This window comes from Homalodisca vitripennis, chromosome X (assembly GCF_021130785.1).
Source record: "Homalodisca vitripennis isolate AUS2020 chromosome X, UT_GWSS_2.1, whole genome shotgun sequence".
Classification (NCBI taxonomy): domain Eukaryota; kingdom Metazoa; phylum Arthropoda; class Insecta; order Hemiptera; family Cicadellidae; genus Homalodisca; species Homalodisca vitripennis.
The window spans coordinates 147,726,742-147,798,830 of record NC_060215.1 but is presented as its reverse complement, the minus strand read 5'-3'; the positions used below and the strand labels follow the sequence as shown (position 1 = coordinate 147,798,830).

Here is a 72,089-nt window from a genome sequence, read left to right as displayed (position 1 = left end):
AGTCGTGAACATTGTGTACGTACAGAGAGAGATATGACAAATACGAACGCCCCACAGTAAAATAAATTAAAAGCTGATTGACATTCCTCGGACCCGACGATCGTTTTAAAAGAGGCTTAGCTAAAATAAAGTTGTAAAAATTATGAGATTGCTATTATTTGAAATTTAATGCTGACCCAAAGTGTCCATCAGAGGGGCAATCGATTGCTCCGACTTCCTTGTAGTTTTGAAGAGAAGGCACTTCCGCAAGTACTGCTTCCATGTTTCGATTTGAACTATCCTACGGTTATTGCTCTATCGAAGCACAATGCCACGTTCTCTAGCATATTTTCTTAAGAAGCAACTAATGATAATAGTATCAATTCAGTTATGAAACCAAATTTTCAAAAACATTAATATGATAACTAGTCTTCAGAGAATCCTCTTATTGTGTTTAGAGGGAAACAACAAGAATAAGTTCAGCAACAACAAAACAACTTCTGCTTTATCATCTCGGATTGTTATTGTCTAATGTCATCATGAGAATCTAGATGCTGATGCTAATTTCCCCATTGTGTTTCTGAAGTATATGTTTCTGCCAACTCTAGATAACTTGGTTTGAAACATGTTGCAAGCATTTTAAAACATAAATATTGAGCCTTACCTTAAAACAGCTAAGCCGTGAGAGCCTTCCTATCCATCCACTCCCCAGGCAAGTGGAGATAAACAAACGGAACTGTCGTGAGGCCTGTCTAATATTGGATCTATTACCGTTCGATGTTATGTGATAATCGTTAAAAGAACGATGGTATGCATATAAAGTTTTACCATAGGCAATTATTTTACTATGGAATGATATTTATCGCTCTGCTTTTCGCAAATCTTGAATTTATGCAGGATAGCACATTTCTGAATTTTTGTTGGCGGATAATATTTTGGACATTTGTTATAGTTTTGGAAATAAAGGCGTTCTGAAGACTCATATTTCTTTTATATATATATATATATCAGACTAGATGAATTATAGAAAGCCCATACATATAAAACTTTTCACAAAATAATGTATCACATTAAAAGATACTTAGGAAACCTAAACAAAAACATAAACAAAACCTTATAGGTTATTTATTTCAGCTAAAATGTTTCCATAGATTATAAGAATTGTAATAAGAGCTTTAACCTCAACAACACTATTATTTTTAATTTGGATGCATTAGTCTAAAAAGTACTGGACTTCCTCTTGGAGTAGTAATATGCCTCAGTCATTATGGAAGAAAATTAAGATGAATACAACTTTAAAACATTTTTACTAATTTCCGTTTGTATCTTCGCCCTGTAAGAATAGTATTGCGTTTAAAACTTAATGTTAAAAATACTCACGAGTAACGCCTAAAAGATGAGTTTTACCACCTTTTGAGGGCTAATTGGTTTGTTTTTATGAAAATATGTACACAAGTAAATCGCCTTAAAAGTATGCATTCTGTTCAAAAACATCATATTGTATACGTATTTCATTACAAACATTGAAATTTAGTCGCGTTGGAAAATTGAGGTATTACAATTTATTAATATAAGTATGTTAAGTTCTCCATTGAAAGATTATCTTAGTTTTGGCGGTATAACAGACTCCAATCGTGAGCGTATTGGGTTTAACGCTCAGTATAGTTGGTCTACGTGACGCTTACCTTATTCTGAGAAATTTAGTTTCTAAACAAAGTTGTAAATTTATTTAAGCTATCGAAAGCGTCTTTGTTGAATACGACTTAAAACTTACACGTGAGTCACCCTTTACATTTAAAGCCAACCTAGACGGCGAGGCACACAAGGGTATCGGAAGACAAAAGAGGGATTGGCAGCAGTTGACTGGACAAAAGTCGGGGCCGGTGCCAGAAGAGAACCATTGTTCAAGGATTTTGATTTTCGGGGAAACCCTCCAGCCTTTGCCCGTGCGAATTGTCAGAGTGCGTTTTGAGCAAATAACACAAAAGGGCAACGTCCTTAGATCTGCATGTAGTTAAGCGAAACCGGATATGCCTTTAGATTGTGACATTGGAGTGCAAACTTGATTTAAGGATCTATAGTTTATCTTAGGCTTATCATGCTTTTACTATCCAACGATGTTAGGGAAAACCATTAAAATGTTTTAATTTATCAACAAACATTCCAATAATTAAGATTTTATTTTTGTGAGGCCTTTCGTGTCCAATGAACGCACAACAGACCCACATAACTGAAATGAAAGTAAAGTAATAATATTTCTTTACTGAAGTAGACATACTTCTTGGCCTTTGAAATTTGATATCCTTGTATTTTTAATGACACGTGTTTTTATTTAAGTCTAAATTGTTTGTATTATTACTTTACTTTTATTCCAGCTATGAAGCTCTGATGATGCGTTCATTGAAGACGAAAGGCCTCAGAAAAATAACATTTCTTAATTATTGGAGTGTTTGTTCATAAATTAAGCATTTTTTAAGGAAAAGTCGATCCCTTTTATTCCGATAAGAAGAAGCTGGTAGAATGCATTCGAATTGTGTTAATAGTTCAAATAATCGTCTCAATCTAACAGTGTTATCCAATAAAAAATTTAACTTTGCACTTTTGAATAACAAATAAAACAGACAAACATCGCTCATATTTATGAACTGATTATTCTTATGTCTGTCCATCATGTACTGTCAAGTCATTCTTTGTTCGTACAACACCAAGCAATTGCTAACACAATTGCAATGAAGGAAACAGGATTTTTCCGGACATTTGCCATCGTTCAGTGAAACAAGAAATCACATGTATTAGGTTAGTTCTTTACCTGAAGAAGAGATCAGATTGCAGATCTCGAAACGTAGTGTTACTGATTTCTTGTTTCACTGAACGATGGCAAATGTCCGGAAAAATCCTGTTTCCTTCACAATCCTTCCATCGTCAAAAATAACCTTCAAACAACCAATTGCAATCTTGAGATATATCTGTCTCAATTTTGAGAGCCATCTTTACTCCCGAGATAATGTGGTAAAATCGATCTTGGGTTTGGAAATCATTGTTTTAAGTTATGTTTCATTACTAAAGCATTTAAAATACGAAATTTAGCTAATTTTGGGGTCGGGTCCAAATAGAAACGGCTGAAGATGAAAATGTGAAATTTTAAAGCACTTGCATGTGTTTTAGCTTCATGGAGTGACATTTGTTTATTTATAAAAAATTAACTTTGTAAATAAAAACATATTTTCAAATCAAATCAAATCTTTTTTATTGCGAAGATAATATTTACATTGTATGGCAAAAGTCATGGGGTTTTTTAAAATGTCTAACATTCATACAACAATACATACTCACACATACAATTTTACAGTTACGCCTCTTTCATCCATCGCCAATGCTACCCACTTAGTACAGCGGAGTCAATCTTCTAATTGGGCGATCTACCAGTCGAATGCCAAAAACTCACCTGCGTTATAGAATGCTTGTGACACCAATAGGCGTTTAAGGCGAGTCTTTAACGCTTTAGGCGTTGGGACATCTTTAATTGAATTGAGCAGTCTGTTGAGGAAATGAACACCCGCCTGCGAGGGCAGGCATTCATAAACCACCGTTCTGTGTCTCCAAGTTCGGTAGTTAGCACTCCCACGTGTCTCATACATGTGTATATCTCGGCCTTTGGTTAAGGCACATTTACTCATACAAAAAAGTTTCCAAAATGTAGAGGCACGGCAGAGTCAACAGCTGCAATTTCTTGAAAGCTTTTCTGCACGATTCTCTAAATTTGATTTTGGCGATTATTTGAATTGATTTTTTCTCTGTCTGGATACTCTTTGAAACTGTGTGTTTGCGCAAGCTCCCCAAAGGACCATACCGTAAGCCAGATGGGGGTAAATCAGTCCATAATACGCCGTAATCAGTACCTGACTCGGGCAGTATTTGGCTAAAGATCTCAGAACATAAATTCCAGAGCAGACTTTGGCGCAAACATAGTCAATATGCTCATTCCAAGTCAGCCCTCAATCAAGGTGCATTCCTAGGAATTTTGAAGAGCTGACTTCTTCCAGTGTGGAGTCATCTAACAAAATGGCAGGCCCACACTGGTTGCCTGCGGTGCGCAAGGCAAAATTCAAAACGTTGGTTTTTTTAGAGTTTGTTGTAAGATTGAGGCTGTGAAAGTATTGGACACACTTGTTGATATCAACATAAGCCTGTTGTTCCAACACTTCACTTGATGACGTTGCATTGAAAAAGAGAGTCATATCATCGGCAAACTGCACTAATTTTCCATGCAGAAGCGATGATTTAAGATCATTGACGTAAAGCAGGAAAAGCACAGGACTGAGGATGGATCCCTGAGAGACTCCGTAACTCAGTTCTATTTATTTGGACGACTTGCTAGATATCTGAACAACTTGGGATCTGTGAGTTAAAAACGAACTAAGCCATTTAAGAGGCACGCCTCGAATACTGTGGGACTCAAGTTTGTCAAGCAGTGTACCGTGGTCAACGAAGTCGAATGCTTTGGAGAGGTCTAAGAACACACCCATTGTGTGGTTACGTCATTCAATCCCCTCTACAATCATATCGACAAGACTCACGACTGCGTCTGTTGTCGATTTGCCCTTCCTGAATCCAAATTGTTCCCTGGAGAGCTGATTGCATTTGTCCAAAAACCGAAGCATTCTTATAAGAAAAAGCTTTTCAAAAATGTTGCTCAGCACTGGCAAAAATGAGACAGGCCGGTAGTTAGTGATTGAAGTTGGGTCATCCTTCTTGAAAATTGGAACAACTTTAGCAATTTTCAGGAGAGAGGGGAACACTCCTGTTTGGAATGAATAGTTTACCAATTGAGTTAAAGGTCTCACTAAATGCTTGCAGCATTTTTGTATGAGCCACGGGGACATTTAATTTAGATTGAGGTCATTTGATTTTTTGGCTGGGAGCTGCTGAATAATTCGGTGAAGCTCGTTCTCAACGACAGGAGCCAACGCCATTGACGATGTGGGGCTCTGTCTTCGCGAGGGGCGTACTTGGGGTTCAGATGGCCGAGGACTCTGCCCACCAGCAACGGATGCGAAAAATCCATTGAACTGGTTGGCAATCTCTGTTTCATCCTCCACAAGCCTATCCCCAATTTTAATTTTAATTTGTTTTTGAGCTTTTGTTTTATTGTTAATAATGCCCCAAATTGTTTTTGAAACATGTTTGGAAGAGAGAATGGATTTTGAGATATTTTATTTTTTATATATATAAAAAAAAGAATTTTTCGCTTGAAGTATTTTTATAAACTTTGGAGAAGAATTTTAGTTTCTCTCTAGAAACTAAAATACCCGTTATGATCCAGTTGTTTTTTTAATTTGTGCGCAAACATTGATCGTTTTTGTAGGGCAGCAGATGTTAATGTGGAAATTTAGAGTGTCGTTAAACAATTTAAATTGCTGCTCGACAGGTTGAAATGAAGTCCGGACCAAACGTCACCTGACCCTGGACCACGGTGTGAGGTGCTAATCGCCGGCACCAATGACTTGGCTGTCGGCGAGCAGCGTAACATTTACCGCCACCTGGAGAACTACATCGTGGCCAGACCGGCCGGCACCGAGCTTCTCCTCGCCACTCTGCCGCATCGACACGACCTGGACCTGGACCACCCCGTACACGTGGAGACCGTGCTCGTGAATGCCTTCGTGGAGGAACTGGCTGCCCGGCACAACGTCCGCTTATTGAAATTTGATGAAGTCGGCCGAAGGTATTTCACGAGACACGGTCAACATCTCTCCATGCGGGGGAAACGGATGCTGGCTGGGATGATTGTCAGAGCTCTCGCTTCTTCGAGTCCAGAGACGCCGTCAACGTCCCTCGAGAGCGCTCCGGCGGCCATCGCATCTTCTCCGCTCGAGCCAGTGCCTACTGAGGTTGTTGGAGATTCGACTGGGACCCTACAGCCATCTCCAAATCTCCAGCGCCTCTCATACGCGGACACCGTGAGAGGACTACCTAGTGATGGTCTCGATGGACGCTCTCCTGTCTCAAAAAACTTGACAGTGCTGACCAGTGCGGAACAAACCTAGGGAGGACCTCGGATCCAACATCAAAAAATGCTCATATTTCTAATCTCAACATTCAAAATTCAAAAATTTCAATTCACAAGCTTAAAGTAATTCACCAGAACGCTCAAGTTGCGACCAACAAGGTTTACGAATTGGCGCTTTTGTGTGAAGAGCTTAAACCTGATGTGCTGGTTGTCTCGGAGCATGGTTTCAAGCCCGAATCAATCGATATCTTCAAAATTCAAAATTTCGAATTGGCAAACTATTTTTGTCGAAATCATTTTAAAGGGGGTGGTGTGGCAATTTTTGTAAAAAAATCGTCAAAAATCGAATCTTTTAAAATTGACAACAGTTTGGACTTGGATTTTGAGGCCGTGGGTATCAAAGTCTCGTCAAACTCTTTTGGTAAATTAACGGTTATTGGACTTTAAATGTCTCCAAACGGCTGTGAACATTCTTTTTTTGAAAAGTTTGAGCATCTCTTAAATCGTCTTTCTCAAAATTCAATGAATTTCGTATTAGTTGGTGATCTTAATATCAATGTAATGGACCACACCAACCCCTTTACCCAGCGGCTTCGCGATGTTCTAAGATCTTTTAACTTAAATTGGTCCGTGAATACACCGACACGAGTGACCGCGACGTCGAGTACTGCCATCGACAACGTCATTACCAACATTTCTGACACCACAGTCTCTGTTTTGAATACGGCGGTCTCTGACCATTTTGCGCAGGAGATAGTGGTTCATGGATGCAAACTACAAACTCAAAATTCAAAATTTCACGAGTTTGTAATTTTCAAAACATTTGCCATCTGAACAAACTTTTAAAAAATGAATCTTGGAACTTTTTAAATAACTTTCAAAACGTCAATGACATGTATCGGGCATTTAGTAATGCTTTCAATTACTATCTAGATGTTGCGTGTCCTTTTAAAAAAACAAAAATCAATACCAAACCTCAGAAAATTTCATGGTTGACCAAGGGCATTCTCATATCTCGAGAAAAACTAAAATTCTTTCACAAAATCTTTATTGAATCTGAAAATGAACGTTTTAAACAATTTTTTAGAACATACCGGAGGATCTACAAGAAAGTCATACGAGCGGCTAAAGCCTATGACATCAATAGAGCCTTGGGTGAATGTGAAAATTTTTCAAGGACAGCTTGGAAAATTATTAATGATTCTTCTCGAGATGCGAGTAAGGACAAGGGTTCCAGATCATTTGTGATCAAAGTTGATGACACAATTGTTGAAGATCAATTACTAGTGGCAAATTAATTCAATAAATATTTTTCTTCTATTGCCTCAATGAATCAGTCATTCACGGAAACTCAATCTTGTGGAAGGTGTGTTCCGGAGCCGGTTGCGTCCATGGCTCTGCCTCCTGTGTGTGGGGATGAGATAGCACGTGTCATACAGGGACTGAATTCGAAGAAAACAGGTGACGCAATTGGGATGTCAGTTTGGTTACTTAAACGGTGCCTCAGGCACTTATTAGGACCACTCACAAAACTGATAAATTCCTCATTCGAATCTGGAACTTTTCCTTCTCTTTTGAAGACAGCCAAAGTCATTCCAATTTTTAAAAAGGGCGATCCTTGCATTCCAAGAAATTATCGGCCCATATCAATTCTTCCGTTGTTCAGCAAAATTTTTGAAAAAATTTTCTATGAAAGACTTGAAAGCTTTCTAGAAAACAAGCGGATTCTGAATCCAGAGTAATTTGGATTCAGAAAAAACAAATCCACAATTGACGCTGTGAATAACCTTTTGAAAAATGTTGTCGATGGATTGGAACGGCGAGAACATGTGCTTAGCATATTTCTTGACCTGTCCAAGGCATTTGACTGTGTGCATCATGAGACACTGCTGCACCAGTTGGAGAAATGTGGCGTTCGGGGACTCCCGCAGCTGTGGCTTGCTTCTTACCTAAGGGAGCGAGATCAGAGCGTGGAGATTTCGAACGTCACATCTAACAAAATTAAAATGCCTCATGGTGTCCCTCAGGGATCTATCCTTGGGCCTCTTTTATTCCTGATTTATGTCGGTAGATTGAACTCGGTGATCCAACATGGGAAACTAGTTCAGTATGCTGATGACACGACTCTCTGTTTTAAAAGCAAAACACTGCAAGAACTGGAAATCACAACGTTTGTTGAAGTGAATTCATGTATTCAATTCTTTTCTGAAATGAACTTGAAAAAAAAATCAAACCAAATCAGATTTTGTACATTCCTGCATTCGGCAGAATACACGTTCGGATGGGCCAGCTGTATTTGTAGATAATGTCCTTTTAGAGGAAACATACTCTACAAAGTTTCTGGGAATGTTCCTTGACAGAGGGCTGACCTGGGACGACCACATCGACCACATATGTGCTAGAGTTTCCGCAGGTATATATGCCTTGCGCAACCTAGCCAAGTTATGTTCCCCCAAAGTTTTAAAAATGGCCTACTATGGCCTTATCCATCCACACTTTGCGTATGGAGTAAGACTTTGGGGAGGCTGTGCCAAAAATAGATTGGAACGAGTATTCAGACTTCAAAAAAAGGCTGTCAGAATCATACAAAAATTGAGTTTCAGAGAGTCGTGTAGGGAATCTTTTAGGGAGCTTGGATTTATGACTTTGCCCTGCCTCTACATTTTTGAGGTGGTTACGTACTGCAGATCAAGGTGTACTCTGATTCGTGGCAGGGACGTTCACCAATATGAAACAAGAGGCAGGGACAACTATCGAACTCAGCATCACAGACTGGCGTTGTCGCAACATCTACCTCAAGAAGTTGGCGTCAAACTGATCAATAGGCTCCCTGAAAGTATAAAGAATTCCAACAATCAAAATCAATTCAAAACTCGTCTAAGACGCCTACTGGTGTCTAGAGCGTTTTACTCTGTCGATGAATTCATGATGAGCCGCTGGGATTTATGAGAGCATAGGATCTGAGGTCATTGAGAATGTGTTTGAGAGAATGTATGAAGATGTAAGTTTGACTGTGTGTGTGAATGTATAAGGGGTTGCTTATAACTATAATTATAAGGGGTTTCTTGACGATTGCGATGCAATGTTGAATTGTAAAAAAATGCAATAAAAGATGATTTGATTTGATTTGAATTTAGAAAATCCCATCTTTCGTTAAAAAGGGAAATGTTGAGGTGAGCAATGTATTCTGGTGCTCACCAAGCACTGCTATTTTAAACTTGCCATACTCTTGTATCATATTTAATGAAAGAAATTGAATTTCTTAAGTCATTTATGAATAAAAAAAGCTCACACATTGTATTATTTGTTGCGGAAGTTCGTTCAAGAGGTTAATTGAGGAGTTGAGAATTTCGCAAAATTATATTATGCGAACCGTCGTAAAAAAAATAAAAAAGGTCCTTGTCATTATTTAATGACTTAAAAACATTTTCAGTCCAACATCTTTTTGTTCACAAAGTTTTAAAGCTATTTTACTAGAGAAGCGATAATACATACAAAGCATTAAAAATATAGTATTATTTTGAGAACTTTTTAAATCGAGTTACAGTGTAGATTATCCAAAATGAGGAGGTTTATTATTTTATTTATTTATTTAAAAAAGGACTACGAGATTGTCATAGCCCAAGATTAATAGCGTTATAGGTTAAAAGGTCTTGCTTGGTGATTCGTTATTGTAGTTGTATAATGTAGCTTATTTAGGTCGTAAAACATGAGTAACAGAGCCGGGCCCGCACCGACACTCGGCCGACTCACGTGTCGGGCGCGTTGCGGGTATGTGTGTCCCGACCTACGTTAGCGTTTTTCATGTTTAAATCTGTAGTTAAATAATCAACCTAAGTAATATTTTCCATATATAAAGGTTCTTTTCTATATCATAACAAACTAAAATATTAGACAGTGTAAGCTAGTAAACTACTACAGTTGAAAATAAGTTAGATGTTTTTCACACTTCTGCGGTTAACTGTCGAACACCAGACCTGCCACCTGGCGGCGGTCTTCAGTACTACGAACGATAATTTCCTAGCAAAAGCATGATGTCAGGAAGGACGGCACAAATTGGTCTGAAACTGCTTGTTTGGTGCAAACACCTGTTTCGAACTCCAATAAGTCGATAGTAACATCAATTGTCATGTTTTTTGTGCCTTTAAGTCAAATAAGTTAGCTAAGATAATATTTTTTTATATTGTATGGATTATTATTATGCTATTTTTTCCTGAAATTGCTATAACCTTAGGGTCTTTTACGTTATACGACCTCATTTCTTTAAACGTTTCCTACGTATAATAAAAGTGTTTCTCTGATGCATTAATGCTATGAACACATTTTTAGACCTGTATTACAACAATACATGAAAGTAGGTAAGCAGTAATCAGTGAGCTTCGACCAATAATCATTGTTCCTTATGTTATCGTAAAATCCGGTTTTATCTGGTATTGGCGCAGGTCCCGGTCTACCTATGCAGTCGCAGTGTCTTGTTGTACGTAACCTAACCAAACCCAACCCAACCCAAACCAATCCAACCCAACCCTACTATCCAACCCAATGTCACGTAACCTAACCTAACTTAACCTAATCTAACCCAACCCAACCATACCTAATCTAACCTAGCCTTTTTTAAACGTAGAAAACGTTTAAAGAAATGAGGTCGTATAACGCAAAGAACCCTAACCTTAATGTGTTACATTTTTGCATTATGAAATAATTCATTGAGAATTAAAAGATAAGGAATCGTTCTATATCAATTTTACTTAACCTATTTGAAGTTTCTAAGCGTCAGCATAGCCTCTGGACAAATATCTCTACAGTCTGTTTATCTGTCCGCGCGATATCTTGAAAAATAATTTAGGTACATACTTGAAATTTTGCATGAAGCTTCATTGATATGTATACCAAATCGAGTTATATTACAGTGAATCCATGGGTGTTGGCTGAACGTTAGCGAAGTCTAACTTATCGCAGGATATATCGAGAACGGATTGAGATAATGTTCAATATTTACATGATACAATGACACCGTGTATGTTGATCGTCCCACAAACAAACATCAAAATTAACAGCAAATTTTAACAATTTAATGCATTTAGGTTTAAAATTACAGAAACACCATTCAAAATATACAGTGTTTATGTATAAAATTACATTAAATATATTAACCTTTACTTAACGAAACACACTTTAAAGTGTGGACAGTTAAGTTCTGCAAAGGCTCTTTGTAGACATTTCAAATAATTCAATGTTTTCTGGACAATATCTAGTTTTATGCTTCAAGTTATTTTGGTTAATTTGAACAAATGTTAAACTCTTTGGGCTTGGAGGCATTTTTTATAAGTAATTAAGTACTTGTATTTGGTAATTTGAGCTTTGGTTCTGAGAGCTAAAGTGGTGTTATAAGGCTACATTAACATAACTTTTCTTGCAATAACCATAACACGATACATGGGGGGGGGGAGGGGTCGACCCGTGGAGGGTATCATAGAAATCTTAAATGTAAGCATTGGTCGAGTGATTTCATTTTAAACAGCTCAGGTTTAAGAGTTGAATGCCACAAACCGGATCTCAAAAGGTTGATCGAATCATCCAATCCATTCCAATTTAATCCATGGAAAGAACACAGCTTTGGACAGAACTAAAAAATCTGTTTATGGAAGTTTTATCATTATCTGACAACTGTGTGGCGGCGCGCGAATTTATGAAATTGACAAATTAACTTTAAAATACTGAAAAACAATTCCTTGATGGACCTGAAGTATATTTGTACAAATTTAGTTTTATAACTCAAGAATTATTTAAGTGAAGTTTTCAGGAAATTTTCACACAAGCTTTTGGGAAATGTACTAAGCAATCAGGGCACTTATGAGTTAATTGTAGCCCAAAAAGTGTGCAACCTCAAATCTTTCTCTGGAATTATAATAATTTGAATAACATAGATTTACCTTTTGCAAGATTTTCAATTTTAAAGGTAAATCTTACATTGAAACTTAATTCCTTTAAGGATTGTGTAAATGAATTATAGGTTATTTATAAGTTTATAAAGTTTTAATTCTTATAAAGTAAACCAATAGCAATGATAACAAGAAAAGTGAAAGAGACTTGGGTCTGAATTGTACCTTAAAATGAGATATCTCGCAAAAGTGTAAAAACAAAATTAATTTAATATAATGATTTAATGTTTGCTTTTATGAAAAAAAATCAAGATGGCCATTAGGGCATGAGATTGTAACGAGTGTCATATTGACACATTTTATTTATACGGTAAAACGCAAAATAATTCAGTGGAAATTCAATTTTAAATATGGAGACAAGATATGATTTCACACATTGTTCTAGCCTACCTACCTCATAGGAACTTTTTTTGTTTAAACTCTACAATGAAACACTACTCAATGAACAAAAATACGAATATATCATTTGGCAATATATCTCCATAAAGATCATTTGCAGCCCTTACATTTTCATGAAACTTTATTAATACACTGCCTAGATGAGTTCCATTCTGGGGCATGTTCAGGCATGGAGTTTGGCTGAGCGTTAGTGCCCATCACTCACGGGCAAAAAAGAACTTCATAAGCTGGTTCAATGTTTTCTGTCTACCGGGAGGATGACAAATTTCTTTTCTGTATGGTTTATGTTTATCTATCTGACATCTCAGGAATGAAAGAGTTATAGACTTGAAATTTGGCATCCAACCTTAGCCAAGCTTGGTGAGATATGTGGTATTTGATGCATTAACTCGATGCAATTCATTTTAAATATCGAATGTACAAAAAGAGCCAAGTTCTAAAAGTTATATTTTTAAATTGGGTCATATAAAAAGTTTTTTTTTCACATAGAAAATTAATAGGCACACAACGGGGGACGGATATTATTAATGTTCGTGAATAATCTTGTGTATAAAAAGAAGTACAATGAAAATACATAAATAAATTACATTTTACTTTATCTATTTCCATGAAGAGCTAGAATACTTTGTGGTTGTTATTAGTGCATCTTGAAAGATTTTTATAGTTAGGCCTCATCTTCTAGACAAGTGATGCTTTTGCTTTATCATAGTAAATATAAACGTTTTATGTATTGAAATATAAATGTGTGATAAATACATTTTTGTTCGCTTTTTTATTTAAAGTTATTGAAATTGGGGTGTTAACTTATATCACTGGTTCACTATACAACAGGTTTCAAATTCATAGCCTTATTTGTTTGTTTTTTCTTTTCTCTTAGGACAAGAAGCTTATAAATTGCACTTAGTCCTGTAAGAACCTTTGCGCTGCTTCCGGAGTGATAGGATATTCAAGATGGGTAAGTTTAGGGAGTAGGGGCCGCTTTCTATCGAGATCCATGAGGAAGAATTAGGGCACTAATCTCAAAGTCATCCCGGAAGAAGGGGAGGCCAGCTCTGAACCAGCCTCTCCAGTCAAAGTAGGCAGGGGGTGGCACACCCTTGTTTATGCTAGCAAGAACCTCTGAACTTACAGAAGAAACCCCACCAACTCCAACAGTCATCTCCCGCAGTAGACTGGATCTATCGTATTACCCTCGAAACCCAGGATGTGCCGTTCCTGGACTTCCATTAGGTTGCCCAGATTTAAGTAACATATCGGTTTTTGCTGTGCACAGTGGTAGGTTCAACTGGAGAGTATAAACCAGCCAGAGGTGATCCCTGCTGGGTAGAGGGTTTGCTGTACTTGTATTCATTCCCAGTTCGCATACTAAGGCAGCAGTAAATTAGTAAGACCTGGTTAAATTTTTAATTAAACTTTTAAATAGTTGCTTACAAAATATTCCGACTGAACTCCATAAGCTACACGGCATAAATACTGGCTAATTCAATGCACTGACTGGTTAAGAATAAAAGTCGAGATGGTAATTTAATGGCACATTTACTTCATACAATTCTAAAATTATATACACAAAAAATTACACCTATTGTAATTGTACACAATTTGGCCTTACGGTTCACAAATTTCCAACCTATGTAGTGTGTCAAACTGCATATATATTTGCATCATCATTACTATCATTACATAATTGATGATAGTTACTCTACTAATGACCGCAGATCTATTAAACATATCTATATTAAAAAAGATTTATTTAAATTCTGTTTCCATTAATTGTATGAGTTCCCATTGAAGTCATCTACTAATATGTAACTAACTTATTTACTTAAGTAGTCATTATATCAAATTTGCAATGGAAATTCAGTGTGTTTTGTGGCTGGCAAAGTTTAACAACCTTATACACATATAGACGTAAAACCAGTTTAAGTATGCTTTAATCCTATATTGTCAATGGCGCAGTGTAGCGGGTACAACGGTTATCGCGAGATAACAGAATCAAGCAACGTCGAGCATGGCTGCTGCTTGGATGGGTGACCGCTGAGTGATCCTGTCTTTGCAAGCAGCCCGCCTGCCCGGCCATTGGTGGTGGTTCGGAATTCAGCTTTAAGCCGTTGTGCCCACGTTAAGTGTTAGAAACGCTTCTTAGCCCTAACTTCGCTTGGTAAAATAAGACATCTTTACTTTTCATTTTTATATTAATCTCATTCTCGCGCCGAATATACTTTAGTAAACAAGTTATTTAAAAATGTGACAGACTTTGTAGACATACTGTACATATTCAAATTTGCAGATTGGATAAAAAATACCAAAAACCCTTTTCTCGTTGTTATTGAAATAAGAAGTGGATATTATTTGTTATAAATTTCAATAATTTAAATTGTGAATATTTCAAATAACAAAATTGTAATGTTATTCCCGTTATTGCAGCTCCACTGGTTTGTTTGCGGTTAACTTTAAAACTCGAACATTTAAACTTTTTTATCTCAAAGTAGATCCGTTGATTTCGACCCGAAGGTTCAACTGTCAGTCTGTGATGTTTCTTTGTCGCTGATAGTAATTCATCCTGCTTCCCAGACTGAGTTTCAACTGATCGGGAACGGTATGAGGATTCGAACAGCACTGAAATGTCTCAAACTTCCTAAATACTAAGTTCGAGTTTCAAGATTCAAGATCTTTATTTGTAAATGTAAAATACATATTTACATTAAGCGTCAAAATACTTAGAACTAAATCTAACCTAACAAATCTGTTATACAGTAATAGCGCTTATCAAGAAAGTTTATCTTCAGTTTTGTTTAAATACACGTAAACTGTGCTCAAATTTTATGGCCAATGGTAACTTATTGTATGCTTTTGCACTTAAGTGGCATGGACCCCTCTCAAATGCGCTGATACTATGTCCAGCCACAGATATCAGTTCTATTGATCTGGTCGGATTCTGATAGTAGTATCTATTGCTTACAAAAAGCCCTGGATTACCCTTAACAAAAGAACATAGCTCGTACTCCACCAGACCCACCAGAGTAAAGATTTTCAATTCACCGAAAAGAGGTTTACAAGTCTCGAACCTCCTTCGTCCTGAGATTATTCGCAGATATCACTTCTGGAGAACAAACTCTTTATTGAAATTTACCACGCTGGATGGACCCCAGATCATCAACCCGTACCTCAAGATCGATTCAACGTGACCAAAATATACAGTTCGTAGAAAATCTTGGCTACAGACCTTGGAGAGACGGTTGAGAGCAAGTCCCATGGTTCGAAGCCTTTTGCAGACATGTTCCACGTGGCCGCTCCATGTGAGCCTATTATCGATATATAAACCCAGAAATTTAACTGAAGTGTCTTGCTTGGCTTCCTCGATTCCCAGTTTGATAAGACCCTAATTTTAAACTGGTTTGTGTTTCTCAGATGAAACTGAATGATATTGGTTTTGCTGAAGTTTAATCTAAGTTTATTTAAAATGAACCACTGATTTAAACTTTGCAACTGGTTGTTTGAATTCGATATAGTCAAATGTTGGGATTTATTGGACACAAGAAAAGAGCAATCATCGTTGGATTACAGCAAAACACCAAGTTACTGACCTGATTATCGACAAGTTGTTAAATCAGAAATATTATTCTAAATACATTTTTAATGTAACTGCTACTAATTTTGCAGGTTTTATTACTACGTATAAGCTGCAAGTAGATTTGCAAATTTGAATAGTCTCGTCTATATTATATGTCATGATCGTTTCTTTGTAGTAATATACGCCTTGTAACGGGTACCTTTACCGAAATTAGTCAATTGCCAACTTGTTTTGAGGGTGATGTGGATTTCAACGTGGTTCAACCTTTTTTTCTCGCCAATGAATATTGTGATAAACTTCCACTAATAAACACTTCAACTGTGATTTTGAAAGTGGCCCTTCTTAGTCTTGAATGAAGTTTTTACAGGGGTGACAGCTGATTAAATTAGCAACTGAAATCTAAATTCGTAATCTTATGAGTTTTTTTTTCTTTTCTTAGGACCAGAAGCTAAAAATTATATTTTGTCCTATAAGAACCTTTGCGCTGCTACTAGAGTGACAGGATATTCTGGTTAGGTAAGATTGGGGGTAAGGATTGACTTCTTTTAAGATCCACGAGGAAGGATTTTGGGCATTCATCTCAGCCATGTCTTCTTGGAAGAAGGGGAGCCAGCTCTGTACCAGTCAAAGCCTGCAGGAGTGACACGCCAACATGTAGGTTGTGATTCCTGACTCAGGCGTGCCACAACGCTTTAGTAAGATTTGTTTATTTTAACCTAGTTTGTAATTATGTATTAGGTTAGTTCTTTACCTGAAGAAGAGATCAGATTGCAGATCTCGAAACGTAGTGTTACTGTTTTCTTGTTTCACTTAACGATGGCAAATGTCCGGAAAAATCCTGTTTCCTTCACGCCCTTATGTCTAGGCTAGCAAGTGCCTTTAACTCCTAGTCATTCCACACAGTAGACTAGACCTATCGAATTATCCTTGGACCCCAGAATCTCGACGTTTGCAGTTAGTAATGTGCCGATCATGGAAATTAATAAGGTTGCCCAGATTTAAGCGACACATCGGTTCTGCTGCACCCAGTGTGAGTTCTATGGAAGGTATAAACCAGCCAGAAATGAACCCTCCTGGATTCACAAGAGTTACATAGTTACGTACTTGTAGTTACATACGAAGGTTGTTTTAGTTTATTGAATCTCATTTCTCCTATTTTTATGATTCATATTATGGTATATGATTTATAAAATTCTTTTATAAATAACCACGTGGTTACATGCCCAAAATTTCAACACTTCATTGCCCCATTGCCCATAATAAATCTTACCATATACGGAAATAATGTAATAATAAAAAAGTTATAGCTTAACGGGAATTTTGTACAAATAAGTGTTGCAATAAAAGAAGCAAGATGTTTACAGTCAGGGCTTTTATTATTAGTCAGGACATAAAGGACCCTTTATTCACGTGTCAAATATAAAATATACAATTAAGCTTTAATACGTTTGACACCTGAAGTAGGGAACGAACTGCAGTCTTCGAAACGTTGTGTTTTTTTATTGTAACATGGTTTAATATACAGTATTAATAACAACAACACGATCAAAGAAAAAACGTTTGTAAACATTTGGAAAATACAAATATTTTATTAAAAAGTGTTAATTCTAGCATTTACAATATTGTAACTGTGGTAGCATGAAAGAAGTGCCCTGCAAAAAAGAAATATTTATAAAATGTTTATGGTCGAATATTATGTCAAAGGCAATTGTGAGCAAGAAACCCTGATTGAGTTTTATCCACTGTAAAAACATGAAGGTACAGCAGTTCCTGAAAACGTTTTTAAACATCTGGAAAATACAAATATTTTATAAAAAAATATATTGTTATTTCTTGCATTCACAAAATTGTTCATCTGTGGTGACATGAAGAAAGTGCCCTACAAAAAAGGAATATTTATACAAGGACTTTCCAGCAGTTCCTGAAAACGTTTTAAAACATTTGGAAAATACAAATATTTTATTAAAAAATGTTAATTCTAGCATTTACAATATTGTCCAACTGTGATAGCATGAAAGAAGTGCCCTACAAAAAATAAATATTCATAAAATGTCTATAGTCGAATATTATATCAAAAGCAATTGTGACAAGAAACCCTGATTGAGTTTTAACCACTGTAAAAACATGAAGGTACAGCAGTTCCTGAAAACGTTTTAAACATCTGGAAAATACAAATATCTTATAAAAAAATATAATGTTATTTCTTGCATTCACAAAATTGTTCATCTGTGGTGACATGAAGAAAGTGCCCTACAAAAAAGAAATATTTATGGTCTAAAAACATACGTCAAAAGCAGTTAAGAGAAGAAACCCTGATCGGGGGTTTCCACTGCGGAAACATGAAGGTACAGCAGCAGTTCCTAAGCGCCTGCATATATGGCAACGCAAAATAAGAGCAGTAACCTTATTGCCAACTGCGTTTGAAGGCGCTGAATGAGGAATGTGACCGTACATTGCACGCGCAGCGTGTAGGCCTACACAAAATGTGGACTAGCCTGCGCTAGGAAAACTGTAACAATTAAACGCATTACTCATTAATGCATTTGTGGGCATAATCTTTAGGTTAAATAAATTTGTTGCTTCTACCTTAATTCACATTCATATTTCCATTTTTCTTGTACACGATATTATATAATTAGTATAATAATAGTTAAAAGTCTAACACACTACATAGTATTTCACGTTGTTGATAAATTAACCTTATCCACTTTCCACACTTTCCACTCACAGATTTATAATGAATGTACTCTTAATTTATTTTTTTAATTTTAACTACTGGTATTTTCACTATTAAACATATTTTTATGTGATTTGTAGTCATTTCATGTATGCCACGGGCAATCCGGAAGCACACAATTTTTTCAGTTGACAGTGAAAGTTTAAAAGATTTTAAGGTGGACATTACGAAAAGAATAAATTAGTAGTTAAAAAACAAATAATAAATACAGATTTTTTTTTTTATTATTTTTTTTAAATATATTTATTTATATAAAAAACACGAAGTTAAATAATTTAAATTGTGTTAAACAACTATGCAGATCACAATGTTTTAAACAAACCCGATTTTACGTATTAAAATGCAACAAAATATTCATAGTAGAGAGTGGAATGTATGAACTGAAGTTTAGCAAAAGTTAAAGGCGGTATGTAGTCTGAAAATTTGGACGATCAGCAAAAGTCATAATGATCATATTTTGACCAATACAAACACAACTTGAAACACTGTAATTCTCTTGCTGGCTGACTTTATTATTTCTAAACAATATTAGTTTCGTGGATTTACAAAAAGATTGCGTATTTAAAAACCGAATTTGCCTATGTGACTAGTAAGAAAATCATCATCTAGAGAGAATAACACACTTAAAACGAAATAATTATAGTGGTCATTAAGGCCTGACAAAATTTATTTTACAGAATAAAAAAGTTTGTGGTTTCTGAGAAAACCTATACTGCTCTTAAGAGAATTCAAGTCTCGAATAAATACCTTTAAGAAACTTAGAGCGGAAATGTGAACTCCTCTCGCACAATAGGTCAACCTGAAAACCTCTCTATAGGGACTTCTCCTTAACTTCTCCTTAAGGGAAGTTGCCAGATATTAATTATGGAAACCTCTAATATTTGTTCTTGAAACTTTTTGACAAGGTTCGTTGGGCCTTTAAATAACACATTTATTAGAGTAGTAACAATAAATGCACGTGATGGAGAGGAAGGTGTCATGCAGGAAACTATCGATACTTCATCGATTAAGATGAAGTACACTATAGGGAAATATCGATTAAGGTTACTGATATTACTGACTAATACAAAAGAGTGGTCTGGTGGCGTCGGCGGTTGTCGCTAAGATAACCGAATCAAGCCATGTCGAGCGTGGCTACTCCTTGGATGGCGTCAGCGGTTATCGCTAAGATAACCGAATCAAGCCATGTCGAGCGTGGCTACTCCTTGGGTGGCGTCAGCGGTTATCGCTAAGATAACCGAATTAAGCAATGTCGAGCATGGCTACTCCTTGGGTGGCGTCAGCGGTTATCGCTAAGATAACCGAATTAAGCAATGTCGAGCATGGCTACTCCTTGGATAGCGTCAGCGGTTATCGCTAAGATAACCGAATCAAGCCATGTCGAGCGTGGCTACTCCTTGGGTGGCGTCAGCGGTTATCGCTAAGATAACCGAATCAAGCCATGTCGAGCGTGGCTACTCCTTGGGTGGCGTCAGCGGTTATCGCTAAGATAACCGAATTAAGCAATGTCGAGCATGGCTACTCCTTGGGTGGCGTCAGCGGTTATCGCTAAGATAACCGAATCAATTCATGTCGAGCGTGGCTACTCCTTGGGTGGGTGACCGCTGAGTGTCCGTGACCTTGCACATTGACCCGCCCGGCCTGCCTTCACATTAACAGTTAAGTGTAAGGACTGCTATGGGACCTAATGGTCCTAACTTACCCTACTACAATAGCAAACTTATTCATTCTCATTCAATTTAGTAATCCACCGGTAAAATACCAGAAAAAGGCTTTGTAATCCTAATATTTCTGCCTTAAACTTTGCCAACTATGTTTAATCATAAGGATATAAAACACGTTTTATTTTTCTACCATATTATACATACTATTCTGAACTGATAAGAATTAAATTATTAAAACATAAAAATAGTAGGCTTTATTCTCTTGAAAACATACTGAACAAACAACAAAATAGAAATAGAATCTTCATTTCTGATTTGTTATGTTAATATAAGTTGAAATGCAGGTAATGCAGAAAATTATTATTGATAATAGCTTTATTTAAATTATTGAAAATTAATCCAATACATTAAATTTTATGCTTGATTAAATACGTTTATCCCGTAACAAAATCAGACTTTTAAACGTTTTATAATTCGCTGTTAAAAATATATCCAAGCGCTTTCAAATTAAATTCTGTCAATCTGAAATATTTACCAATATTTATTTGTAGAGCATTTATAATTAAAATATTGCCCTGAAACCTTTTACATAAATAAAATTTAACTGCGTACATTTGCCGTCTTTATATGTTATAACAAGTATACCGCTACGTTTCGAGTATTGAAATCCACCCTCTTCCTCTGGTGTAAAAATCCCTAATACATTAAAAATTATAAACTAAAGAGTGTGACAGTGGACGGCCACTAAAAGTTATAATAATTATGAAGTGATGCCTGCCTGGAACACGTACAGTATGAAGTCCTGGCTGGAGAGAATAAACTCAAACGATATCAAAAGCAACACGTCTAACGAAGGTAAAGCACAGCGCTCGAGTTGTTTTCAAGTTCACTGCTCAATGTAAGCCAATAACTACTTTAAACAAAGAACTGTAACTTCGTGGAGCAATAGCGGTTATGTTCACATAAAGAAATATCTTATAGTTTTCAAAACTCCAGAGGGAACTATAATGCATTGTATAATCTATACGTTTAATCTTTAAATTTAATTATTTTAGTTGCATTAAAATAGATATTCATATGTTGAATACGTGTGACGTGCTTTATTACTTAAGTTGCCGGACCTACCTATTGTGTGTAAGTGAGTCCGGAAATTGTGTGTATTTGAGTCCGGAAATTGTGAATAAGTGAGTCCAGAAATTGTGTGTAATTGAGTCCGGAAATTGTGAATAAGTGAGTCCGGAAATCGTGTGTGTAATTGAGTCCGGAAATTGTGTAATTGAGTCCGGAAATTGTGTAATTGAGTCCGGAAATTGTGTGTAATTGAGTCCGGAAATTGTGTATAAGTGAGTCCGGAAATTGTGTGTAAGTGAGTCCGGAAATTGTGTGTGAGTCCGGAAATCGTGTATATAGCGTGTTTTTTTTTTCAAAGTACAACTGCGAGATTAGCAAATTACTTGGTAGCTAGAACAAAATCAAATAGATGAATCACACATTCAGTTAATTAACGAATAAAAAAAAAACATTCCCGATTATTTAAGAGTGTTTTTTTTTATTTTATTTTTTTATTTAGGAGGCATTATTTTTCTTTTTAGACTTTTCCTGCTTATTTTCATGGACCATAAACAACTAGAAAGAACTTATTAAACAAAATAAAGTGTAAAGTTGTCACAGTACAAATGTGATGGTTAGCGTTAATACACTCACCCCAAGGGCGCGGGTTCGAATCCCGGTTCGAGCAGACATTTTTAGATATATACCAGACATATACTTTTCCTGAAATGGTTTCAAACTAGAATTTTAGATCGTACGTCATCGCAGATAGTGATGTACTATCCGAGTCCAAACTCAATGTCCCACACCTTACTATTACCATTTCAAATGTTGCGTTCAACATCAAATACCACACCATAAAATAAACAAATACTTTTATTAAAAGTTATAAACATTAAAATAATTATACATTTCAATGTGCTCACCACAAGCAAAATTGTTTCACTTCTTTACTGTTACGTTCCAAAAATAGAAACATGTTGTAAAGTTTTTTATGTACAATACATAGCATTTTTATTCGTTTGTGTTCCAACAGTTTGTATGTTATAATTTTCCATATACTCTTTAACGACATTTTTAATAACCTTAAAATTAGTCCCGTAAATACACATATCGTTTTTTAATCCAACTCTAATCAGGTGATAACGACCTTATTGGTATCATATTTACACACTCTGAAAGTGGATTATGTTTGACAACTGGAAAATTCACCAAGGAGAAAAAAACATTAAGGGTATATTTTAAAATAGTAATAAAAACATTGTAACTTGGGAGTCATTTTCAAAGGTAAACTCGAAAGAGTTATTTTCTATTGAAATTAATAAACTTCATTATCCAAATACTGTTTTTTAATTGGGAAATAAACTTTGGGACATCACTACTAGTAATTTAATTGATAATAATTTGTCCTTTTATTATCCGTATACCTTATAATATTACAATTAATAATATTTTGTTGCCTTCAATGTACCTGAGGCAAGTATACATGGTTATCAATGTAAAGTAAGTTCTTTTATATTATATGTAACACGAAAATAGACCAAGATTCCCCGGCAGGAAACTTAAATCGATTCTGCTGGATCTGACCAATCACTGCAGATTAAAACTTGCCAAAGAAAGAAGTATAGGTGTTGCAACTATATTATAGATATTGTGACCTACCAGACCGCAAGCTACATCTTCGAGCTCGTCCTATTGTAAAGTCAAAGTTAAGGTAAAATAAGTCAGAAAATGTGTCACGCGATCTTGTTTGATCCTTTTCACAGACAAAACTTGCAAATCCAATTAAGGAAAATATTTTCTGCGAAACAAGTCTGAAGAGTCCTTTCTTGTACTGAAAGTCAGTTTGTGAAAAAATAATTAATAATTTCTTCTAAGAGATGCACCGGGTTTATTGATATCTTTTCAATCGCTGCGAAACTTTACACTTTCAGTTTGAATTTGAAAAGTTCAAGCGATGTGTTTGCTGGCGGTGGGTGGTTACCTAGGTGATGATTTCCCGGCAACAGCAAACACGTTGCTGTTGAGAGGGATGATTCCAGGGGCCTGCAGTCACAATGCTAACCATATAGAATGCTAAGCATTTATATTTATGCTACTAGCTAACGTGTTGCTCAAAATCGAACAAAAGTGAAATGTGTAGTTAAATACTAAAAACCAAACATTTAGTAAACAGCTGTTAAATTGTAGTTAGTAGACATCGATATAAAAATTGAATTTAGTTTGATACAATGTCGAAGGATAGCGTCACTGTAGACCTTTACTGTATTAAAGTGATACCCGTACTGTTGTTAAAGTTCTGAGAAGTATTAGCAAATCTACGTAAAGATGCCTTTAATTTGACACCTCAAACGTTAATATCAGTCAAGCCGTTATCGAATTATGATTTCGAAGAAAAAACCCCTAGCGTATTAATACAACGCTCCTACTGGGCAACGTTTCCTCCTAGAGTAGTACATCACTGGGCCGCTATCTTACACTTTCCCTCCACTGGCGAGCTATCCCACCATTACCCGCCTCTTCCCCTACTCAGGGCTCCGCTCGTTCCTCACGTCCTCTACAGGATGTTAAAAAGTCCCGCTCGGGCTTTATAATTCCCGAACGATTACAGGTAAGCAATAAAACTTGGTATATCTTGACTGCACCTATATTTGAAGTAACTACCATTTTTTGCCATGTCAGGGGAAAAGAGGGCCCACTAAGTGTTAGAAGGAAATCTTAAATAAGAGCGTAGGTCGTGTAGTACACCAAATTAAAGTGCAATGTCGCAAATCCGACCTCAAAGGGTTCACTCTTTAAAAGTTTACGTTGGTTTAAAGTAAAATGTAAGTCCTGTTATAGAGGGTTTAATGCTCTTGTCAAAGCGTAAGTTGTGAAAGTTGAACTTAGTAAATGAAAACTGGACTGAAATAGTTTTTAAGGTACATAGTGACTCTTCACATCCAGTGAATGATGGTCTACAAGGAGATCGGTAAATAAAGGTAAATTAATGTAAGGTATGCATCAAGTAAAGCCCAAAGCCCAATCTAAAAATAAGAAATTTCGATTAAAATAACTGATACCAGGTTTTTTCCTTTATCATTCATCTTTGCTAAAGAACTCCTGTAAATTATGTTCATCTTGAGGTTTACTTAGTTAAAGTTTCTCCAAACTCATTTTATAGGGCATTTAGGAAGTTTATAATTAGGCCTATACCAAAATAAAATAAGCCGAATAAAAAAGTGAAATTCTTTAGTACAGTGTGTATAAAAAGTTATATTACACTTTAAAGTAACTTTATTTACAAAAGTATGCACAGCACAATACTGAGATTAACATGGTAATAAAGAGTAGCCTAATTTAAACAGTTATATGTCACTGTAACTGAACATTATGAATCACCCTGCAGATGTCCTAGCGAACATTGATCCTCTCCCATACTTTGATCAGGACTTCTGGGGTAACTAATTCAATCGCAACTCTCGTCGTTGCTTTGTGTTCAATATACGTACGTTATGATGATTTACATGTTAAGACATGTAGAAAAGTAGCTTAAAACTAAAAGTAATTAGATTTATAAATTTTCATACAGAATAACAACAGAAAAGTTATACCTCTTTAATTTGTCATCAGCCTTTAAAGCATTTAATAAATAGTTTTTAACCATTAAATTTAAGCCTTTTCATCAAAACTTGTGAACTGTATATTTAGGGAGATTCATATCACGTCTAAGTTGCTACTCAGACTTTTTGGACTTTTTACAAAACTGTTTTGAATGTTTTCGACAGTTTTATCTCCTGTTTATACCCTACCTGTCCGCGTTTTGTTCAATAAGCTTCCTGAAACTAAACTTCTTATCCCATCAATACACGCTGCGTCTGTCAGGATTTTAATTAAACACTCAACGACACTCACGCTGCACTGAAATCACAGTATAAAGTTTTGCCAGCACAATACTCGTATATACTGAAATTATCTCTCAGAAATTGCCATTATGGCAATTTTCGTAAAGACGTTAGCCACAGATGAGAACAGTGGGTAACCCATGAGTTAAAACTTTGTAACAGCTGTTTTAATTTTGATCTGTTTCATAGACCTGCGATAAGTAATAGAGTAGCTATAATCAATTAAAAGTTTGACATGACTTCGTGGACACACTGTATTTACACGAGTAATAGATTCAGGCAGTAACTTTTTATTAATTTACAACTTAGGGCCATTTATTATATTTTTTTAATAAATGACTTAAGATGTGTTTTAAATACTTTTCTCTTAAAGAAATAATTTTCATTTAACAAAAAAGCATGCAATATCTATTCTTAAAAAAATTGACAGTTTCCTGCCAATTAGAAGTTTTAAAATATAAACTCTGTATAATTTGCTCTATTACTGTACATATGTTCGCTTACAATGTGCATATACTGACTGAGGTATACAATTTCATGTTTGACTCCTGTTACGGGTAAATGCGAAATATAACTAGCCATTAATTAATGTTCATAATTGAAACCAACCAATGCGATATGTGTACCAAATTTATTAGACAGCATCCAAGTATGCGTATTTAAAGTTAGTATGCAACTATAAAAGGGCGTATGAAAACTAATCCAACAATAATGACACCTTTAAGTTATGAGTATACACTGAAAAGTATACAACTTTGATTGTTGTTGATGGGTATATGTGGTTGAGTACAGTTTGAATACTAATAGTTTTGAATACATTCAGCTGTCAACGTTTATGATAGAAACCATCGAATGCGATATGTACACCATAAATATAAAATATTTATACGTGCGTTTAAAAGTTTATAACGTGCGTAATATATACCTATACCAGGTGCCCTTGGGTATATATATATATATATATATATATATATATATATATATATATATATATGTATATATATATAATTGAATCGGAAAAAGTAAGCGCTCTGTGGTGTAATGGTAGCACATTCACCCGGCAAGTGAGAGATCCGGGTTCGACTCTCGGCGGAGCAAGTACTTTTTGTGATTCAATGTTTATTGAAATTATATATATATATATATACAGGGTGGCGCAAAAGTCACTGGACAGTTGGTTAAAAGAAGAAAAAAATAACAGCAAGGTGTAGTACAATAGTGTGACGTCGGGGCCCATGTTCCCGCCGTCTGGAAGTACTGGAGGGGGAGGTCAGCAAGGTGAGCGCCCGAGGCGGTGTGTACGTGAGAGGACTCCGGCGCGAGCGGACGTCCGAGCTCCCTGAGGGCCGATCTAGTGTAGGGCTTAGCCTAGTGATGGTCGTGACGCGTGGTGTCCGTGGGTTCGGAAGTGTTGTTGTTTAAGTTAATAAAGTTGCTGTAACCTGAGCTGCGTTTGGTTCCTGAGTACACCCCCTTCGCCCCAGCTGAGCAGGAGGCGTGACAATAGTTTTTGTCCGTTATGTTGGTATTACTAAATGTTGGTAATTATGCCTTTTTAAGTTGGCAATACAATGCAATGAAACACACATCAATCGAACTAGTGAGTTCATCTGTGACACGTGTTTAAAGCAGACACGTGTCAAATACTTTCAACACGATGGTGCTCCACCACATTACGCCACTGCCGTTCGCGATTGTTTAAACGAACGTTTCCAAAGAAAAATTATTGGTCGAGGGGCAGATATTGACATGCCCCCACGTTCACCAGATATCACACCAATGGATTTTTTCCTATGGGGAGTAGTCAAGGACTTATTCTCGAAAGCCTCATACTATTGACTAACTGAAAGACTACATACATGACGCATTTTATGATTTGGACAATGATCCCACACTATGCCGTAGAGTATGTAACAGTATTCCAGAAAGACTTCAAAGATGTATTAATGAAGGCGGAAAACAATTTTAATATAAAAAATAATTTCAAATAAATCTAGTCTTGTTTTAACCAACTGTCCAGTGACTTTTGCGCCACCCTGTATATATATCACTATTTAGTATTTTTGTATATATATATATATATATATATATATATATATATATATATATACATGAAATATGCCTTTATTTCAGAGGCGGAGTTAGGGCTATTTAGCCCTCAACAAACAAACAAAAAAAAGTAAAGAAAAGGTAGGTAGTAAAATTAGGTATGTATATATAACATATATATAATATATGTATATATTTTTTTAGGTGTAAATTTTATTATTGACATTCTGTTTCAATTGCTTGATGGTTGAGTCAATTCCTACACATTAATTAGATTCTAATTTACGTGTGTTTATATCGTTACGTCTTTAAGATTTTGACACTTGAAAAATAGCACATATATTTTACATCTATAGGTGTTGATTTTAAAATCGATTTCATTCAACAATTTTATGATTTCCTTTTACTCTTTTAATATAAAAAATTGAATTTGGTAACTTTTCGTTCGCAAAACAAAAGAACCCATTTGTTTATTGACTTTTACGTCAAACAATTGAATACGGTATAACGTGAAGAGTTATAACCGATTAGTAAGCAGTCATGTGATTAGTTATATATATATTTCTAAAATCGATTATCAACAGCGATAGCTGTGCAAGTGATAAGACATGTGGGTCTACTGTGCTGTGTCTTGTCTATACAGCTGTGCTCTTGTTATGCTTGGAGCTTACTATAACAGCGCCGACACTATATATGGGGTAAGTATATAGCAATACTTATGTAAGTATGTAGGAAACATAGTATAGCTATGAATGTAACCCAGTGAGTTAGAGTCTAGCATAATCATATCTGAACACACCAGTGTACCAGACTTGACTATGAATATTACCTTTTTGTTCGGTGACATTAAAAACAAAAATATACGATCATGTAACTGATATTAATAAATAAGCAATAGGCTATTGAAAAATACAACGAATCATTTCAATGCTTACTGACCAACCTTTAATATTCACAGACTAATCGAGAATGGAGGAAGAGTCTTCTTAAGAGTATTTTTATATTTTAACAGAAGCCTTCCCGCATTGTTATTGTTTCATACTTAAGTAATTCTGATTTTATCGTAAAATGTTGTTTTAAGATAATAACTTAATTATATATCCTGTTTAAGTTTTCGACAATTTGATAACTTAGTGCAAAACATACATAGCATTGATAATGTTCGGGAATCTTAAACAGAAAATAGTACATAGATCTTTTAATGCAAACAGGAAAGCAGCATGTAAATACTTAACTATAAAGGATTTTAAAACTAAATACCAGGAAACTTAAATGTTACGAGTATTTTTACGATATAGCTTAGTATATCATTTTAAATTTAGTAATTATCTCGATCTTATAAAATTTGTCCATTTCCTCTAAACATTATCGACTGGCAACAGGTACTTTTTACTACCCGGTGTTCAAACCCCTTCTCCACAAACTTTATTTTTTAACGGTTGTTATTAAAAAGGTTTGGAGCGATTACATAATCTGTTTATTTCCTCTGGGGAACGAAATTACATAGATGTCTCGCTATGTTTTTGCCCTAATTTCCCCACATTTTGGGGGAATCCATACTGTTTAAGAAATATCGCTAAGGTGTGCACAAATTTTAAAGAAAACCAACAGAAGAATATTGATGAATATTAGATGCATGTAGGTTTATCACAACCAAAAGGGTAAAATAAAATTCAAATTTATTACAATGGTAATAATTTTGACTATGGTCAGAAATTTTTCGGCGTCGTTGAATTTGTCTTCAAATCCCTTTTGATTTACAGTACTACTAGATGTGTCATTCCATTTAAAATCTATCTGAGTGCTCATCAGCCAACATTTTGGGTAAAATGGGAGATCCTCATTTGATGTTATTACGTATCTCCAAAAGAGACTGAAAAATCTCAACAATTTGACTACACTTAGGCCTACCACACACGGGTCGACCCGTTTGCAACCAGAGTTTAGAACTAGTTTTGAAACGCAACGAGTTTGCAACCAAAATAAAACCTGACTCCACACACGACGCGACTGGCTGTGGATCAGTTGGCGATCTCTGTGCGAACATGCGTATAGTGGTATAGTAATGTTTACATTCACATTTTTTACTTGATAAATTATCAATAATTGAATAGTTATTTGTCGGAGTGTAACTTTATCGATCATGTCAAGTACTAGTGAGGATGAGGAAGACATAATTGCATGTTTTCTACGTCGTAGACAACGAAGAATGCGCAGAAAATATTGGTGTCACCCATACATAGAGAAAAATGTAAGGTGCAGACTATTCGTAGCAGCTGAACAATTAAAAGAGACAGACAGAAAGTTTATAGCTTTCTACAGAATGTCCAAAGAGTCGTATGTGGAATTGGTGACGCTGGTTGCTCCATTTATACATAAGGTTGACACAAATATGAGGGAATGTGTGACTGCTGAAGAAAGAATACGCATAACTCTAAGGTATGTATTTATTGTCAAAATACAAAATTAGATATCAAGTAATTATTCCAGATTTTGCACATAGAACTGGTTGGCGTCAATGTCCTGTGTAAATTGCGTGTAGTAATTACCAGCGGATGTTGGCGGCGCACTAATATTGCTGCCTGACTGGTGAGAGATTAGTGAAATGCTGGAATGTGGCGACGCTGGTGTGACATCTGATGTGCCTGATATTTCATCAATAAGAGTAAAAACTTTGCGTTTAAATTGTTTGATTTGTGAATCACTGAGTTCTTCCAACTCTGTTATCAAGCTAAGAAGGAACATTTTCAAAGCTTCTTTCTTGTTACTATCGTTTGCGGTAGTACTATTTTCAAGTCGTGTTGTTTTTGCCTTAAAATATGCAGCAAAACATTGATCTGCTTCGACAGCGGCTTTTTTCTTCTGCGTTAGGCGTTTTTTACCTTCATTCGGAATGGACGATGGCTGTGAGCTGGTATGAGGTTGTATTGGTATGATTGGGGATGACCGGGAAGTATTATCCTGTACTATTGACGGCGATTGCGGTGATTCAATTGAAGGATCATCTGGAATATCATCCAATATTTGTGATTCCAATAAAGTTTCGTCGGTATTTACGTCGCTACAGTTAGGAACCTCTGGTAAATTTCCTGTAGAAGGAGGAACTGATGTTCTTACAAACGGCAAATAAAACTGCATGGTCTCTGCTAGGTAGTAGGCCTTCTTCTTAGCGCCGATCCCGAAGGTGAAGGTTTGATTTTTCGCATGAATACTGTCCGGAGATTACGCCACTTGTCTTTGCATTCCGCAGCTGAAAAGAAAAAAAGGGATAGCAAAACTTGAATCGGTTGGCCGATGTAAGTTGTAGTATAAAGTAGAAATGCACAATATTGTACGTGTGATAAGTACACTAAGTATTTATATATAATTTATGAAAACCCGTCAGTAATTATGCTTGTTACATTCAAGCGTTTGTTACAGGTATTTGGCTACAGGATGTTCATTTGTCGCTCTCTCTTTATATTTTGCAAGAGGCGAGAGTACAGTTGGAGTCATTATTAAAGAAACCACGAAAATCATTTGGAATGCATTGCAAGCAACTTACATGCCGGTACCAATAGGTGACCAATGGAAAGTAATTGCCGAACGTTTTGAGACATTGTGGAACTTACCAAATTGCCTTGGGGCGTTAGACGGAAAGCATATCCGCATTGAGAAATATCCAAATACTGGTTCAGAAAATTTTAACTATAAAAGTTTCAATTCAATAATCTTACTCGGATGCTGTGATGCTGATGGTGCTTTCACTATGATAGAACCATGATATGCTGGACGAAATAGCGATGGAGGTGTTTACAAGGTCAGTGCCATGCGATACTGGCTCAACCATGGTGCTTTTCAAACTCCGCCACCCACCCCATTGCGATACGACGACATACATAGACCATTCCCTTACTACTTCTTGGCAGATGAAGCGTTTCCACTAGCACGCAATGTAATGAGACCATACAATGGAAAATCACTCAATGATGTAAAAAGAATATTTAACTACAGATTAAGCCGAGGAAGAAAATCTATTGAATGCACGTTTGGTATGGCTACTGAAAAGTTTGCAGTGTTAAATGGTCCCATAAGATGTCGCAATGCAGAAACAGTAATCGACATCGTAAAAGCCGCTTGTATCCTACACAATTACGTACGTAAAAGAGAAGGTATCGACTATACGCCGGCTACAGTGGAAATAGCTGAAGGACCATGCCCAAGACAGCATCCAATCACTGAACGCTCTTCGGCAGTTACTGTGAGACAATATTTGGCAAGTTACTTCATTTCTCCTCAAGCATCTCTGCCCTGGCAGTGGGAAAAAGCTATAGAATAAATCATTCTTCCAAGTGAAACATCATTGATTGCAAGATGTCGGTTTTGCAAGCCTATAAGGACTCAAGTAAACTGTCAAAACATACTTCAATAAAACTTTGTACATTAAATTATAACTATATTTTGTAACTGACTTATTATTAATTTCTTTTCATTTAAAATTATAATACAGAATGTCCCATAAATAAAGGGCCAAAAATCCATGATATTTTAAATGGGTAAAATATTTTACATTACCGCCATTATGAAACGGTAAAAAATGTTTTATTTTCTCAAGACTGTATTATCAACCGCATGAATTTTAGTTTCTCACATATACTATAGTAAAGATAAAGTATGGTGGTCATGAAAAAATTATAATTTTAAACGGTTTAAACTGTCAAATTATCGATGATAACGATAGGTCTTGAGATATCAACACTAAACATTGTTGCTTATTTTGACTGAAAAGCCATATCGTTTGGCTGGCACTACTTCACAACGGGACACCCTGCACATATCTGCTATCAATTACCTGCCATGTTCATTGCTACTCCCAATCTCGTGCCAAGCCTTGTCAGTTATATCCTTTCTAGAATATTCTGGTAATTTGTAATTATACAACACTTCGTACTTTTCGACCTCTGCTACAAGTTTTAAATTCAACTCTTGATCACCCATCTTGCACTCACAAACACGTGAAACTATGCAACGCAACTGTTTGGTGACAAGAAAATACGGTCGCATGCGACCAGTCGGCAACTGATTTCAAACTGGTTGCAGTTTAGTCAGCCCGTGTGTTGATCCCCACTCCAGCACACGTCCAAGGTCAACAAACAGTTGCGTCTGCAACCGATTTGAAACTATAGTCGCAAACCGGTCGACCCGTGTGTGGTAGGCCTTAAGGTTGGGTTGGAACTTTGGGAACGTTGGAACTTCAGCACGCACTACATAATTCACTACATCACTACAATATATACTCTTCTAAAGTTTGTTTTTACGATGGAAGGATTTAGAAAAAAATAGGAGTTTTCCGAACATTTGCCATAGTTCAGAGACACAAGAAATCAGTAACACTACATTTCCAGTTACAAGTTTTAAGTGATTAGTTGCTCATTGCTGACATACTGTGACCTGTATATAATTAATGTTTTGTTTATAATATAAGTACCTATTCTAGAGATAGTGTGTATGGAATTTACCTATAGCGCGTTAGTCATGGTTAGGCACGTTACTGAGTAAGATTATATGATGCCTTTTAAGTTCATTGATATATATATATATATATATATATATATATATATATATATATATATATGTCATTGTACAAAGTTGTAGTTTATTGCCTTTCCAGTGGTTTCTTGGCCAGGATATAATATTATTACCTGTGATGGATATCTTAACCTTTGATAATGCAGGATGGCTTCTGATTAGAACACTGCAAAGATATTTACAAAACATCTCTTGTAAATTGTCTTTCCCTGTGAATATCTACCTACATATGTACAAGTCAATAGAAACGAAACTCTTATCTCGGTTTGATGTTTATTTTCGACGATGGAAGGATTGTGAAGGAAACATGATTTTCCGGATATTTGCCATCGTTCAGTGAAACAAAGAAATCAGTAACACTACGTTTTGAGATCTGCAATCTGATCTCTTCTTCAGGTAAAAAACTAACCTAACGCAAAATTACAAACTAGGTTAAAATAAACCAATCATACCAGAGCGTTGTGACACGTCTAAGTCAGGAATCACAACCACCATGTTGTGTGTCAACTTCACTAACTCTAAAACATGCACTTAATAAAAGAATAAACACAACACTAATTATTAAAACAGAACTACAGAATACAGGTCACAATACGTCTGCATGCGTTGACTAACCACCTACGACTGACCTTGAATACGTATTGTGACCTGTATTCTGTAGTTCTGTCAGTGAAGTTGACACACAACATGGTGGTGGTGATTCCTGACTTACGCGTGTCACAACACTCTGGTATGATTATATTGTTTATTTATAACCTAGTTTGTAATTATGTATTAGGTTAGTTGTTTACCTGAAGAAGAGATCAGATTGCAGACCTCGAAACGTAGTGTTATTGATTTCTTTGTTTCACTGAACGATGGCAAATGTCCGGAAAAATCCTGTTTCCTTCTCTTATCCCGTGTTGCTGTATGCTATTGGTAATAAAATTTGAAGAAATATAATTATGGCTTGCCATGTTTAGGAAGAAGAAGGTCTTCACCCGGTTTTTATATTCGGAGCGATGAAGAGAGGCGAACCAATGCATCATTGGCTGGAAAACCCGGAAAACGGATTCTGTCAGTTTATAACAAAAGCCAGAACTATGGAAAAGTTTCCCATGGTTATTGCTACCAAGTACAATGTACCAATTGTGTTTTATAAGCCAGACGTGGGACATGTGAGTACGTGTTTAATTATTTATATTATTTTATTATCGTACTGTCTCAGCATAACTATGTGTACAGATATAATTAATACACTTTTATTCGACTTTGCAAGCCTTGCTGGTTGCTGACAAATAATATACATTTTCTTATGATAAACAGAATGACTAGGTTATTACAATAGGAATGGGTATGCTGGGTAACCAATAAAATAAAAATGAAAATGAAAAACTTAATTCTCTTTTCACAATCAATGAATTACAAAAATATCAATAATGATAAAATGTCAAATGTGGTGTCAAATATATGGTTTCTAATTTTCTGTTCTTAAAATTAATATAGTAATAATAATAAAAATAACCTGTTGCTGAACTGCTGGGAGGAAAAATTACAAACGCAATGGAAGATAAACTTTTCTGTTTCTACGTTGGAGTTGTCACTATCTTAATTTTTCGTAACTTCAGAAATATTCATACACACGCACGCACACACACCTGCTCACACCTACATAGACAGTCTCTCAGAGCCTGTGAAGGCTCACAACGACACATCCAGTATAAACACTTATATGAACAACATTGCATTTAACATCTCTGATAACTTCGTACCCTGGCCAATGGCGCAGTGTAGCGGGTACGTCGGTTATCGCAAGATAACCAGATCAAGCAACGTCGAGCGTGGCTGCTGCTTGGATGGGTAATCGTTGAGCGATCCTGTCCTTGCAAGCAGCCCACCTGCCCTGCTGTTAGCAGTGGTTCGATGGCCCCAGGTTAAGTGTTAGAGTGGGCTTCTTAGTCATAACTTCACCTGGTGAAATGAGACATTCTTTACTTTTACTTTGACCCTGTCTCTCATTTTTTTAACCTCAAGTGTTCAGGCATGTGTCTCTCCAAACTACTTTTTGAGGCAAACATAATTTACATTTAATTAAATTTGCTTATAGAATATGTATTGATTTTCTATAGTAAATATTTTTAAAGCAGTTCAAATTGAGTCATGTTTCATTAATTTAGATAGAGAAATACAATCTAAGAAAGCGTTGTTAAAGTATGTAAGGAACGACTTGGTAATTAGTATTTAAGGTGAAGAATTTTATATGCGATTCAAGATTTTTGGAAAAGCATATAACAGATTTTAGGCTCACGCGGTCGATAAATTGACTCTTAACGTTTTCGGGTTCACACTCGATAAGAGTGATTCAACTCTTATGTGTTGTATTCGTAATCTGACCACGAACTCGTGTAGATTTTAAACGTTGTGTTTCCCCAATGAATTTATTTCCAACTTTAAAAAATGTTATAATTAATTTTTATTTTGATCGTTTTTTATTACATTATAACTGGTTATAAACTGCGGAACAACTCGCGTCAAACTTAAAAAAGATAAAAAAGAAATAAAATTACTAGGTGCAAACAGAGATTAGATTAGATTCTTTAGAATTATTCTGTAAGTCCTCATGGGCCAATGTCATGTACGAGGATCTTATGAAATAAAACGAAGGGGAGAGTACAAGATCGACAGTACCGATAAAAATACAACGGTTGTACTCAAGATTCAAAAGTGTGGTATCCCTAACTCAGATCCTAAATCCGACGCCTTAGACCATGATGCCACCGCTCCTTCCACTACGTACTCATAAATTTGAAAAAAATTACGAAGTGGTTTAATTCATTTCATTTAATGAATATATCTGACTGCCTTTAAAATTAATATTGCAAATATTTAAAACCCACACACATCTAAATATATATAATATAGCACTGCTAGACAAATAACTTATATACAATTTTTAAGTTTCAGAATGTTAATTTATAATTTTTTTTACGTGTTTGAACAGCATATTCACGGGGAGCTTTATGAAATGAACTTACGGATGATTAAGAAACTGGACAAGTACGAGTACTTGCCGAGTGAGATAATAGCACGCATCGAAACTATAATGTACAACGATAGTAAAACTCAAGAGCTTGTGAAAAGGCCGGCGATCATGTACGTGAAGTATTATTTGGACATTGACAACTGGGAGCAGCTACCCCTCATAGCTGACTACCATTCCAAGGGGAGCCACGGCTTGGAGTTCAAAGAGAGGCGAGTATAAGTATAATATAAGTTTCTTTCTTATGGTAAACAACGTAATAAGGTGATAATGTTCAGCAGCCGTAACCACACATTTTTAACAACTACACAACCAACGGTGTCTTTCTGGAAAGGTGTGGCGACATAAGGGACCTTGGTATCCATCTCACTTCTACTTTGTCTTGTCAACTACACGTGGATGACATCTGTAGCAGAGCTAGTAGAGTTCTTGGTCTCATAGCCAGAGTAGCGAAGAGTGGGTTGTCTGCACGATCTATCGTCTTGCTATATAAATCATTCATACTTCAAGTCTTGGAATGCACAGAGTTGTTTAGAGACCGTATCAAGATAGCCATATAATTGTACTACAGGATATCCAACGTCGTTTCATTCGACTATTGGGGTCACTGCTTGGCTAGGAATTCTGGAATGTGCCTGTTGATCAAGTGTAACTGGACTTCAATCTTCAACTTAATGGTTGGTTCAACTTAATCTTCAACATCGGGAAGCTGTAGCAGATGTCCTATTTCTCTTCAAATTGACCCATGGAACTCTGTACTGTCCTGAACTTCTGCTGCTCATCAATTGTCGTATACCTGAAAATTGTTATAAGAAAAGCTTATCGCACCAATGTATGAAAAACAGCTTAACTTCCTTGTGAAATGAGTCTTGGGAATTCCATTTCACGATTGGTCGACTTTCATTACGATAGATTCAGGAAGATGATCAAACAAATCAATTTACCATCTCTGGGTTGAGGAATACCTTTTCATCCCAGTCCTGACTTCTTCTCCTATGTATCATTATTAGATGCACGCCATTGTTAATTGTATTTATATTAGTTATTATTATATTTATTTGCCGTTATTGTTTTATCTACTTATTTACTTCTGGTTTATTTAAATCTTTATCATTGTTGTATTCAATATTTAAATTTAGACTTAAGTGCTCCTTTTTCATTATTTACTATATTTTTGTTACACGTATTCATTTAGGTTCATAATTAGAATTACTATTATATAATTTTTATCCATACTGCTTCATAAGTTTAAAAAGGCATTGCCGTTGATCAAATAAATAGATGGATTATACTGATTGTCCAAAAAATGGAGAGACTAGGAAGATATATCTAGTTGATGCTTTTATCGTTCCAATAGAAATGTTAGATAGCTTTCAATCATGCTTTGTTAAAATGTCAACTTTCTATCTTTCGAAATGATGTACAAAACGAAAGTAAATTGTTGAAATGTAGAGCTGGTTTTTATTTCCAACAGTTTGAATTGGATGTAACAAATTTTTGAGAGGAAATCTTTTGACACTAAAACAAAGTCATATCTATAAACAATCTATTTATCATTATGTTGTACATCTCTGACACCGTAAATCGAAGTTTTTGGAGAAAGGATACACATAGAGGTAGAGAGGAATAATGGAAAAGGCTGCGAAATTACGATAGGAAGTTGGTGGTGCTTCACGTTTGCGGCCGACGTGACGCTTTGCGCCTCACATAGTCGCTGGTCACCTTTTAATGTCGAATCCTACCAAAGGCGTAATTTTGGAAAGAGAAAAGTAGGTTAAGACAAAAGTGAGGAATTTAGGGTGAACTTGAGTCAGACCCACTGAGTAGAAGCGGAAGCTGAAAATAGCCTAAGCAGGATTACAGTGATACGTACAATTATTCAGACAGATAGTTGTATGCAACATTTGATTTAATCTTATGATAATACTAACTAACGCATTATGCTCATTATTGTAATGGCTATGCTCTTAAGAATAACGTACAAGGACAATCTTAAACTGGGTTATATTTTTATCTTTTAAACCGTAAGACTGATGAAAAAAAATTAAAAGAGGGACCGTTATTATTTTTTAGGTTACTTTAAATGTCATTTTTTTAATGTTGAAAACTACTAAAATCGCCAATATTTCCCTGTACAGTGGATAACTAAATTTACTAAGGTAAAATTCTGTATTTTGTGATCAGTTTATATGTAAAATGTGATTTCAGGGCATATTTTTCTTGGGCATGATAAAATGTTTATAGATCTAGTCGTTTAAGATCTGCAGGTGTTAAATTTTCCTAATTCGCCCTCAAAAGTATGTAGAGAGGCTATTTTCCTTGCACCCAATCCTTGAGTCAAGGCGAAACTTAAATTACGCAAATTATAATATATTAGCAAACCCCCTTAAAGATAACGCTGGTGATTGTAGCAAAAGAATTCCTTGAACAAATTTTCTTCAAAATAACTGAGATAAAGCATTCACTTGGATTAACGCAGGAGATAAAATCATTCACTTGGATTAACGCAGGAGATAAAGCATTCATTTGGATTAACGCAGGAGATAAAATCATTCACTTGGATTAACGCAGGAGATAAAGCATTCATTTGGATTAACGCAGGAGATAAAATCATTCACTTGGATTAACGCAGGAGATAAAGCATTCATTTGGACGCTTTTTACTGAGGTCCGTGGCATTATGTCAGTTAGTTCTGAGGTCTGACGTAGGACTGCGCCACATAACTTTGATTGTTACCGTTGAAATACTTTCTACCTTAGTCTCTCACTCTACAGATGGTAGTCCGAGTGTTCAGTTTTGCTATGCCTCAATCTATAGCATTGGATGAGTTATCTCTTATGTAACTAGTACAATCAAAGCTAATAAGCTGTTATCTGCTTACAAAGAATGTTCAAATTCGTTGTAAATTACGGTACATTTTTTTTAAGAAAGCGTGTAATGATTAAAGATATACGAAGTAAATAAATTTTATCTTACTATAGGCAGGAATGTAAACTTCTGTCATCCATTTAATTTAATTTTAAACATTAATTGAAAAACTGCCAACAGTTAAGTTGGCAATATTGTAACGCATCAGCAAACATTTGATGATGTTTATTGATGGCAGAGTTTATTTTAAAACCCAATGAAATTGATTGAACAACGTGTTTTATAATTGAGTATATAAAATTAATGAAAACTGGATATAAGTCGCATTTTAAATCGAAATTGATAGTACAATATAGGATGTTCCGTTATCAAAATTGAAGTTAGCCATATTGGAGTAGGGCGGTGACTCTTTAAATATTAAAAATTAATATTTAAACTAAACCAAGAAGTAAAAACTTCTACCCTAATTTAAGGTTTTCGTCAGACCTACGGTTTAAAAGATAGCAATAGAACCCACGTTAAGAAAATCACCCTGTATGTAATTAGGACGTGCTTACAGGTTGTTAAGAAGTTCAGTGGGTTTAATGGGGATTGGATGATTGGCTGTCTTACGCTTCCAACGTAATCCTAATACTAGGGGAGGCGAAGCCCCGCAGAACTGAACGACGCGTCGTACAGTTAGAACCTGGTGGTGTTACCGCACTGGGGAGAGAGCGTCGTACTTGAACTACTTGTCGATGCTTACTGGGGAAGGATTAGGTTATAAAGTGAAGGGGAAGATGAAATATTCTTTGCTTAAAAATTAGGATTAGGAAAACAGGATTTGACGTCGTTACATATCACAAGAATAGAACACTACGTTTCAAGTATTAAAATCTACGCTCTTCTTCAGGTGCCAAAAACGTAAAACGTAAGGTTGAGCACAAAACAACAAGCTTGCACAATACACACCATAGAGGGTGCGAGACGGCAGTCTGCTATGATTTTAAACCACGTACAATTTGTTATATTGTAATATTCTTAACTTTAGCGAGTTCTTCGCCACATTAGTTTTTAACTGTTTAACCTTATGCTTTAAGGTTTTTGTCACGTGAAGAAGAGGTTAGATTCCGATCCTAGAAACGTAGTGTTGTATCAGACTTAAGTTATAAAGCCTCAGCCACAATGCCACTTTCTATGGTTGCACTATCATACCACGTAGTGATATGATCAAATCAGTTCCACGTGACCCTATGAATTGTGTGACAGTTTGTAATCAGATCAGTGGCACTCAGGACACTATATGCTACAAAGCATCGGCTCTGCCCTTGACCACTAATAACATAAAAGGCAATTGAACATAAATTCCAAGGAAAATAGAGTCCTGATAAGGTGGTATGATCAGTTTTCGGCCTGGTTATTATTATTTAATGTTGGTCACAGCCAACATTAGAAATATAGATAAAGGTCCACGAGGAGATATAGAAATTTAATATAATATTTATAATCAGCCCTACAGATAAGCGGATGATAGATTAATATTTCACAGTTTATATTGAAGATAATTGGAGAGTGTGACAGGTTTTTTATTTATATAAGATAATTTCCCCAAAGAATATTTTATTAAGGCATGGTATTTTCTCAGATTATATTTAACTAAACAAAGTGATTTCCTTATGGCATAAACCACAAAAAAGTAAAAACTGTCTAAAACTGTATCTTAAGGACAAACTGTAAAAACACACATTTCAATTTTCAACAGTTTTTACTTGAGCCTGTCTACTAAACTGTCCGAAATTCCCAATTTTAAATGGTTACAGTATTTAAAAAAGTGATAAAACCATATTTCCATTCTTTGGTCTTCAGGGAAATCACCTTTTAAGGTTTTGGCTTTGAAAGTAAAAATATTATCCAAACAAAAAACTGATGGCATCATTAATAATAATATGTTGACACTGACCCAAGTCCAACATTGACCACACTGTATGTAATGTAAAGTTTTCAAACACAAAACGGCTTTCTTACACACACAATAGATAGAGGCAGCTGTCTTACTTAAGCAAAGCAACGACACCTTCACATGATATTCTTAAATTTACACCATACACTTTTCAAAAAGTTAGTAACTGTATATAAAATTGTATTTAATCAGAGAAACACCATGCCTTGCACATATTCGAAGTTATATATCTTATGGAAATATCGTTATCATACTATATTTGTGGAATCACATAAAAAGATGTTAGTTAACTTGTTAAGCAAGGAGTGGAATGAGATTTTCTGTTTTCGAACAATTTTCACCATTGTTAACCTAATCATCTGCGCAAGGATTAAATACGAAAAAATAAATCAAGTATATTGCAGTATAAACACTACTCATTTTCTGTTTGTCGTGAAATTTCGTTCCGAAATGCCAAGAATAATCCACCCTAAGAAAAAATAGGGTTTTGAAGTCCCTAAATATCTCTATTCATATTCCGAAAAATTTACATCAAAGCAGCATGAGGTATTTAGCGATATTGCAATTATATCGCCAATATAATGAAACTGGCATATTATTGGCATTTATGGTATATATATAAAAAAAACTTCACGGTCTGGCGGTGGATACGTATGGGACAACATATGTAAAATGTTCCAAAATGTGAGAAAAAGTTATTTTAATTAGAGTGATAGAAACAAAACGTGTTAGATTTTATTTCGTGTCCAGACTTACAGGTCGTACTGGCTGACGTCTAATTGATACCAACAATTTATTTTTCTTCAATTTACCAGATACAGATTTACTAACTGGAATATAGTTTCTTCCCCAGAAAATTCACTTTTGTGGACTATAGGTGAATCTTCTAAGATTGACTAATCTTTTAAGATTACATCGTATTATAACGACATACTGTATAATTTGTAGAACTTGCATAACATTCTAACTATGGCTTAAAAATGTAAAATTAATTCGGTATTGTATACCAAATGGTATTATTTCCCTTTATGATTGCAGTTTTGGTTTGAACTATAATTGTATTTAAAATTAAATTATACAGTCCATCAAGAATATTTAAAAATGCAATTTCTTTAATGTTTTTGGACTTTTAGTAGGTAATAAAAACGTTTCCGAAAGTTTTAGCCAGATCTTTATTTGGAATGTTTTACTCGTATTTAAGGTGTAAATCCTCTTCGATTTCACATAATGAATGTTAATTCATGTGCATGCCTACTTCAGTTTAAGTATTTATGGATGCGAAACTAGTTATAATATAAACAAATGACCAAAATAAGAGTAGATTGTAATTATTCATTTAAATATGAATACTCCATTTAAAAATGTAAGGTATAAATATATAAATCTAATTTAGGGTAATTATTTGCAACTGTAACTCTGATACATTTTGTTTGCTTCAGACCAGTGAAGAAAAAATCGAAGAAGAAAAGAAAGCACAAAAGTAAGAGTAAGAAAGACGAACAAAGCGACAGAATTAAGGGGAAGAATAATACACAGGCAGAACTGGAGGAGTGTATTAGAAGAAAAAATGAACGGATACAAAAACATTTAAATAAAACTCTAATAAGGAATCACACTAGTCAGAATTCACCTAACGCGTAATTGTATCTGGTGAATGTGGATGGTAAATATGAGTTAGAAAAATATCTTATTATTTATTTTTATATATAATGTGAAAAATTAAACTGCAATTCTTAAAATAAACACATTCGGTGTAATAAAAAATAAATAAATTGTAAAATAATTACAGGCCAGTCCATGATCTAAATGTTTGTATTTGTATGTATTAATGCCACGAGACAACAGAATAAATACATTAACAAAGGAACAAAGAGTTTTACTAGTGGAAGTGGGACTGAGGTTACATGAGAGGGTGGCAGTACAGCTAATGTCCTCCTAGGAGGACAAAAGTTATCATTGTGAGGGTCGTTGATTGGTCAAATGTTAAGCTCAAAAGATCCCTATGTAAGCTAAGATCACACTAGCTAACGCTTTATTCTCGTAAGTACCTTTATCACAATAAATATATGTCATTTTTATTATATCAAGCATGATAATACTGTTAATGACAGCAGTTCAAAGATGGCTAGAGTTTACAACTTGGGTTAATGTAAAAAAATACACACCTTTGAACGGCTGTAATTTTTGACTCGGTTATCCGTTTGAGGTCAGGTTTACGGCTATGTACTCTAATAATAAAGAACTTTTATTTGATATGCATATCAACCTATGCTTACGTTTCAGATTTTCTTCTGACTCCTTGCGGGCCGCCCCCCAGAGGAAGTAGCGGATCACTAAATATGTGAGGAAATAGATTTTTATGTCCAGTAACTTTGTGCAAGGTTTTGTAGCTCTATTTTAAATATTTTGAAAAATATTTAACCGACCCGGGACTTTTAGATACCCTGTATATAATACTTAATACTTATGTAATATATATATATATATATATATATATATATATATATATATATATATATTGTATTTATTACGAAGAAATGTCTTTACTTAAAAGTTACGTGGTGATTTATAGTTGATATTTTCGAAAACTTTTTTGTCCCGTCAGCTCTTTCTATTCTGTACAAATTTTATAAATTATATGACATTTATTCCAAACACGCTGGAATGCGTTATACAACAAGCTATAATGTATAAACTTAATTTTTATTATTTGTGTAAATTTAATTGTTGATGAAAAATAGTCATCAATAAAACTGTTTTTGAACAAATAATAAACTATATGGTTAGTAGCAGATCAGGTAAACTTTAATTATAAAAATAATCAAGAAACTGCATTTGTAATCAAGGTAAATAAGTAAATGATTTATTGCACAGAAAAAATTAGTTAAAATTCCTTTTATGTTTAAATAAAAATAATATCGCTGTAAAACCTTCTTCCATAATGGTTGAGCTTGCCCATATTTTATTACTTCTTAAAATCTTTGTATGGTTGTTTAATTGACTACACAAATTTCTTTTCCGATATTACGTTGTCTATACGGAGGTTATTGAGGCTTGCAGATAAAAAAATGTTTTTTAAACTGGCAAACAGTATTAACGCATGAGATGCCGTCTAGCTCATTACACAGGTTTCTCATGCTTAATGCTAAAAATAATCATAGATCATACATTTTAAAGGTGAGTCTTTTGGAATAGCAAAGAGCTGCTTTATCACTCAGGTTGATCTGCACTTATAAGGTTACTCACGTTTTCCAAATTTTGGGATGTAACCTCTAAAACAGAACTGCAATTTGGATAAGTGACATATGAACAAACTATCCAGTTCACATCATTCAGTTCACACATCAATCCATGCTCATGCAGCAATTGGTTCAAACAGGAAATATTTTACACCTTATCAAACTATTCAACGGTAGAAGGTAACATATGATTTGTATAGGATCCAGTGCTTGAAAGATTGTCGTGAAATCTGTAGCCCTTTTACAGTTTTTGCGACCGTGTGCGCCCTTTAGGGACTAGCAAATTGAAATACTTAATTTATATAATTCAAGAAAGTTAAACATTGTTTTGAACAAATTGAAGTATAAGTCTAATTTTAAATCATGGTAAACATTTCTTACTTTTATCTATATAGCCCTTTGTGAAGCCTAACGGTGTCTAATGGTGTCACGTGACGTATCTTGGGGAGCTGTGGTGCAGTTAATATGACTAATCTTAATTAAAGTCTGTAGACATTTAAAGGTTTTCAGGAGGTTAAATTATTTAACTGGTAATTAGGTGAACTGGTTAAATTAGTTTATTTTATGACGCGGAGCTTCGTGTATTAGATTAGATTAGGCTGAAAGGATTATGAAGGGCTCTTCCCAACGCGTATACAAGAAGGCCCAGGTACCGTTGCCGTGTACCTCAACGAGAAACCAACAGTGTCTGCCTAATGTTGACATCGAATTCATCACCTGGCTGTGAGGTTCTAAGTAGGGGTCTTAACCACCTAATCCAAAATTACTGGATTATGGTTCACCTATCACAATCCAAAATAACGCATTTAGCTGTCTCCTCCGACTGATTATACAGTCCAAAACTAGAATATTATTGAATTTTACGCGAGACGCTCAAAACCATTGCCCTTTATCCAATTTTTAAAAATGTAGGGAAATCGTGAATTCATTTTTCAATCAAAATTTAATATACCTATATTATAAACCCCACCCCCCCCCCCAAAATTCATAGTAATGAATAGCCTAATATATATTTTAAATTGAAAAAAATTGAGAAAGGGCAGTTCGTAGCTGGAACATGGATAAGAGACGTTTTGGAAACTGAGAAGCCATTTTTACGGACAAGAGCTCGTTGTTTTTGAGTGAATTAACTCTGAGATCGAACCCACACAACTATGTACGTGCAAACAGGTTATGTTTATTAGCAACGAATCTCGTAAATATTAGTCGTTGAATTATTATAATGATTCAGAGACAGCTTTTTAGCAATTGTACTACCTCAAGACTAAACGTTCAGGTTTATCAAAATATAAACAGAATGTGAGGAGTAATTAGATTTGTATACGTACCATCAAAAATGTTTTTACAAGAAACGATTTATAATTAGAGAGGTCTAGAGGTCTCTGCAGGCAAGTTATTTTAAAAGACATTTTTTTAAGATTAAATATCGCACCATATTGGATCTGGTTTGTAGTACAAATTAAACATATTGTAGCTATTGTTACCTGTTAAATTAAAGTTTAGCACATAAAACGCACGTTTAGAACCTAACATAATGTTCATTTCTATAGAAAAATATTATAGGAAAAACAGAATGAAAATTTCGAAAAAAGTGTATAAAGGATACTTTGGTTCTGGGCGTCTAATTAATGTTCCTTGTATTACCGTGTCTATAAAATGAGATTCGTGTGCTCCCAAACAGATTTCTAAAAATAAAGAACTGACATATATAATTGGCAATGGTCACCAAACAGTAATAAGCACGTCAGGGAATTTGAGACACACGTATTCATTACATAGTTATGCTTTTAATGATTTCCCATGGTACGATTATCCCCCGATAAAATATTTGTAATTGATATTCGTACAAATTTTTTCAATACTGATAATTTGTGAGACTCTATGAGACAAATGATGTATCGATAGAGTGAGATATAGATATACATGTGAGACACGTGATACTGGTGCATCATTGAGTAAACTTCCATTACACTAACTCAGTGTTTCTTAGTTTTCGGTGATATCGAAAATGTTTTGTGAGAATTTAATATAATGATCCAATACAGTATGAAATTTATAGATTTTAAACTTCTTGAATGTTAGAAATGAGCAACAATATTAATCAGCTCGTTTTTATTGGAAAGTATATAAGGGAATTATTGTTGACAATATTGAACTTCTGCCCAGGCGGAGATATTCAACTAGTAAAGAAACGTTTATTAATATAATCACAAGTTCCAAATATGTACTTAGGACACGTTTGAATTTTTCTAGAATTGTGGTTTTCCTTATTGAAGAATTCATAAAACTTTGTAAAGTTATTTTAGCGTCCTGCCAATTAAATGTTTAAATTACCTCAAGCATTCGATATGAAAGCTTTATTCACGGAAACTTGATTTGAAAGTAGGCTTTATCCCGTCTGTTTCATCCAGTTCACATCAATAACAACTATATTTGAGAATCATATATATATATATATATATATATATATATATTGTATATATATCATGCAAATATTTTTGTTAGTTAATAAAAACACAGAACATGTACGAACAACAAGCTTAACAATTATTTCCATCCGGTTGTCACAAAACATTCGTATATGTTTAATGTTTTCAAATTTATGATTTGTGTGTGTAAAAATAACTTGCATCATGTCAGTGACTCCATATGTAAAAACGAACAAACTGTAGTTTTAATTGATTTAAATAATCTCACCAGACTATAAATTGTAAAAGTCCAGGCGCTAACAGTATTGTATGGAGACTGCAAAGAAATTTAAATTTAATTTTTTACCTTTTTTTATCTTCCTGCTACGATACGGCGTACAGTTTAAATGTAGCAACCAAAAATTAGACAGGCATGAACGATTATTTTAATCGATTAAATGTTGGTAAATTAAAATGTTGTGGAAGTTGTTTGCTTTTAAAAACCTTTGCTTGAGGTTAAAGTCAATCTTTGCTACTTAATAAATTTGGTTTGAGTGAATTTTGGAGCTTTACTACTCAAAATTGATTATTTTGATATAAATTTAAACTATCATGGAGGAATTTTAAACTCATTGTTTTAAGACGATTTAATTTTATTTCAATGTTTCTGGTTATAGATTCTTTAATACTTAAGAATTACTTTAAAACACGCAAGACACAGTTTTTTATGTACCTAAGGTCACCACACACAGATTATTTTGATGCAAAATACACAGTTAATAGTAATCTTTGTAAGCATGTTTTGATTATACCGATCTCTAAGACAGTGCGGAACATTAAGTGTATTTATATTTAAGATTTTTTGGGAGTTAACATAGGATTATCCATTGTTTACTTCCAACGGTTCAAATTCAATGAAATGTTTTAGAATATTTTCAGCATGTCACATTTTTAGTTGAACAAACAGCTTTGTGGTAAAACTACATATATAGGTGTTTATTTGTGTAAAATAAGTTGTGTAAAAGCGCGTAGTCTGTAAAAACCCATGTAAATACTCTAAATTCCAGATTCCTAGCAGAAGGACTCCAAGCGTAATGGTATTATGTCTGGATTCAAAACCACGGATTTTTAAATTTTAGCTTGAAATTACAGTAGTGTCAAATAAACTTCAAGCGACTTAGAAGGTAGTCCATATTTAGACGTAACTTTTTGAATATTTTTGCGTACTTGATAACTATTGTGGCCATTAGCACAATATGTGGTACTTTCCCTCGAGAACACTCTGCTTTCAGATGACTCTGCATCTTGTATCCTCTTTCCTTCTTCCCAGTCTTCTTCACCCGGTCCCAACACCTTACCTCTCTTTGGTCGTCTGAGGAGTCTTCTTTCCGTCATCTCCAGAATCGTCTTTGTTATAGTGCTGTCCTCTTTCCTCAAGATGTACTATCTTATATGTAGTTTTTTTTTGTTTGTTTTTTTTTTTTGTACCAAGAAAATACATTTTTACTGGTTTCACATTCTTAAATCCTTTGAAATTCAGTAAGAGAGCGTTGAACAGCTTATCTCGACCACTTAGTCCATCTTTCCACTATTAGCTCTGAAAAGAGCGGAGGTAACCCCTATAATATAATCCTAGGAAAGGCGCTTCTTGAACAACCTAAAATACAGACCATATTCATGCTTCCATCTCTCAGCAAACATTCAGAATAGAATATTGGTATTTTCCAAAGCATGGACGGCTTTCCAAAACTTATTCTATTTCAGAAATAGGTCATTGACAATCGATATATGAGTGAACCTATTTGAGACAATAGTGAAACTTTTAGAAGACCTTTGGAGTGTTTCTCGACCTTTTCAAAGCCATTGACTTATTTTACCGTAGCGTCCTTCTTCATTTCTTGCAGGCATGCGTTGTCTGGGGAGTACACCGCTCTTACTTCAGTATTCTCACAGACTGAACTCAAACTGTCAAAACTGGTTCTCTCTTCGATGGGTGCAGAAAGGATGAATTATGAGAACGTACTGAAATGAATAAGCCTATTCTGTTACCGATCTTCATAAAATATGAACATCCGAAAGGAACATCGTGAACTGGCATAACACTTTGATTCTGAACACATTAAAACAACAAAGAATTAGCAAAGTAAAACATTCACAGAGCTCAACATCCCTATGCAGTCTTTGTTTAAAGTTTCATACATAATGAAGTGGAGAAATAAAGGCATTGGCCATCGATAAGTGTTGCAATAAAAAACACGATGTTTCGAGATGTACTCATCGACATTGGGGTTAACTATTGCACGCTTAACTTGAAACATGGAAAAGACAACAGAATCCAGTTCTTGAAACGCCGTGTTGAGTGTATTGTATTCGTAACGATACAACAGTATCGTGATCCTCTCATCACTTCATGCTGACATTCGCAGAATCGGTTTACGTTGTGTTTGAAATAAAAGTGTGTTTGTTCAATTGTATTTTAAATCGTCACATTTAAAGATGTCTCTTTTAATTGATTTCATGTGACGTTCCTTTGAAAAGCATGGGCTGACGTGATGTGATTCACATTGTATGCGAAAATATTATTGGGCCATTCATATGACTCGTTCAAGTGTTACTATATACAGCCACTGATAATTGTGCAGTATAGTTTCATATATTGTCATGTCGCCTAGAATATTGTCAGTACTCTGAGAAGTACGCTCGTGTAGGAACGTTTTTTATTTTTACTACAATTTTACAAAAGAGATTCTTCCTTCAGATATTTTCACTTTTATATGTGGTGTAATAACGACAACTGAAATCCACCTTTCGAGAAATAGCATCTAGCCTCTTCTTCAGGGGTCTTATGAAGTGAACGGATAGCTCCAGTATCGATGCATCCAGGGGAATCTCTTTCATTTTATGTTTACAAAAAACGATGTCAATAAGCTGATATTCTGTTATTCTTTTATCTCATCATTTGACAGATTCAGACGTAGAAAAGACAGCAGATAGATTTTTTAATAAACAGCAGTTTGGAGCGTCGTGCCAATCAATATGTTTTGAAGTTCGAAATCGTCAAATGTGTTGTCTCTAAAATTTGGAAATAACTATCTGAAACTTCAAAAACTTCAAATGTTTCCTCGCAAGGCATGGGCACACAAGTAATGAACCAGCTACAGAGACGGTTTCTGACATGACAACACAAAACGACGATAGAGTAAATTTATCAGAACGCATCAAAAGTACTGTCATATCGACTCTTGAAAAATGTATGACCGAACAGACTATATAAAACTTTAAGAGTATTTAGCACATGCGTGGACCCTTACACATGATGACAAGCATGAAGTGGAATAGAGTAGGCGAAGTGTGAATATATTTGTTTTATAAGTGAATGTGGAAAATTGAGTGAACGACAAATTGTAATACAGAATATTTAGTAACTGCAATGGAAAGAAATTAATTTTATATATGTAATAAAACATTAGTTTGAGTTTTCGATTCGTAAACCCTCTAATACATTGTACTTGGCATTGTAATTAAATAAATAATTATATAGGACCAAATGATATTGGCATTATGTGGCCTAGAGAAATATTAGCACAACTGAATATGATGTATATTTATTCATGTTAGATGTTCTTCTGAATCCTAAGGGGTTTGCGGTTAGTTGGCGTACTTCTTTTTTTTCAAGTTTTACAGAATTGTGGCCCATTATTTTCCATCTTGTTTAGGCGGGTAGAAAACACAAACGCGACTTTTCTAGGGTTGCTATTAGATTATCGTGTAATACAGTAATCCGTTTGGAACTTTTTTGATTTGTCAACTTTTACGAACTTTTTAGGACGTGGTGCCTGCAGAGTAAAGGAGATACCGTTTTCGAAACGTGACTGCAGCCCGCGAGTGTGGGAAGTACTCGTAAGGAAATACAGGAATTGTCTAGCGTTTCTTCCAAAACTGGCTAGAAAATAGTTGTTCAGCATAATTTAAAATATGATGGCCGTGTGCCTGGGCAATTGTAGGTTAAATATAGAATACCAGGAGGTAAAAGTGGGCGGGGCGCAGGCGGGGCTGGGGCGCGAGGAGGCAAGGTGGAGTTATATATAAGTTACACACCGCCTGATGCCTACAGTCATTCTTCCTAGCGACGCGTCCACAGGTCAGTGCTTCTCCACCATAGCCTACACTGCTTTACCTTTTCTTTTTTGCAGAAAAACTGTCAATAACTAAACCATGACTTAAGTATAACTTTTGAAAACATCAAAGCTTTTCAATGTGTAATTTATTTATACTTTATTCGCATTTCGATAAGTTATAAACAATGGAAGCTGAAATTTTTAAAATGTGAAAAAACCAAAAACCCATTATATTTTACAAACCATTTGAGTAGTTTATGTTTATTAAAGTAAATCTAAGGTTGAAATGAAATCGTAAACTGATAAGCGTTAAAACTGTAGGATATTCAGGATTTATTTACAGTATATTTCAACTAAAAATATGTACAGTATTTTGACCACAACTTACTTCCAGAAAAATACCTAAACGTTACTGTCGTATTCTGTAAAAGAATAACCTAAGGTTTTTCACACTTTTCAAAACGATTCCACGTGAAATACTTGTAATGAACATTGATGTTTAATGTTTAATGTATGTTCAAATTCAAGTTTTCTAAGGTTTAACAAAATCGTAAACTGATAAGCGTTAAAATGTAGGATATTCAGGATTTATTTACAGTATATTTCAACTAAAAATATAATGTCTTTTGACCACAACTTACTTCCAGAAAAATACCTAAACGTTACTGTCGTATTCTGTAAAAGAATAACCTAAGGTTTTCACACTTTTCAAAACTGTTCCACGTGAAGTGCTTGTAATGAAAATTGATGTTTAATGTTTAATATGTGTTCAAATTCAACAGTTTTAAGATGAAGTGGTGTCTTGTGTATTGAAGATTATTCCAACAATACTCGATTCATAAGAGGGTTTAATTGGAAACTATAAGCGGAAAATTAAAATTAAATATTACTAAAATGTTGCTCCTTTGAGTTTATGTTCGGTCTGAGAAATTTATATAGTGTCTCTTAGCTAACCGGGCGCAGAAGTCAAATGAATTCCCATCACAGTCCGTAGAAATTGGTATTTTGAAACTAAATCACATTAATTCTGGAAACATATAGCGTTTATAAATTTACGCCCTATTTAGGTTACAACATACATTAAATTGTAGAAAATTATTATAGATTATTGGTTTGCAATTAATCTTTGATTTATATTACGTATAATGGACCATATTTACAGGGATTCCTCCAAGTATGTATTGTATATAGATAGATATATTGTGTGTGTGTGCATTTGCTATCATAGATGACTTATGGTTGTAATATTATTTATTTATTTATTTCCTTCCAACGGTCAAAAACCAATTTACATTTATTAACTTATAATAGATGATTAAATCATACTTAAACAAAAGGGCCAAACCAAACATGCAACTGGACTCTAAATCAGATCTAGGCATAATTAACGTATAATTAATGTAATAAGAAAGTATAAATTATATTTTAAAAAAATTAGTGAAAGTATATAATAAATTAGTGATAATATTAACTAAAATACACTACTGTAAGATGTGATACCATATGGAGAAACAAACAGACAAACAATAACAGTGCAAATAAGCTATATAAAGTAAACAACAATGGGGAAAATACTGTAAATAAATAACAAGAGTAAAATATATATAGGTACCAACAGAGAAAAAAACTATAAAAACAACAAATGCAAGCAATAAATGTAAATATATAACCAAGAGGCACAGTCGTAATTATAAACGTGTAACAAAAGACAACCAAAGATAATATACATTAGATTAAATTGTATTAGATTATATTACATATCTAGTTGGTAATAATGCAACTAATAATAACAGTCAACTGGGAAAAGTTGAAAATTTGAAAAAATTACGATAATTGATTACATGTAAACTCGTGCCTACTCTAGTTAGATCATTGATATCTGGCACGTACCGTGTAAGTGAACAGTATTTGGTTCACCAAATTAACGGTATGTACACTTACAATTAACTGGAACGATCATTACAACACGCATTGCAACTAACATCTGTGTGTAATTGTTACTAGAAATAGCTGATCAGTAAATGGTGAAACTTGGAATCAAGTATCGTACATTTATTTATTGGTACGAACATTGATTAACTGGACACCTGTAGTTTTGCTGAGTCATTTAATTTAAGTGTGATTTAATATTTTTATGAGTATATGTTCTAAATAAAAATATATTGTACTAGATACTTTGTGGAGCAATTTCAATAGTTTTTTAATTCGATAGTATAGAAATAAATCTATATCGAACTAAATAATCCTGACGACCTAAAAGAAGACAGACAGCTTTTCGTGTACTTACACAACTATGGAAGAGTTTTGCAAAGAATAATATTTAATTAGATTTTAGTAATTATTATTTTTATCGTTTTATAACCTAGTGAACATTTTGAAATGTGGTCCAGAAGCATTGCAACACTAAAAGGTAGGAAGGGGCTTAAGAAGTACGAGAGGGAAGGAGGCTAAGATTTCATATCCTCTAGGCTTCCTTACCTAGGCTAACTGGCTTAAGAAACGTTGATACGTATTGCTAATTTGGAAATAAAAGCAAATAGAATTAAATTCCATCCATTTAAATCCAATAAAATATTTTTTTCATCCGATTCAGACAAGTAGTGTTCCAGATCTGAAAATGAACAGATCAGGGATGTCTGGATAGGATACATCTATATTACTTTACAAGGTCATTTCCTTTTTGAATACTCTAACAATCCTAAAGTTTGAATAATCTAACAATCCAAAGCTCACGAAAATTTAACACCCTGAACTATGATCGTTAAGAATTTCAACATAAAAACACTCAACTACGTACAAGTGTAAAAATTGTGAGCTACAGTAGGAAAATGGTTTACAACTACCCATCCCACCTTATATTTTTATTATTTGTTATTTTAAAACCAGATTTAATATAGCAAACTTATTCCCTTTGAGGTTAAAAATTTATTCAGTAGGAGGAAATATTATTCATTGATACAATGATGTTGAAATTTAAGGCAAACACTTTATGACTACTAATGAAAGAAACGTAAAATACATGCAAACTCTTTTGCATGTGACTGTGGTTGATGTGCATATGCATAATTAATTTTTCATAATTTTATGTAATTGTAGAAAATTCCCATGTAATAGTGTCTTTTGTTGCATTTTTGTAATACAGTGATCTCACTGAAACTTTTAATCATTTACGGATTTTTAAATAAACACTCCTCAAGAGGCGGTTTGAAAATAAAAGCAAAATCGGACAAACAAGCTCGTATGAACTGTTTCGATATACATAAGTATAATTGTATACTAAATGCATTAATGTTTTTAGGTACTGTATAAATTAACAGACTAATTTAATTGAGTTGATAAAGACATAGTGTAAAAATTTTCAAGCCCACTCATACTTTTTTATTAAAAAGCACAACAATTTGGATGGCAGTAAGGGCAGGGATTAGTTTGATTTTTATAACAGCCCAGTCTAATATTTTAGCTCTATTTTGGCCTTTGGAGGGATCTAATCAAACCAAACTAACAATATAATGTGAAGGTTACTGGGATTTTTAGCCTTGTTTGTTTTTTTGTACTCTAGGGATTCAATAATGCTCTGTATATGTGTCGTTTACCACAAGAGAAATAAACTTGTGTTGGCGTACTGTTGTTTTCCACCACACTTGCTCTTTCTTTTGAATTTATTAAATGTTATCGTATTTTAAACACGAATTGTTTATGATTGTATTAACTAAATGAGTTTCACCGTATTTACAATGTAGTGAAATACTTACTATAAAAAATTTAAATTACGTCTATTGATAGGATTAAAATCCAATTAAAATAACACTATTTTTAAGAGTTTTTTTTGAAATTCTGCGTTCTTTAGACCCAATATATTTTTTAAACATGTTTTGTTCTTGTAAAAATTACTTTATCATTAAATAAATTTTACACATAACATTTCAGAACTCTAGTCAAAACTTTTAGGTGATCGTTCCTACGATTATAGTAAAATAAGTGTTAATTATAATTGGATATTTATGGTTTTGGTGTTCTGTATGTATGTATGTTTTTTTTATAAAAACACATTTTTAATAACCTTTCGTATAAACTAACCCAATGTTGTATGGGTGTTAAAATAATGTCCGTTTAAAACACTTATAGTGAAAATATCCATATCAAGATGGTGACAAGTTTTACTTTAGTATTTTTCTTCAATAACCATATAAAAAACTTTAAAAAAGTTTTTATAGAACAGGATTACATACTTTGTTTGAAGGTTATTTTGACGATGGAAGGATTGTGAAGGAAACAGGATTTTTCCGGACATTTTCACTGGACGATGGCAAATGTCCGGAAAAATCCTGATTCCAGGACTACATGTTTTTAAAGTAAATCTGGAAGTAAAAAAACAGGAATATTTTCTACATTAGCGAAGATGGCACGCGCACTCGATATTTACTTGACCCAGTTTACAGCGCTACTATAAAGTTATTGAGGTAACAACAAATGTATTAGCAATTAAATGTAGGCTAGTTGCCAGTATTGATGTTTTAAAATAAACAAATGTATATTAAATATCTACTAGAGCGTAATTATTGTCAGACAAATGTCAGTAGTTGTTCCAAAATAACGTGGTCTTTGTTTGTTTATCTTTAACAAACAGATGATTATTTCGAAACTGTGCGTGATTGTGTGAATTAAATAAAACAAATTTAGTTCACAGCCAATATTGATGCTTGAGTTTATACTACTTAATTGAAAGCTGCTCATTACAAAACATTTATACTCCGTTTACATTAAGCCTTAGCTACTCATAACGTAGCTGAGGTTGGAATAGGGGAGCTGAACTCAACATCCGTACCTAATATTGTGCTACGGTTATATAATGTTATATAACCATGTTCATTATGTTACAACATGTTTGCAACATTTCCAGAATAACTCATTTTTCAAGCTTTAGAAGGCATCAAGTGGAAGTCCACATACTGAAACATTGTTTACACTTATAAATACGTATTTTGCATCCACGTGTAGGTGTATTCCATATATTGCTTTGTGCTAGTTTAACGTTGCGTTTTCCACCTGAAGAAGAGAGTAGATTCCAATGCTCGAAACTTAGTGTTCCATGTTTGTAACCTATAGTGACGGAAAATGTCCGAAAACCTGTGATATTCTCAAATTATCCATCGCCAATAACCGACTAACAAAGTTAATTGCCCTAATTCCTGGTTATATTCACCTAATTCCAAAGAAAGTGGTGATAACATTGTGTTGCCTTATCGATTTTAACTCTAACCCCAACTAACTATTCTTCACGATCTTTCTTCCACACAACTTACAGTGTAACGCATATTTAAGGTGTTGTGGCAACACTGGTTTTTGACAAATGGATGAAACTGTACGCAATAATTTATAATGGAGGTTTGAAGTTCGATAAATTCGTAAGTTAAAAAAATGTCACTAATGGGAAAACCATTTGCGACTTAAGTCACTTAAAGAATTTAAAATCTATTAATGACATTAGGCCTATATTTTTAAATGGGAAATGATGAAACTATGAGACACCTTCACAGAAAAACTTTTTCATTTTTCTCTAATTTCAAGTTACAAGATAATTAAATTATTTGTTTATATTTTAGCAGGAACCTGTCTCTCCAACTTATCCTGTAATTGATTTGAAATGTTCTTCGAAATATGATCCAGTTATGTTTTAATTGTTCCCGGTGGTTCAGAATTGGTCGCTTGACGATAGGCACTTCCTCTGCCAATTAATTAAGGAAACAAAGGAACAATTACAGAATGCAAATAGACGTAACAAAGATCAGACACATGTATTTACTGTTCCTTAGTTGTATTATTTGATGATTATCGGCTACATTATGAATTACAGTTTTAAAATCTAAATAGATAGAAAATTATTTAGAATTTTACAGACAGATTTGAATATAATGCTGAATTCAGCAACTACTTGCATATAAATGTGAAATAGGATCTCGATCCTTGAAACTCCCCACGTCTTCAATTGTTTAAAATTCATAATTTCTCCTTCTCCGAAGGTTAGATAACACATATCTATATTTTAGTGGATGAAAAAGAGTGAGCCTTTAATTAATTTCAAAAATTTTATAACTTTCTCTCTCTAAAATTAATGTAAAGGGTCAACTTTTGTCTATCTAGAACGACATATATTTTATTGTTGGCCCAAAATTATCTCTAAATAAGATATTTACATAGTAACCCGCATATTTAATCGTTCCTAATAACCAAACTCGCGTAATTCGTAGTTCGTTGAAATGAAGCCAAAGGAACTACGAAACTATGTAGTTTCTATGTGAATGTTTCCTTTTATATTTTCACCTAATCCTCTTTCTCTGGACTTTTAAGTCACACATATACGTATTGGTCTTCCTGATATAAAAGTCATTTAACAAATGCCAAATCAATTTAAATAACACACATGTACAGTAAATGCATTTAATTTATTTGTAATATTTTAAATACTGTATTTTAAATTATTTCTTCTCATTTGAGATAAAAATAAATCTAATACACATCGACATCATTTTTATCTTCATGGGCATATTTAAATTTTTAACTTACTATTTAAACCGTAGTTATGTCATATAGTTTGCTATTTATGATTATATAATATACCATACAAAATACCATTTAATGCTAGGCTTTTATTTTAAAATAACAAATAGATACATAATTTATTATTAACTTAATATGTAATAAAAATTAAAGTTCAAATTAATTGATATTGTTTTGATCAAATATTACTTACAATTTGGTTACTAACTGAAGTAAAACAGGAACGTCCTGTGACTTATGTATTAATTACACTAAATTAAATTAAAAGATGAAGAGGCTTGCCTTTTGTATTGAACATAGCTTTTTGATGAATAAATACAAGTTGGAAGCTTTGGGAAAAATCCAATTGGAAACAATATAAATAAATAAGTAATTACAATGCGCGATAAGGAAATCAATTAACGCAATACGCAAAAATGTATTTACGCAGGTTCTTCAGATGCTTAAAAAATTAACTTCAGATAATTAAAAATAACCTTTTCAGGAATCAGCTTAAGAACAATTTAAATACGGCTTTGTTGGCTTATTCACTAAATCAGGGCTGCCCAACCTACGGCTCGCGGGCCGAATCCGGCCCGCGAGTCAGTTTTCTGTGGCCCGCATTGTTGCCAAAACAACCAAATTTGTTTACAAGCATTTGAAATATTAAATAAATACAAATTTTGAGAACCAAGCAGTCCAGCCGATTTCACGTAGAACGAGCCGTATTCATTTGGTGGAGTATGAGTGTTGAAAGAAGTAAAGTAGTTGCAGACAGATTTCACTGACTACGGTGGTGGCTGCCGGCTGGCGAATAGAGCGCGCGTAAAGCACGGCACAGCGCGCGGTGCGGCGACGTAACCCCTACCCAACTCAAGGTCACCACTCGCCACGTAATTTTTATGTCCTAGTATCCTAGTAGGATTAATTAAAATCAATGTATTCAATTTATTGGTGACTTTTTTATTGTTCCCTCAGAATTATAGCAAACATCCAAAAGTCTGGGATTATATTTATTTCTACTAAAAGAACCTATATATTATAAACCTTTACCTAACAACTAATACATAATAAGAAATTACAATAATCAGGAAACAAGGGCCAAATAACCTTAAATCTCATATTTTGCACAAGATTTCTGGAACAAACCCCGGGCAATACGTTTTGTTTGGGGTTCCAAACCCCCTGGGATGTTGGCCTGCCTGGCCATAAAGGCTTTACAATGTGGCCCTTGGGTAAAAAAGGTTGGGCACCCCTGCACTAAATTATCGATAAATATAAATTCCCTTAACCTTAAAACACAGTTCTACACTTATTGTTCACAAATTTCCCAAATTAACACTCATTTGAATATTGAGAAATGAGACCAATGAGAAATATCCTTATTCAATTTTAAAAAGTGTGGTTGTATATTGTTTGCATTACTGTTGTGGACCGTGGAACATGCATGTTTGGACCTGTACGATGTAGTGTTGAGTATGAAAGTGCTTGCACGAACATATGTAACATAGTACTTGTATGTAACATATACGGGCGCAACAAACTTTGAGGAGGATAGACACATCATACGAGCTCTAGTCACACAAAGAATGAAATTGAGTTAGGCGAACATTTGCATTTTTGTAATTTACCCCGAACAAAATGACTTATGTTCCATAGTAAAATCATGTTTAAATTCACCTTTAAGTTCAAAACAGTTTAATTCTGTCCTAAGTCTGCTATCCCACCAACCATAAGTGAATTGAACTGTCCATACAATTCACTTTTTATATTCAAATTGGCTTATGTTCACTAATTTCATGCATAATAGCTTTTTTCATAGGTTTTATACAACTCGTTTTATTTCCAAAATGATTACACACTTTACTTGTACTGTTTCAACAAGCAAATCTCAGATAAGTGATTTATTTTAATATTTAGACCCGATAGCATTATACAAAAATACCTAGAACTTCTAATATTTCCCTGTACAAATATAGGTTTCTTGTTCTGAAAAATTACGTTACTGTGAATTAAACCCTGTTGGTTTGTACCTCGTAATTTAAATTTTGTACGCGCTTCTATATTTTTTACTTTTTATGGAACATTCCTAGCTACATTAATGGAAAAACGTGGAGAAACGGAATGAGATAGGAAGAGAATGGAGTAAAAGAAAAGACACCAACTGATCTCTTTTCACTCACACATGGTTTTGTGGCCGGAATAACGAACCTCCACGCAGCCACTGGTGGCTACCTTAATTTATCGAAAACAAATTCATATGATTGTCTCGTATACTCCTAGCAATTATTTCTCTGAGGCTCTGCCATGAGACGCTCTAAGAAAACACACTCCGCATCAAGATGAAATGCGATATTATTGGAGATAACTCTTCCTGGACAGAATCAGTCACAGCGATTGGTTACCTTGGCACCTGGACGTTACCACAAAGACCACTCATCTGACTCTAACATTTGCCTCTGTTACTTTTGAACAATTATTATTGATTACGTTCTCTTAAAAATTATAAAACATTTAAAGGTAGTTTAAGCAAATAACACTTCGAGACAAATTATATTTAACTAAAATAAACCAAGTATGTCTTCATAGTATTAATTGTGCGGCTTTGAAAACTAATATAATTACCTTAATAAGCCTACTATATAATATTTCTAATAAGTAAGATTAATTAAAAACGCACAACTAAACCATGGGTTAACATTACCCAAAAATTCGTCACAACTTGTAAAGGAAATGAAGGTCTCATATGTGTAGATTGGTGGCATCGATGACTCGTGCGAGGTGCTTTTTTGTAAAAAATTAGGGTCATCGAGTGATCATTTGGTGTGTAGCTATCATGACGCACAGCCGTCGTTAGTTATAGTGCCGTGATGACATTCAGCCGTCCGGTGGATTGGAGCCAATCATGACGTACGGCTGACATTGGGTGTAGTGCCGTGATGACATTCAGCCGTCCGGTGGATTGGAGCCAATCATGACGTACGGCTGACATTGGGTGTAGTGCCGTGATGACATTCAGCCGTCCGGTGGATTGGAGCCAATCATGACGTACGGCTGACATTGGGTGTAGTGCCGTGATGACATTGAGCCGTTCGGTGGATTTTGGGTTATCAAGACGTACGGCGGACATTGGGTGTAGTGCCGTCATGACATTCAGCCGTTCGGTGGATTGGAGCCAATCATGACGTACGGCTGACATTGGGTGCAGTGCCGTCATGACGTTCAGGCCGTTCGGTGGATTGGAGCCAATCATGACGTACGGCTGACATTGGGTGTAGTGCCGTCATGACATTCGGCCGTTCGGTGGATTGGAGCCAATCATGACGTACGGCTGACATTGGGTGTAGTGCCGTCATGACATTCGGCCGTTCGGTGGATTGGAGCCAATCATGACGTACGGCGGACATTGGGTGTAGTGCCGTCATGACATTCAGCCGTCCGGTGGATTGGAGCCAATCATGACGTACGGCTGACATTGGGTGCAGTGCCGTCATGACGTTCAGCCGTTCGGTGGATTGGAGCCAATCATGACGTACGGCTGACATTGGGTGTAGTGCCGTCATGACATTCGGCCGTTCGGTGGATTGGAGCCAATCATGACGTACGGCGGACATTGGGTGTAGTGCCGTCATGACATTCGGCCGTTCGGTGGATTGGAGCCAATCATGACGTACGGCTGACATTGGGTGTAGTGCCGTCATGACATTCGGCCGTTCGGTGGATTGGAGCCAATCATGACGTACGGCTGACATTGGGTGTAGTGCCGTCATGACATTCAGCCGTTCGGTGGATTTTTGGTTATCATGACTTACGGCTAACATTGGTTGTAGTGCGTTCATGACATTCAACCGCCCGGTGGATTTTGGGTTATCATGACGTACGGCTAACATTGGTTGTAGTGCGTTCATGACATTCAACCGCCCGGTGGATTTTTTGTTATCATGACTTACGGCTAACATTGGTTGTAGTGCGTTCATGACATTCAACCGCCCGGTGGATTTTGGGTTATCATGACTTACGGCTAACATTGGTTGTAGTGCGTTCATGACATTCAACCGCCCGGTGGATTTTTTGTTATTATGACTTACGGCTAACATTGGTTGTAGTGCGTTCATGACATTCAACCGCCCGGTGGATTTTTGGTTATCATGACTTACGGCTAACATTGGTTGTAGTGCGTTCATGACATTCAGCCGTCCGGTGGATTTTGGGTTATCATGACGTACGGCTAACATTGGGTGTAGGGCCATTATGGCGTACTCTCATTGGATGCCGTCATGACGTTCAGCCGTCCGATGGAAGTGGAGCTATCATGACGTACGGCTGACATTGGGTGTAGTGCCGTCGTGACATTCAGCCATCTGGTAGATTTGGTCTATCATGACCTACGGTTGGCATTAGGCGTAGTGCCATCGGGCGCCGACTATTCTATAGTACAACCTAACACATATTCGAACCGTAGTAGGGTCACAGCTGGAATATATGAGTTTTGGCCACGCATGTTAGTTACAGCAATATGTGTACAGATAGTTTTGGATGGCTACTATTTTAAGGATATTCGATTGCAACAAACATAACTTCTGAGAAATTCTCTTTTTAATGACGTTGAAAGGCTAAAATAAAAAGTCAACATTACAATGAAGATTGCACAGGTGCTATGTGTATCATAGGTTAACATTTTTAATTGTGTTATGAGAAACACTTAGATGTCATAAGATGTGAAATATGGCTATTGTGTTAATTGATAATTAATTTAGCCGTTGTATAAAGCCTAGTTTGAAAGTTACTTTGTTTTAAGTTTTTTCTAAATATTGTATTTTAATTTTAACCTTCTTTAAGTTCGGTAGATAAATGGAATAAGCTGTAAATGTAATTGATATATTTTTTTATTAGATTATTACATCATTTTTAAAGGAATTCTCTTACTAACAGTCAAAACCAGCTAAAACCGACAAGTTCGTAAAAATAACATGCAATCGGTACAAACCTGGATACGAAAATAAGACCGTCTGCTATAAGGCGCAAAGAGTAATTTAGTAAAAACGATGCACTCAAGAAACCATTAGAAGGATTATTGTATTGGCCATCGCTGTATTAGATAAGAAATCAAGAAGCACCTGCGCCTCCCTACGCACCTAGCTTACTTACCGTCTATATCGACCCTCTGGCTATGTCGGCAACGATGGTGTATTATCGTTTCATCGTGACATTAAACGTTATGTCAAAAACGTAAAAATAATATCAAGGCAGACTTATTTTACTATTTATTAATATATGTGAATTTACAGTTCAAGGTTAATAAATTTAAATTACATCAGTATGATTTTTATTGCACGGTATTTGAGAGCGTACATTTGATCCAGTTTAATGATACACATTTAAATTACATTTAATTATGCTAGTTGAAATAACGTATATTTATCTTAATTTGTAAATTCAATTTAAATCAATTTAGCAATTTAATATTTATTTATTTTCATTTACGAAGCCATTCCATTCGTAAAGAAATTAAATAACAGAATTTATAATAAGGCAGACTTATTTCACTTTGTATTAATATCTGTGAATTTACTGTTCGAGGTTAATAAATTTAAATTACATCAGTAGAATTTTTATTGCACGGTATTTGAGAGCGTACATTTGATCCAGTTTAATGATACACATTTAAATTTCATTTAATTATGCTAGTTGAAATAACGTATATTTATCTTAATTTGTAATTTCAATTTAAATCAATTTAGCAATTTAATATTTATTTATTTTCATTTACGAAGCCATTCCATTCGTAAAGAATTAAATAACAGAATTTATAATATCTTGTTAATTGCAAAGGAAGTTTGGTAAACTCTGACTATTGTGTAATGGTGTAGGCTTATAGGGTTTCAAGTTATTTCTGAACTCCATATGTGAATTGCTTGGATGCTTGCTATAAGACATTGTTCCTTGCGTCGCTATGCACAGGTCACGTAAAACCACGTACGTCTAATATGATAATTTTCTCTTCTGCTCAACTGTAATTTTAAAATATCCTCACCGGTTTCAAAACTGATATTGCTCTGATTATTTAATGTTAAATTGTTGCACAAATTCCTACCAAATAAAAACAAAAGGCGTGGAAGGAACATTACAAATACTTCGTGATACTCATTTGTAAAAATCGAAAAAGGCATAATTTCAAATTCATAAAAAAACAACCTATGCCTTAGAAATTTGCATTAAGTTGAGAAGAAAATAAACACTGGGAAATTTGTACATATATAATAATATTATAATTTATGAATACATTTAATCAGTTCCATGAATTAATTTTTATATTAAAATTCAAACCACTGCACCTTTTATCACAATGTGGGAATTAGCGTTCATAAATATTCACCCGAAAGCTGGAACGATTGTTTAAACAAAATAATTTTATCTCGAAACCTTCAGAACACCATAAAACTTAACCTTTGAAGACAGTTTTGGTGAATTGTATCAACTTAACGCTCCACATAAGTTGTCCCAAACCGAATATTACAAAATAGTTGAAGAAAAAGGTTAAAGTAATCTTGTATTTTTAACTGATGCGGTAAATGCAGCAAGTACTTCAAACTGTCTTAATACGTAGTTTGTAATTGGAACAATTGTGGTGAGCTTAGATTTCCAAATGGAGGCTAATCGAAGCCGATTTCTATGTCTATTACAACTGTCGAACGAGTGGACATGGAGGGTTGAAATTTGGGATGAAACTTTAACTTTACATCACTATTGAAAATTATACATACCTGTCCATTGGTAGTCTCAATCTCTGTTTCACAAAAACTGACTCTGATTACATTGATAATGGATAACAATTTGGCAACGAGAAAACACAGAACAAACAAATTTATTTAACTTGTGGTAATCGATCATATGAAAATCTCCAGTAGTTTAACACATAACGAAGTCTCTTTGTTGGACTGATTTTTATCATACAAAGACTTTGAAATTTTGTCATCCTCATACCAAGCTAATAATGGTAAAGAATATTATTCCTGTGATATACCTTCGAAGATTACTGATGAAAAGGTAAATGTACGCAGCATGGATGTCATGTATGATAATACTTCAGAAATTCCTAAAATATTGTCAAGACATATATAAATACGTTGTACACAAACAAAAATTTCTTCTTTTTTATCAATTAATTACTCTCTCACCTGATGAAGAGGATAGATATCAACGAAACGTTGCGTTATAAATGCTGTAATAAAATATAACTATAACTTGTATGTGATAATATAAAGCAAATGTCCGAAATCATGTTATCCTTTCAAATCTTTCATCGCCAATAAAAACCTGTAAACAAAGAACAAAATTCTACTACAAAGGATATTTTGAATCACGAAACAATGGCAATCATATAATTTTTTACGGTTTACATGTTTTTTGTATTGCAGTTAATTTTAGTTTACGCCCCGTTACCTATGAATCATCGGCAATGAAGCATACTTTTGTTTAAAGTCAATTATAACTGAACAATAAATTATCAAATACATTTCCATGTTACAATCAATATCACATGTCACATACGAGATGATTTCTTAATATTTTTTTGAGAAATAATGACACTTCGTTGCTTTTTACTATTGTTATACGCATTTAAGAATAAGGCCAAATGACATAAGGTCTTGCAAGAATACCTAAAGGCATAAGAAGACACAACCGGTTCTTCAGTAAAACGACGAGCGTCGTTCTTACTTCTTCCCGTCTTTAACATAGTACATCGAATTCTGCCAAAGTAATATTGGGACAAACAAGATTCCCCAAAGGAGTCAAAATTCCGGTGACCGCTGAGGGTGCACGGTTTTCAATGAATAGGCCTGTTCAGTGTTCACACTCGATAAAACAATCTGCAGCCTACCAACCTTCAACTTCTTCTCTACTCGTGCCACGTCCTCAATTTGAGGTGGTTAGTAACCAAATAAAACATATCTTTTGCAAGTCAAGTGCAGAGTTCTATTGTTGACAATATTAATATAAAATATTTTGTTAACAGAACTCGAATCGAATCCATTTGAGGTGGAAATGCTCCTGAGTATAGACACAGGCAATATAACTAGCTAAACAGGAGAACGTCCACCTATATTTTATCTTAACCTATTGAGAGAGATACGGGCTTTATCAGCTGCTAAAAGTTTTAAGTTTCATAGAAACAATATTAAACCACAAAATTGTTTAAGCCTTTATTTGAAATTATAGAATTATGGAAGACGTTTATTTTGCATACATAGTTCGCATACTAATTATTTAGTTTTATATTGTTTTCTGCTATTCAGAAAGAATCTAAATTAATTTTTGTATTTGATTGTTTAAATATTCGTAAACTATATACGTTACATGCCAATGACGCAGTGTAGCGGGTACAACGGTTACTACAAGATAATCGGATCAAGCAACGTCGAGCGTGGCTGCTGCTTGGATGGTTAATGGTTGAGGGATCTAGTCCTTGCAAGCAGCCCGCCTGCCCGGCCATTGGTGGTGGTTCGGAAGTCACCTTTAAGCCGTTGGTCCCCAGGTTAAGTGTTAGAGAGGGTTTCTTAGCCTTAACTTCGCCTGGTAAAATAAGACATTTTTACTTTACTTCACCTTACAAGGAAATCTCGAAAGACTTGTGTGCGTATTAGTTAAATCCTTGTAATAAAGTATCACATAATTAACAATCAACAAAGGGGTAAAGGGGTGTGTGATTTAATATTGTTCTTACACATTAAACCCTCAGGCACAGCAATTACTGAATCGGTGCACTTCATTCACTAAATTACTTTCATTTAACTGTATTTATGGATTTGAACTGTAAACATTTATCTAAATAATAAGTTAGTCTTTGCTGCGATAATATACAAATTATTCAATGAATACTTTCCTATCAGAATGAATTTTAAAAGCTCACGAATAATGTATACTAATATCTACTATAGTATGTACTATAGTATACTGTATGCTATATTCTAATACTATGTGAAAGTACCAATGCTCAGCTACGGCAAAACAGCATATAAAGTACGTTTGTGACGATATAAAATAATACTTTACGTGATTCAATCGTACACGTTCTATTCAGATGCATATGTCGGCAATGAACTACTGAAAAACGTATTTTTTAACTGATGAGTGTGTGACATACACTAATCGCTAATCTATAGTAAGCAAATTATACCACTGTAATCCATTCTTGTTTCATTTCCCATCATTGACCATTTTGGGATCCAATCCAGCTTTTCTACGACGACACAAAACATTATTTTTCACTCGACTGCAGTGAAGGCTCATATCTGACAAAAGTAGGGTCCGGCAAACAATTAAGTAACGGTTTTGTGGTGGCTTCACCTCACTGGAATTGAAAACTGCAGCGATTTTGTCAGCGCTAGGTTTATTGCATCACTCATATCCATACAGATATGTTCGATAAAACAATTGTCAAACCTGTGGTTTTCCTTCTGTTGTTCAATTACATCTGCTGTTTTTGTAGGATTTTGCGTAGTCCATCGTGGCAAAATGTGGGTTAAAGCGCCCAATAGTGACCTCCTCTGTGAAATGAAATTGCACTACATTGTTGTTAAAAAGACTTAGTCTATGAATTGTTATTACAATCTGAATACCGTCTGACCATTTTACTCCTAAACACTCCCACGTATTCTTTTCCTGCCTGGTCGCCGGCATTAAATTAATTTTAAATTTCATTTACATTATGCACATTTACTAAATAAACAAAAAAAGTTTCCTGGAAAGTTTTACCAAACAATGACTTCAAACAGACACAAATACACTGACTTCAGAACCAGCTCTTTCAGATATCGCAGTGGCTAAACAATTGAGTAAAACCCATTGGACACTAAAAGAAGAGGTACAGTGTGAGCATTACTAAGGTATTCTCTCATTTAGTACTAGTATTTAATTCAAAAATTATTTAAAGTACAACCATCACTTAGCTTATTTACAAAAGTAGAACAAAACATGCAACGTAGATCTCATAATGATATATACATTTTAGAACCAAGTCTTAACAAACAGTATACATAATGTATGTTGGTAACACACATGTGCCAATGGCGTGTAGCGGGTACGGCGGTTATCGCAAGATCGAGCGTGGCTGCTGCTTGGATGGGTGGCCGCTGAGCGATCCTGTCCTTACAAGCAGTCCGCCTGCCCGGCCTTTGATGGTGGTTTGGACATCACCTTTAAGCCGTTGTTTCCTAGGTAAAGTGTTTGAAAGAGCTTCTCAGCCCTAATTTCGATTGGTAAAATAAGACATCCTTTACTTTTTTACTTTTACATTTATCAAGGCTTCGGATGATAAAATTGCCGATAGTTATTTTACTATTTAATAGAACCTAATCCACAAAAATGTAAGTCACAAAAACGATCTTGAGCACACGGCAGTCTCTCTTAAGCGTAGTAGCATTGAGATGAGAAAGGTGTAACTACCACTCGAGGTAGCATTGCGATGAGCTAGAGTTGTAACTATCAATCGTGGTAGCTTTGTGATGAGAAAGATGTAACTATTTCTTGAGGTATCATTACGATGAGCTAGAGTTGTAACTATCAATCGTGGTAGAATTGAGATGAGAAAGATGTAACTATCAATCGTGGTAGCATTGAGATTAGAAAGATGTATTTATCACTCGAGGTAGCATTGCGATGATCTAGAGTTGTAAGTATAAATTGTGGTAGCATTGAGATGAGAAAGATGTAACTATTTCTCGAGGTATCATTGCGATGAGCTATAGTTGTAACTATCAATCGTGGTAGCATTGAGATGAGAAAGATGTAACTATTTCTCGAGGTATCATTTCGATGAGCTAGAGTTGTAACTATCAATCGTGGTAGCATTGAGATGAGAAAGATGTAACTATTAATCGTGGTAGCATTGAGATAAGAAATATGTAACTATCACTCGAGGTAGCATTGCGATGAGCTAGAGTTGTAACTATTAATCGATGTAGCATTGAGATGAGAAAGATGTAAATATTAATCATGGTAGCATTGAGATGAGAAAGATGTAAATATTAATCGTGGTAGCATTGCAATGAGCGAGAGTTAAAACTACCGTAGATGATGGCCAATTATTTAAAATCGAATTCTCATTGCTCAGCCCCAGGTTGAAATGACTGGGTTATTTTGCACTAGGCTCTCCCTATCAAATGAAACAGTTATGTGTTAATTCCTTTCATTGAGCTATAACTTTCAGTGTACTTTTCCAATCAGTTTTATTTGTGTCATACTTGAAGTTTTACTGTTCCTAAAAATTTGTTGTTCCAAAATTTCGGGAGGGGTGCACACAGGTGTTCCGCCCTTGGCTACGCCACTGAAGGCTGTAAGAACTGACTGTAATAAGCACACTTTCATGACACACGCCGAAGGAAGTTATGTCACTGAACTGCAGGAGTTCGTTGCAAAAAAGATATGAGGGTCCGAAATCAGTAAACACCACATTGGATGCTTCCTTGACCCTCGCCTCTGTGACGTATATCCTAGCTAAACGCTCTTTGAATCGCATAATAAGGTGAAAGAGGAAGAAACGGTTTCTCCCACACACACATATTTTCAATATACTGTCATTCCGAAAGACTGATTAAAGTACAGTTTGTGTTTCCTTACCTTGACCTAGTGAATAAAATCACTGCTTTCATTCTAGAGTTTCTCAGTTCGTAATATTTCCTTTAAGTTCATCTAACTCGTTAAAAATATGTTTGTTTTATTGGTGTCATTTTACAAACAAAGCCTGGACAGTAAGAGAACAAAATTTGTCGTCGTGTAAAATTTAAAGTCTATAGGTCAGCTCGTTTTCGAGATTCTGGCAGATAGATGACAGACATGAATGAAATTTTTTCAGCTCCTTGAATGATAGGATTTCCAAAAACTACACTGATATAAGTTATCCTGCATATTTAAGTTTTAAGATTCATAAGTAATTTATAATTTATTACCGTTTTTTTATCTACATAACGTTACTGAAAGGCAGGTAATTAATGGATTTTTTTCTCAAAACGTTCGTTCTCTTTTTCAAAAGAAATCATGTTGGATCCCAACAACGACCATTAGCTAAAACCTCCTACCCCTCGAAAATTAAATTAATCGCCATATTTTTTACAGGAGTTCACAATCCGTGTATTTTTTAAACCCGTAAATTGTGTAAGGACAGCAATTGTGTTATAGAATTATGTAATGACTTTGTTTACAGCATCCCAGCGTGAAGATGTGTGATGTAATAAATTATATGTCCGTAGCTGTCCTTGACGCCGTGTATTCTTGGAGTCGACCTTGGCTAGTCCCACTCTCACCCGAGCAATGAGAGATTTTAGAGGGTGTGAATACAACCTCGCGAAAGAGTTGTATTTATTTTACATGTCAAACTTACTTTATTAAAATGATTAATTAATGAGTGACCCTTTTCTGTTACAAATTGTCCAATATTTTGGTATTGTATGAATATTTATACATATATGACATCGGCTACTTTTTGAAAGTAGTAAGTAATAATACGAAAACTTCATATTAAAATTTTAAAGCAGAAAAAAGTGTTCTAATAAATTAGTAATTTATTTTGTCTTTATTCTTATAAAATACCAGTGCAGTTCCAGTTCGTTTTCATTGTAACATGCCGACCTTAAAACTTTTGTATTTCAACTGTAGTCCATATATCAAAATTTGATTTAAATGGAAAGCAAAAATCTTTTAAGCGTTAGTAAATTAGCATTATACTTCCTGCTGGACTTAGGGAAGTCTATTTTAGGTCTTGTAAATTTAAATATTATTTTTAATAAACTTATTATGGCATAATATAAAAGAGAGAAGACAACATCACAGTCTTTACAACGTTTGTACAAATAAAATTAATAAGGTATTGTCATTACTGACGTTGTGAGTTGCTACAATTTCTCCCTTTTTTAAGCCTTGTGTAGAAAAATATGTTTTAAGTAATGGTTTCTTGGTAATTAAATGGAAGTAAATTAATGAATTGCTTATGTACATATACAAATAATTTTCAAACCACAATTAGAGACCACATGAAAAAAGTTGGGGAAAAAATATTCAAAAGAATAAGTATTTAATTGAGTCTTAATCATCTACCTTCAAGGTCTAACACGGTGCATTACATGTTATTTGTAAAATATTCCAAAAACACGTATGAAATTATTATTTCTACTCCCATCATAACAGGTCACCTTTTTTTTATCATTCTAATAGTTGTTATTCTCAGATAAATGAACTGCCATTCAGAGAACTGAAAGACTTTATTGACGAGTGAGTGTTACTTATCTAAACTTTGCTCTGAAACATCAGTTAGACAAATCCCACAGGATTATATGCATCACTGTAAAACACGTTGCTGCTTATTTAGAAATGGAGTTATATTAAACATTTTGTCTTTAACTACATTCGATCTCGAAATATCTCCGTGAGTTACAGGTTTCGCGAACGATTGATTGGCCAGATCCCATATAGCAAACTCTATGGCGCCTGTCTATTTACTATTTGGTGTTTATCTTATAGATTGGACTAAAAATAAAAGTACATAATTTTTGGAAGAAAACTGTTATTAACTTTGCTTAGAATTCAAATAATATTTAAAACATAATGGTTAAACGCGTAAGCTTAGATTCTGTTATAAGAAAAGTGCAAGCCTTTTCAAAAATATAAATACAATTTGAGAAATGAAAATGTAATATTGAGATAGTAATAGAGATTATTTGTATAATTAATATATTAATGAAATTGAACATTATCTTCATTTAAAGTTCAAAGGAAAAACTTATAATATTAATATGCAAACAATATCAAAACGAATTAGTATTAAAATAAAGATAGTTGATTGATATATTCATCACATTTATCATGATCAAATAATAAACAATATTGGAATATTATATTTGCGACCGTTTCTGTTATTGAAGTTTATTTTCATTGCTCTTTATGGATACTTACAGTAAAACTTTTGCAAATGTAGAGTTCAGACCCATTTCACTCTCCACTTGGTGCAGCGTTTGAAATCTGACCTTGCCATAAGACTTGACCCCTAAAATCCTGTATTAAAGTCCGTCTGAAGAGATCCAAAAAGGTCGGCAAACCATTTGCATAGTTTCGACACCAGAGATGCCTAGACGACAAAATCAAGTTTAATTAAGATGAAGAGATGTGCACATTAAGTTCTAGGTGATATGGAACTGTAATGAACATTCACATTGAATCATCCCTTCCCACCATAGCTACGTTAGGCTATGTGTTGTAGAACTTTTTTCGAATAAACCCAGTTCTTTGAGACATGTTACCTTTGGACAACTGAACTAGTCTAAATAATACATATCGTGCATTGACAGTATAATCAGTCACAATTTACCTTATTAATTTTGCTTGTTAAATCTTTGTTACGTCATAATGTAGGTGAGTAGCAACCTCATTAAATCAAAACAAAATATGTGAGTGTGTGTTTGTGTTTTAATGAATTGGATGCTTATACAATAAATTTCAAATGCGAAAATTGTGTCCATTAATTGGTGTTACTAGAATTTTTTCCACTTATGTGTTAATTTTTCACAGTAGCGTATAAATAAGTACCCCAGTATTAATGGTTTTATCATATATTTTCACCAAGTTAGGTGGAAAAGAGCTGTAATAAGTTAACGAGGAATTAAGAATCGGAAAGAAAATAACAACAGTTTTGAGAACTCTTATAAAACATGGGGTTGACGACTACGACCCAGATTGCGAAGGGCTTCTTCACCGACGGCAGGCCAGTTGTCTTCATTCACGCGTATGTAAACACTTACACACACAAACCTGCAACATACAAACCACATTTAGAGGTGGACTTTTTTAATCACCCTTTGGGTTTAGTAATAAAACTTGTTTTTTTTTTGCTATAACTTCTTTTTTGTATTTAAAAACACAGTTTGATATGGTTACTAATCGTTCTTCATATATCTCGTTTTCTACCTACTTTAAACGTACCCTATTTTGAACAAATACGTATATCATTTCTGCTTAGGAGTTAGTTTTAGGTTTAGGAAGTACAAGCTTTATGGTGCAATTCTCATTACGTAGAACACAGCAATACAGAAACGTTGTACTGGTTTGACCAAGATAGTG

At 34.7% G+C, this 72,089-nt stretch overlaps 1 protein-coding gene across 1 annotated transcript; it reads left to right on the top strand.

Annotated features, from left to right (window-relative positions):
- Positions 1-27,855: 27,855 nt before the first annotated feature.
- LOC124369990 (gamma-glutamylaminecyclotransferase C-like) lies at positions 27,856-42,664 on the top strand. Its single transcript, XM_046828247.1, has 4 exons — positions 27,856-27,983; positions 33,816-34,010; positions 35,834-36,084; positions 42,119-42,664. The coding sequence occupies exons 1-4, from the start codon at positions 27,894-27,896 to the stop codon at positions 42,318-42,320; spliced, it is 738 nt and encodes a 245-aa protein (XP_046684203.1). The 5' UTR covers positions 27,856-27,893; the 3' UTR covers positions 42,321-42,664.
- The last annotated feature ends 29,425 nt before the right edge of the window (positions 42,665-72,089 follow it).

Bases quoted from the DNA above. Each gene is read 5' to 3' on its own strand.
- LOC124369990 (XM_046828247.1), top strand. From the start codon at position 27,894: ATGTGGGTCTACTGTGCTGTGTCTTGTCTATACAGCTGTGCTCTTGTT. The intron at 27,984-33,815 runs GTAAGTATATAG...TGCCATGTTTAG, and splicing joins GCGCCGACACTATATATGGG to GAAGAAGAAGGTCTTCACCC. The intron at 36,085-42,118 runs GCGAGTATAAGT...TGTTTGCTTCAG, and splicing joins GGCTTGGAGTTCAAAGAGAG to ACCAGTGAAGAAAAAATCGA.